Raw genomic sequence first — 64624 nt, forward strand, 5'->3', positions numbered from 1 at the left:
AAATTGGACATAATTGGACTGAGTGAACACACGTACAATAATTAACAATGACGGATAAGGTAGACAGTTTCTTTGATTGGGCTTTATGTGTTTGTGTGGGTTTGTGTGGGTGTGTATGTAGTGGTGCTGGGGTGAAAATAATCAACAGGCTATGAGTAAGATAATATAAGTGATCGCAATTATATGTAATGCAATTAATAATAACCAGAGAACATGATCAGCACCTTACTAGAGTGAAAAATAAGCACACAAAAAAAACACCAGGATCAATAAATAACATGATTGTTCATAAGAAACTTTGATGGATCATATCGTCGTTTGGTTGGACTACTGTCATGACATATTATATTTGATAGGCTTGACAGTCAGCTGACAGATCAGCTCCCTCTATCCAATAAGAGAGAAGACAAGAAGAGAGAGACAGTCTTTGGGATTGAAAGGCCTCTTGGCATTCATTTTTATAGGTTGTGGTCGATGTAGGTTGGGGAGCTTCACTCCAGAGGGAGATGTAGAAGGAGATGGGGAAATGGAAATAGTCAGGAAGGTTTGTGGGAGAAACTACATAAAACTTGCCGTTTGTGTGCAGCCTCTGCTAGCGTTGGTTTAGGCCACGTAAGAAGTTCAGCGTTCGTTCACACTGCACTCAGCAGAGTATTAGTGTTTTAAAAAATGAATTTCTCAGCTTTAATGCAGGACAAAAAAAGAAAAAAACAAAGGGAGAAAAAAGAAAGAAAAAAAAAAAACAATACAAATGGCATCAGCCATGGCAATAGTGGTGCCACTCCAGGCTCTTTAGCACAGTTCCAAAAAAATTAAAAAGACCAAGAAATGGTAGAATAAAATAAACCCATATAATCTTGTCCCACCCTCCCTCCCCTCTGAATGCACCCCACTTGAATTTTGCAGAACAAACCTTTGAACCAGTTTAGTTGCCCAGGGCAACTCAGACCCAACCACTGGTCAGCTTATAGAACATCTCTTCATCTAAAGACTCGTTCTGGTCCTTGGCGCGCGTGGAGAGGAAGATGTAACCGCCGATGAACTCATGTACGACCTTGCAGTCCACCTCAGCACAGACGAAGGACAAACTGGGCTCGTCTGCAAACTCTACAGTCACCTGAGCACAAGAAACAGATAAGAAAACAGTTTGATTTGATATTCTTTGTCCCATTTACTGTCTCCCTTTGAGAAAATGATCTGACAATGGCAGTATTATTATTAGGGTACGGAAATGGTGCTTATTTGAGAAATCTGAACCAGTATCAGTATCAAAACATATACATTCAGCTTTGGAATAAGCCTCTTCAACCACATTGAGTGGTGTGAAAATCATCTACCATTGTGCTCGAAATTATTCAACCCCCTCTGAAAATGCGATTTATTAGTGTATAAGTTCCTTTGACTTAGAACTTGTGAACTATGCTCAAAACGTTTTGGAACATTCAGTGTCTTTGCAATTGTTTTATATCCTTTTCCTTTTTTGTACAAAGCAATAATCTCTTCTCTGAACCTTTCTGACCATTCCTTAGGCTTCAGGTGCCTCCACACCGAAAATACTACAGGAGACTCTTTCTGACTATTCAGACTGCAAAGAACTGCAAGAATCTGGCAACCGGAGTCAACCGGAGGCGGAGATTTTTACTCTATGCAGTGTTTTCTGCTCTCACCAAAACAACAAAGCTTTGCTTTGGAGTTGATTGGTATAGGAATTGAGAGTCGAGATTGTGAATATGGTATTTAGTAAAAATAGGGAAAATGTGTCTGGCTTGATTAGGCTTGCATGGTAGCAAACTGTCCACTCTACAACCGAATCAATTCTACTGACGGCCAGTGGCGACGCAACAAAACTGGATACTGGTTGATAGCGATCCAGACCCGCTGCCTAAAACCTACTGAGCTTTAAGCCCTTGATTAGTCGATTGCAGTTGATTACAGATGTTTTCTGGTGTAATTAAGAGTTGAATAAGTGAAAGTGGCATTGAAAGTGGCATTTGGCATTGAATTTGGAAAAAACAACAAATATTACTTTTGTTAAGCTATTTACATTGTTCTTGTATGATTGATTTATTTATTTTATTCAGTTGACATTTTGTGAATTTTAAATATGCTACAGGGGGAAAAAATAAGATTAACACTTCTGCCGCCTCTTACTTTGAAGGGATGAACTTTCCTTGGTGCCGCGCCGCTTCCTCCATAGGCCACCGCTATTATTTTGAAGGGCCGGGCGGGGTTGTTTTTGCGCCGATGGATTATCACTTTACTTCAACGTTTACTTAATCTAGTCACATGACAGTGTGTCTCCATGAAAGTGTCATGGCCACGCCCAGCCGAGTGTAGTTTGTACTGTAAATATGCCAGCCTTGGGATTTTTTTTGAATAAATGAAGTTTCTTTATGGGTCTCTCAATGGATTTGCTATGGAGGAGCTTCACTTCGTGTGCACGCCCATTGCCCAACGTGCGTTGTAAACAAATGGCGGACATTACCGATGCGGACTGGACCGGAGCGATGTACAGTAAGTAATAATACTTTTAATGTATATACAGTAACAGTGACGAGGTGACCCGTCAATGGCGTCATGGTATTAACCCTTTCATTGACGAGCTCATATGTCAACGGCAGCAGATGTGTTAACAGCATGTATTCCATGTGTGTTGAAGCATTCAATACCTGCTTGATCTCCCAGTTAACGTTCCACTGTTTCATGTTGCTGAAGCGCCAAGTTTTAATGGCGTCTCCTGTGCTGGCGTCCATCCGGATCAGACGGTTGTAGGTGATGCCAATCAGTTCCTCTTTCTTCTCCTTATAGAACCTGTGAATCATTCAAATTGGTTAGTAAATGTGTGTTAAAATGTGTTAATGTCAACACAACACACTCAAGCACACGCACCATGTGCCTGTATGCAAAAGAAATGAATCTCATAGTGAGTAGATAGGAATTGGCTTACTTGGCAAGGAAGTGGGTCATACCGAACTCTGGTAGAGACTGCCATGCCTGAATGAACCGCATTTTGGCTTCGATGAGGCTCATCTGCGCCACGTTCTGGTGGGCTTCCAGAATGCGGGCTGAAATCTGATAAACACACACGTATGAATACAACTACTCTATCAAATTGTGGAACCCAAAACTAACATGAACTAATAAAGGGCAAACCCCTCCATCACCACCCGGAAACCATCCATTGAACGTTGACCCGAGGACACCACCTTAAAAAAGGTGGGCACCCAGGGTCAGCCCATAACCAAAGTGCTACCCTATTAAATGTCTACTTCAAACAACAACAGAAGACAAACATACATGAAAGGATAGTCCACAGTATCCAAACTAAAGTTAAGGAGCTTTCCCCACCATTCTGTGTGTTCCTTTACTTGACCGATTGAGCCATGACCTCTGACTCAATGGGTTCAGCCTAACAAAGACATGTAAAGTGACCTCGTTCTCCAAGATCAAGATACACTATAACAATGTCAGTGTTAGGGACAGCTACATTTCAGTTCTTTATCAAAGCAAAGGCTCTAATGTTCCATTAGGGAGGAAATGTGTTAGAAGTAAAAGAAGATTAAAATAAGAAACAAGAAAAGAAAAACTACTAACGCGGCATTTCTGAAAACTAGTAAACACGATCTAGAGATAAAAGTATTACCAAGTAATTATTAGGGATTATTCATGGTTTAGTAAGACAGCCAAACTTCTGTGTTTACAGACACATGCATATATCTGCAGCTCATAACTGCACATGCATATCTTAAACTTACCAAGTCCCTGATATAGCCTGGCTGAAGTAGGGGGGTGGGAAGGATAACACAGGAGGTAAAGAGATGCACAGGGGTAGAAAAAAGAAAGAAGGAAAAATAAAACAAATAAATTAAGAACAATATTGCAGGGGGAAAAAAATAAGTAAAAAAATGAAAAAACAACAACACAGTAGCAGGTCATAACTGTAAATATGCCAAATGAGAAAGAATAAGAGTCAGCAAAGGCCTGAAGGTTCATGCAGTGTTCAGAGAAAGCAGAGCAGCAGTGTCTTTGAGTCATCTGTAAGAGCAAGTAGACAGTGTTAGGTGGCAAAACAATGGGTTCCATTATACAGTGATTAATTGAACATGGGACCTCATTCATGCAGCAGGTTAAATTAATGACTCTTTGGAAAACCCCCAACTCTCCTGATCAAGAAATGAACATAATGTTGGCTCAAGTCAATAAAGAGCTCATTCTTTAAACCGTTTAAGGAATATTTATTTTCCCAATTTTTGTTTCAATTCTATTAATAACATGGACTAGCAACGATGTATAGCAGTTTATCAGTTTGTGCAAATATGAAGAAAACAAAAGAGAAACCTGAATCAACAAAAAGGGAAATCAAAATGGGAAAACCTCAATAATGATTCCATCAGTGTGTGAATGTGTGTATGTAATGCACATCGCTTTGGATAAAGGGGCTGTATAAATGCAACATTTTATTACCATTACCACAACTGCTTTTGAAAAGAAATACAAAAGTATTTGCTGCAAAATGTTATATTTGGATAAGTGGGGTACTCGGATTCAGACAGCCTGGGAATGGGCATGGGGTACTGAAGCCAATACATTTGAGACCCACAGGCTTATGAGAACCTGCCAGTGACCCTCCCCAGAAGCAACCAAGACAAGTAATTCACTTTTGACCCACAAGATGGCAATAGCTACCAGAGAGTCATACAGGAACTGCAGCGCCTCCAATCCCAGTGAGATTATTACTGTGCCTGTGCCTAGTTTGTATCCTTGTACAAAAAACTATATGTTTGGCAAGAGACCAAACTACTGGTTGAAAGATTCCTGTGTGTATCCCCTGGGAACTGAAGCACGGAAGTTGCCTCGGGAGAGTCCGATGAGAGGAAGTGCAGTTGAAGGAGGGGAAAAAAGGGAAAGAGAGAAGGGGAGAAGGCCAGCGCCCTGCGTGGCTCCCACAGCTGATTGAGAGCAAGGAGCTTTTCTCAGCCTCTTTTCCCGCCCAGCATTCCCAGGCACGGCTCATTTCCTGATGCCCCCACACCCACTACTTGGGTGTACATGTGCATGTGTGCATGAGTGAACACACAACTGAACATGCGCATATACTCACACACACGCGCGCGCACACACACACACACACACACACACACTACTGAAAGCTGGGTCTTTCATGTTGTGCCTGGGGATACCCACTATCGGACTGGGTTTGTGACCAAGACTGGAGCCAAGCCAGACAGACTGACAGACACCTCCCCACAGGCTGGGGGAGACGAGAGACCGCTGCTTCTGACTGTGGTCCAATACGAGTCCAAATTTGAGCGCTTCAAGTCTCGCTCGTACACATTCAACCACAAATGCTGACACACTTGTTTCTCAAAGTTTTCCTGCTGCTGGGCTCCAATGATGAGTCAACATGGCAACGATTTCTGTTCCGAAAACACTAATGGTTCCATCATGCCAACATAAAAATAAAAACGGTCCAATAGTGGCAGACACCCCCCTGGCTGTTTGTGATGAATCCCTTCCAAAACATACGTTTATCGTGTTTAATGACACTCCCCGTCTTTTCAGAGACACTGTCCCTTCATTCATTCTCCATCTTCCGCTTCTTACACAGTAAAATATTCTGTGAGTCTGCTGTTCAGATATCCAGAACATGTTAGGCTATACTTACAGCCCAGTTCCAGAAAATTACTGAGTCATCACTTACCAACATCCTCCTGAACCCCCCCCCCCCCCCCCACACACACACACTTCCCAAAGCCCTCCTAGCAGCTCTATGTTTCCTATACAGCCTAATCAAAACCAGACTGAGTGAGTAAGCTAAGGGGAGGCAAACCCATCTCACCATCACCACCCTCCTTCCCTTTAACCATCACATCTATGGCAGGCGTGTACACAGCTGTTCCAGTGTACACACAGTACACACACACCCCTACTACTTACATGGGTATCTGCTGGGCATAGGGTACACTTTTCCCATCAGTTATGAGAAAGTAAATTCACCCTGCCAGAGCTTAGAGGTTCAAATATTGCTCCTGGTTATTAAGAGTGTCTGTTGTTGGTTTGCCACAGATGGCTCAACAGTGACAACTCCATAATGTTCTGTCTGGATTTCTGCAGTCTGTCGCTTAATATACTGTACCTTAGAGTATAAATTGTATAATTTGCAATTATCTGAAGTGCTTTACAATATGAATTACCTTCACTTATTCACACACAGACGGCGGGAAAACCATGCAAGGAACCAACCTGCTCATCTGGAGCAGTTCTTCTATTGCTTAACTCACTTACTGCCGCCCGTCGTCTTATCGTCATTTTAACTATGGAGCTAGGTCCCTGCCGATAGTCTTTTGAATCGTCTTTTTTATTAAAAGCATTTTTTTAACCCTAACCCTAACCCTAGATTTTTTTTTGCGAAGAAAGCGATCTGACCTAAACCAGAAATGCAGGATTGCTTCCGGGTCAGCATTGCCTCTGTAGCCATAGCAACCAACGAAAACATAAAATCCATTTCTCCGCTTCTGTAGGTCGTATTTTCATTCTGAAAAAAATGTATATGGCGTGTGCTTCGAGCCCAGCCCAGTCGCTGGGATGCGTGGAGCGCGTGAGGGCCGACGCTATTTTTGCAGATTTCCCCATACAAAGTGAATGGGAGTTTGAGCCGTTTCGGTTCTCATATCAGAAAGCCTGAGGGCTCTTCAGAGTAAGGATAGACTTATAGATGGCGCTCTCTAGTGGTGTCTTAAAATCTGTGCTGTCAAATATCTGTAGATATAATATAGAAATATCACAATATTCCTGGCCGTATAAGCGTACAGCCATTTTTGGGGTGGCTGGGAAAATTGTTAAGGACACCCAGGAGGATTGAACTTGGAACCTTCTGAGTCCCAAGCGTCTACTCTACATCCTGAGCAACTGCTGTCCAACCAGTGAGAGCACTGATCTTGGAAGACGAAACAATGGGTATAAGCAGCCCACTGGGCAGAATCACTGTCTATCTAGTGCTTTGCTTTATCAGAGTTAACAAAAGGAGATGAGAAACATGATATGGCCTCCATTTAAGCGCATGATCGGTGTCTGACATAAGAAACACCACTGTGTAAGCAAGTTGGGAGGATTGTCTGCTGTCCTGGTTTCCCCTCGGAGAGAGGGAGGGAATGAGGAATGGAGAAAAGGGGAGGTGTGGGGGGGTACATTCCAATGCAAGACTACCCAGATGCCAGGAGGCACCCATGTGGGAAGCACCAGACACTTCTTCATGTCAGCCCCATTATACTCCCATCAAACATGTAAACAACCTCCCGCAAAACACACAAATGCTACATAGTCTACTTTTTCTCTCTTTATAGAAATCAGTGCATTTAATATGCAGTACTCCACTCCATGTTGTTTTACCTATGGCTTACATTAACAAACACCACCACACCCAAATGAGGCTGGTACGTTGACATGTTTTATATCTCAGACTATTTATTGTCCACAATCACAGCAGTTATTTTGGTCTTATGTCACACTCAGGGGTGGGAAACTCCACCCTGTTGGCACCCCGTTGTGTATGATATAAGAGCAAAATGGCTGGCATGTGATGGTCTGTTAGCTGTGGCTCTTATCCAGGGTGTCAACAAACGTATAGGCTTTCATAAACATTTTATTTTTTGTTGTTGTGAGAATCAAACCTGTGACCTTTTTACAGGACAGTCCGGCTAACCAGTAGAGCACTTTCCAACATTACGATATTGCTATTCCAGTTTGTTATTATGCGTCACTTAATCATGGCTCTCAGGACTCACCTGTTTGTTCTTGTACTTCTTAAGGTAACGTGGGGACACCAGGCACTCTGGATTTATGTCGGTGGTGATTGGCTCTGCGATATACTGGGGGTCCGGGTTCATGTGCTGCATCTTGAGGAAGGACAGAATGTTCTGCACCTCCAGGTTATAAGAGCTATCCGCCATGGTCTTCCCTTTGGAGGCCAGGCGACACGCAGCCATCCAGTGGGCATACTGCTTCTCCTGTTGTGGAGAGCGAAGTGTTATGTTATGTCACGTCATCAAAACATTATTACGTTCTTATATTATAGATACTAGTCCATAGTACCTGGGGGTTGTGCGCAGCCAATATGCATAGTTTACGTTTTGGACAGCGATTTAATCGGATTGGTGTCAATGGTGTGAGACAACCCGGTCATTTACAGCCTGATGTGGAATCGTTGCCACCCACAACCATGACAAGTTTATGCTGTTTCAGCCAAGCTATGTGTGCTAATAACACAATTTGGATTTGAAGAGTGCACATGTCAATGCGTGTGCTAGTGCTATGCCCTCCCGCTCATCGTGTGGACAAAATCCTTTATAAGTTTGCAGTGTCTGTATGTTGCCGTCTGTTTGTGTGTGAACCAAGTTAGTGTAGCCAGCCAGATATACCATAGCCTGCTGGGCTGCAACCATGACGAGTGACGACAGATCCCATAGCCTGAACTCTGAATCTCTCGTGCTTAAGACAAAAACGAAAAAAAAAAAAAAAAAAAGCGCTTTGTCACTGTCTACAACTCTGCATGTGCTAATGGTCAATGCCTGTGTGCACAAGCACATGTACTGTATTCAGATCAATTGCTCAACCCACTGAGGAGAACCATGCGGAACAGAGTGACTGACAGACAGAGGCTTCCTTATTTACAGTATATGTAGGATTACAGCCAACTAGGTGGCACCCTCCAGTCAACTCCAGGGTGTGAGAAACTCACCGTATCACACCGAAGCCAGATCTCGTTCATGCCGTCGGCCACTGGGATTAGCAACTTTATGTTGAATTTCTGACCGGAGATGTTGACATCTGGTGTTACCTCACAGCCTATGCAGGGAAAGCCACAGTTCAATGAGGAGGAAGGGGTCAAAGGTCACACTCATTCTTCACACACACCACCTTGGATCACATCCTCATGTCAGAGAGGGAAAAAAGTGGTGCATTCTTGTAACCTGTGTTCATTCTTGTAACCCATGTTCATTGTGTGTGTGTGTGTGTGTGTGTGTGTGTGTGTGTGTGTGTGTGTGTGTGTGTGTGTGTGTGTGTGTGGTGTGTTGAATGTTTTTTGTACCTCTAAGATTCATTTGGTGAGCAGGTGTCCCGTGTGCCTCCTCTTTGCTCTTGTAACAGGAAATTGTGATATCCTTGAACGTGCACCAGTACTGCTTGTAGCCTTTCAGAGTCAGTTTCTTAGGCCTGGAAAACATACGACAACAAGGAGAGACGTCAAACCTCGAATGTAAAAAACCCATCAACCTACATCACTGGCCAAGAGAGGCTGGGGAAGGGGAGACAGTAAGTAAGCACAGTCGAGAGGAAGGGAAAGAACGTTTTATAGGCTCTAGTGCCAAGTCAGCATGATGAATGGGAGAAGAGCCAGCGTTGGGCGTGAACATTAACAGAGACCATTATAGAGGACATAATACCACCTGCAGTTTATATACATTAGGGAGACTTTCAAAAAGGGCTACCTTGCCTGTCAGCAAGGGCTTTGATCCAAAAAACGAAATATGCTTTAAAAAGAGCCATTGTTGGGATGAGTTTCCCAAGCCAAACTTTGAAATGTAATCTCCGCTTGCAAATGTTTGTTGGCAAATAATCCACCCTCATTATACTGATGCAAAACAGGCAACAATTCTCCCATTTAGCCAGAAAATATTTCCTGATTTGCCTGATAAGTACAACATACTTTGGACAAAAGCAGTCTTTGCACGCACTACCTGACTTGAGTGGGTCACAGAATTAGTGGTTTTCTGTAGATCTGAACTTACTTGAACACTTTGACATAGTCAGCTAGTTCAGGAATAGATGTGATGTCACCCTAGGAGAAAGACAAGAACAAAAGCCACAGGGACAGTTCAATAAATGTTGCTATGAGCAAATACATGGCCAAACATAACTAAAACAATGACCTCAGTTCTGACTCTCTAGTTTTCCTAAGTCATTGTTAAGGAAATACTCAAGACAACACTGCTTATGCAACTTCCTGTGAAATGCTGTATAAACGTATCTTTTCCAGGCGGGGCAGAGAGAACAATGTTATATTAAGCTGCCCGTGCAAATTTAGGCTTCATGTGTTTTATTTAGCTTACCTCCTCCCAGTATGATGTTCACTGTAGCCATATAATAGCTCCCTGCGCTTGGGTCAGTGTATGTGCTGGATTATACTGTATCAGTATCTGCCATCTTAACTGTATTAAAAGACGACGTCTCCAATTCTGGTTCATAAATCTGTAGTTTAAAAATCACTGTGTGATTGTGGTTTCACTACACGTCATAGTTAACTTGGAGGTGTGGGACTCATGTTTATGTGGGAGAGGAAAAAGTACATGTATACAAGCTTGTTTCATCTAAACGAGGGCCTTAAAGACTTCACTGTAGTGAATGGGAAGGTCTAGCATTGATGGATACTGGTCATACCAGTGTGTTGGAGGTCTTCCCTCCTTCCAAGGTTATCTCCAAGTCTGAAAGGGCTGCATCCACCTCATCCACCTCTTTCTCACTGTTGTTCATGTGGTTGTCTGAAGACATGATTGACAACTTGTTGATGTGATACTGAGGGAGAGAAAGACAAAAAAAGGTCAAATCTGTTGTATTTGTAAACAGAATTTTAGAAGCACTTCACTATTACATACCAAAAATATAGATTATCAACCCGGCCTCAGTTGGTTAACTCTCGAGCAACACAGAAAGCCGCCAGAAACCTTGGCGGCCATGTTTGACATGGAGAGCTCCTTCCACACAGTGAGGTCGGTCATAGTGACAGTTTTGGCATGGTGGCATGGCTACAACCATATCAGACTATATAATCACCCTGTTGATCCTTTAGCTACCTCCCTTATCCAGAGAAAATAAAGGCTGGATATGTGATAATACACGGCGTGCGCAGGACGCGCACGGCGTCCAGGATCGCTCCCGTTCGTCCGGACCGGCCCCTAATGGCGGCGCCCATAGGCGGCCATTATGGTCCCGGCTCCTCCAGCCCATGGTCCAGTCTGGAAGACCTAATCGTTGGGCACTCTCTAGTGGTATAGTACGTGTACTACAGTCTGCAATTATACTTATGCCTGCTGGGTTTCTGTACTCATAACTTGGAAATTAATAATATTCCTGGCAGTATAGGCGCACAAGCATATTGTAAATGGCTGTGTATGTTTTAAGAATATAGCACTGAGCCATGCAGGCACATAACCAGCGAGTAAAGAGTACAATGACGGTGTGTTCCGAGAGACGTTAATGTATGCAGAGTGCTTTTTTTATAGGACAACTTGGGTTGGATAAGTTACATATTGCTATCATGCATCCTATGTTGTGGAGGTCTCTCTTAACCAGCCTTATATGAATGCTATTAGTAATAAAATCACTTGTCCTGGGCATTAAACAAGTGTTTGAGATGCATTCTGCCAGCTCGTCAAATGCCTTATTCGACAGTTTTGCTGATTTCTATAGGGCTTCCTGCTATGCATGTCTCTGGTGGGCAACAACCACTAACCCTTTTTATATAAAGTGAATTGCTCTGTGATAATCACCTCATAAATACTTGAAGGCTCATTTAGGGGTTATGCTTGCAAATGGTGCCAGTATGCACCATGTAAAACCAGACAAGACCAGAGGTTTTGTGATCTGTGAGAAAGTGGCTTTTCTATGAAGGTTGAGGGAGGGGATTTAGGCAATGATTTAGAAGGGGAAATGAGTAGGAGGTTCAGGACACTGCATTCTCAGCGCATCTTTCAATTGTAACCAACTATAAATGTCTTTACTGGGAACACATGTGAGACTGTGGCGATACTGTGGGTTTAAGGAATTGTACTTTTTTCTCTCTCTAACAATGGAAATAGCAAGGCAACAGGTCATGATCCTCCCACTACAGGAGATCTCACCATGGTTTCCTCCTAGCGTGAGTCACCGACACTAAATACAACTTGTTGACAAATGGTATTTATAATGTCAACCCCACACCATCCCCCTCCAATATATGAATGAACAGCTGTCGAGAGAGAGAGAGAGAGAGAGAGTGAGAGAGAGAGACAGACAGCGAGAGACATAAGCTATAGTAAGGTAAGGTTACAGAATGTGGAACAAAGGGTTCTCCATGACAATAAGTCTCTGCCTCTTACATCAACTGTACGTATTATACATGCTCCATTAGGGTGTGTGTGTGTGTGTGTGTGTGTGTGTGTGTGTGTGTGTGTGTGTGTGTGTGTGTGTGTGGGGATGAACAAAGTATTCTCAAAGCCTCTATATCAAGGGTTCCCAAACCTTTGTCTCAGGGCACCCCATGAATAATTTTTTAATCCGAGGTACCCCTACATTATAATTTTCACTCCCAGCACCTTATATTTATAGCATATCGTCGTTGTCGGTGGAAACCTTGTATGTCCAAAACCATTCGTTTTGTATTTATCACCTAAAAAATTTACAAAACTAGTGAAAACAGCAGATCTACAAGCACACAACGCCTCGCATCGTGGCGGTCTTGTATGATGAAGCAGGGCTTTCCTTTACCAAAAGACGTACACATGAAACTTGGAGATACGAGGTTTCTGCCCGACAGTGACGATATTTTAGTGATTATGTTGCGAGGAAAACGTTGAGTTAATAACCATTTTGGTTAGAACTGACCAACTTAACATTGTACTTCAAGTACAGTAAAATGATACTAAATATTTTTTCAAGTGATTAACGCACGTGAATTAATTGCTAAGCCACACATGACACAGGCGATACCTTGCTAACATCAGTCACCCAGCTACAACACACGGGCAATCACTAGCCAGCACTCTCAGTGAGGCTCAGCCAGGCACACACCCCTTCTGACCCATGCCGGTGAAACCTTAGCTGTCGCAAACATCGGCCTCATACTACCCAACTGAAATATAATAAGAGAGCTAGCACCGAGCTAACAGACAGGTAGCGACAGACTAGCTGCTAATCTAAACACAGCACGCGGATTAGCATTTTTAGCTAGCGCCTCATGAGGGCGAAACAGGAAACCAGCTACTGTACTGTAGGTGTAATTATAACCATCCTCTGATGAAAAACACCTAACACCTCTGAGTGTACGTGGGCTGCTTGTTGAGGAATTCGAGCAGGTCTCTGGCTCAGGCTAGTAGGGGTGGGTGGTCTGAGCGGAGGGTCTCGATCCAGTGGCTCAAGATGCTCTATAATTACCACAGGGGTGAGGACAGGGTGGCGTCCTCAGGTCTTGGCACCCAAGCTTTACGATGGTCGGAAATAGCACCCCCAGACTGAGGGTGCAACTTGAGGGGGCAAAAAGGGTCTCATTCACTTCTAACTCACTTCCCCCTTTTCCCTCGACTCTGTTCTCACCATGCATCTTCTATCATTAGATTACACTGTTCAATAAAAACAGCCATGAGCTTTATGTCTACAACATGACTAAAGTTACTGGAGAGAGAGCACTCATGTTAGTGGGCCAGATGTCTGTCATTTTAGAAGGTGACAGCTTTATGTTTTGTAGTTTGCTGTACACACAATTAAGTTAGAAGCTCCTTAATTGCCTTGAGACTGGATCTCATTTTAGTGAAGTGTTGGAAACTCTACAACCAAAACATTTACTGTATATCATATATTACAGTACGATTGGAAAAACAGTGCGATATGGAACAAGCGGCGACAGACGCACCCCGGCCGGACGGGGCTTAACGCACGGCCTGGGAAACGAACAATATTTCATTTTTTTATTTCATTTTTCTCTTCTTCACATCACTTATATGGCCATTCAGTGGATCAGTCAGTTAAGGAATATATGTTCAGATAAATGCAATTATACTATACTCCATTTAATTCAGTGGGGCTAAGTGAATTACTGTTCTGCAAATTAACTATAATGAATAATTCATTAGGGACATTTTGTTCAAAAGCCTTGTGATACTGTAGCAGCCCACAGGGAGGATGGGCGATAATACCCTGATTAGCTCTCCCTCTCTGCAACAATGTAACAATAGCCAACTTTTAGTATGCATACCACAGCAGAACAGACTCGGCTCTGGGCTGAACGCCCATCCAATTCATTAGCTTGTGGTTGAAAAGGCAATTTGCCTGATGAGAAGAGAACTGCAGGTCCTCAGACACTGACAATGCAATGCTGAATTCATTCACACAGACACACACACACACACACACACACACACACACACACACACACACACACACACACACACACACACACACACACACACACACACACACACACACACACACACACACACACACACACACACACACACACACACACACAGAGTCCATTTACCTGCAAGGCAGCGAACATCATCATTTCCTCCTCGGTGCATTCTATTTCCTCCAGCAGAATGGCCCATTTGGACTGTTCATACAACTGGTTCACCCTGATGGCATCATACTGCAGGGATGAGTGGAGAAACACAAACACACACACCCCCAGTCAATTGTATGTACAGGAGGACACAATACCCATGTATAGGTGAAATACTTTGCACATAATTCTTTGTGTTCGTTTTATCCATCTTGGGAGCATCTGATATGTGCGGTTTACAGCATCACAACAAGTCTTTAGTTCCAAGTACCTGAACCGAAACGTCTTTTATGTTGACTTTCAAATATCTTTGATGATAAGATAAACTTTCTGGCATAACAAACCCTAACAAACTGACACCCAGGTTATTACTAGCCTGGCATGGCCAGACGAATACTATTTTTTGCAATGGCAGATTCGTCTGGTTTCCAGGCTAGGTACTTACACACCGGGAGTGTGACGAATTATCCAAAAATGATATATATAATATTTCACATCAAACTATTAATTTGGTGACACTAAAAAGGTTGATGTTATTATTTTCAGTGAAAAATTTACTCACAAATAATACTCACACAAACAGCACTTTAAAGCCCTTTGCACACAGGACAGTTGCGTTTTTTTCGTTTGCGGCATGAATAAAACGCATTGGATTTGGTTGGTGTGCAAGGCTGTGCGGAATCGGCGCTGCAGATCCAATAAGGAGTCATAAAAGGAGTGATGAGTTTTTTACCGCATGCGACAAGACGCACGAATCGAACTGGGTTCGATCGAGAAAAAAACGCACGGCGGCAGCCACTCGTCGCACGGCTAATTCGGAGCCGGTGTGCATGAGGTCATAGAGAATCATTGTTTTCTTTTCAAAAAATTATATTGTCCGTTTTATCCGTGCGGTTAAACGCGCCTGTGTGCAAAGGGCTTAAAGTAAAGAAAGTGAATAAAATAAACCTTTGTGTAAGACCTTTAGTTAGGTAACGCAAATCAGAGACAGGCATTCCATCCTAAAACTGTGAATTTGTCAGCTTCTGTAGCTGTACTGCTAAGGTTTGCCAGGATCTTCAGTGAGCTTGCCATTATGCAGTTATTTCCTTTCGTCAGGTAAAATGAAACAATAGAGAATCATGTGGTCTGCTGTGTCATCAGTGTGTATCCTCTAAAAGGATTTTAAGCTTATTTTATGCATTGTTAGATAGTGTACAGGGGAGAAGGAAGAGAGGGTGGGGTGGATGTACTGTAGCTATGTGGGAGCAACACAACACAAATCATGAGTCCATGATCACATTGTTGAACCCATGATGTTGTGTGTATGTGGTACGTTCTTTAGCACTGTGAAGCACCAGGACTACCATACCAGTAAGACTCCCTAATCGGGAGATAAGCGACCGTTGGTCGCTTATCTCCATAAATAGGCCAAAAAGTAGTTTGTGCAAAATCGTCCTGATGGTGGCGCTAGATGGGACAGATGCGTTGTGATTACATGACTGTAGAGATACTGTGTACTGGTGTGCATGATTTTAGGGCAAAATCTGTAGGAGCAGGGTGACTGTAGAGATACTGTGTAGTGGTTTGTGTGATGTCTTCAAATCTTGTGTGTTGTCTTCATTGAGTTTGGGAGAAATGCCAATACTAGCATGCAAGATGCAAGCTCTCCTGCTAAAAGTAGACACACCCACAGGCAGATCTTGATAGTGGACCCAGGTCTGTTTATTTAAGCATGGAGGCTCATCCTTCCTGGACTCCCTGGTGTGAAGGGGTGTGTGTGTGTGTGTGTGTGTGTGTGTGTGTGTGTGTGTGTGTGTGTGTGTGTGTGTGTGTGTGTGTGTGTGTGTGTGTGTGTGTGTGTGTGTGTGTGTGTGTGTGTGTGTGAGAGAGAGAGAGAGGACAGTGGCAACATTCCTTGCCACTTGGCAGGTCACACATTATGTTTGAGAGAGAGAGAGAGAGTGTGTGTGTGTGTGTGTGTGTGTGTGTGTGTGTGTGTGTGTGTGTGTGTGTGTGTGTGTGTGTGTGTGTGTGTGTGTGTGTGTGTGTGTGTGTGTGTGTGTGTGACACAGAGAGAGCAGCCCCGTTGGGGTGGTCATTTGGTCATTTTTGCACATTTGGTAATTTTTTACACCTGGGGGTCCCCCAGGGACCTGGGGGTCCCCGAAACTCCGGGGGTCCTTGGAGGTTGTAGTTTGGCAGGCAAGGAGTGTGTGTGCAAAATCTGGCATGGATCGGGGCAACGGTTGCAGAGATATGAGCAGGGCAAAAGTGTGACGTGTGACGTGTGACAGAGGGAGTGACGGAGGGAGTGACGGAGGGAGTGACGGAGGGACAGCCGGTGGAGGTTTGGATAGTGTGCAAGTAACTGCGACCTACGGTCGCAATAACTATCCAGCTATTGAGTAAGGATCTGTGGGTCGTACCTTGGGGTTGAGGTCAAAGAAGCTGTGATATTTAAACCGCAGCAGAAGCACCTCGTTCTCCTTCACATCCTGCTCCATCAGGGACCTGGACGAGTCCAACCATCTGCAAAGACACAATGCACACTCACCGCGTTAAAACCCAGTATGAAGGTTCAGTTGCGTTACAATCCACAAATAAGATGTTTTCATGAATTCCACTGAAGCTTGGCTCACCCCTGGTTGATTTTGGCCTTGTCCAGGAGGGACTGATGCTTGTAAAGTTTGGCCAGGATGTCGGGCGAGGAGATTGGCTGGCTGACGGCGAGAATGCTGGGGTTGCCCTCTGAGAGGGGGCTGTCCCCAAACCAGGCGGTGGTGGGTGACAGGGGGCTTCCATCTCTGGAGTCGTAGGTTGGTGTCATGGTCTTACTGTACAGACCTGGGCTCGAGTAGATGCTCCCTGGAAGACACACAGTCATTGGTTAGTCACAAAATGTGGTGGACTGAAGTGGTCATTTTTGCCACTCATCACACAGCAGTCAATTCATGTAATGAAATATCCAAGCTTTTTTGCAAAGGAATGCACAACAGCATCGCATTTCTTTAAAACGCTTGTAGAACAGCTATATTAGCGAATTACATAATTTGCCTTGATTCGTTAATCTATTAAAAAATAAAAAGAATAATAATCCCCAAGAAGATGATGGATAGTTGCTTAGTGCCTGCAAAGACTACAATGGCTGAACATTTTCACAACAGCACACACAGTTGCAACCCCATCAGACCATCAACTAGGTCACTTCTGCTGATAGCGAGATTGATGCACGTCAGGCATGCAGATGATGCACAATATGATCACACTCGCCCACTTGCTCACAATGAAAAACCTGCAATATTGCACTGCACACAGCAAATTACATCACAACCAGCCACAGGGAGGAGGGAGGGAAGGAGATGAGGCGAGGACACAAGGAATTTAATGTTGAAAAAAAGGGCACAGAACAAAAATATTAACTTGTACATTATAAATATAACATTTGACCACAAGAATCCTAGCATGTCATAATAGGTAAACATTGCCCAAAAATAGTCAGATATTCGATGAATGTGTTGTGAGCTTGTAGAATTAATGAAAAAAGTAATAGAAAAAACATGGCCCCTCACATATTAGGAGGGCCGTATAAGTCACCAGAACCAAGAATGGGTTTTCGATGAATCTATCATGGTTCAAATGGAGTTTGAAGTTACAATGGGCTTGTATAGGAAGGGGGTGTGTCTGATAAAATGAATATCAAATATCTGAATACTGATTCAAATAACTTAAAGACTGTCTGGGGTGTTCACAAAAGCCTGAAGACGTTTCAAACATGTTTGAAAGTGAAATATCACTTTAAGTAGTTATGTCTAACAATGACTGTTGCGTCATGCTGTCGGAAATATAAATTAACCCTGGATTTGGACTTCTCATAGATGAATAAATGCAAGATCAAACAGAAGCTGTCACACTTCCTCTTGGCTGGCTCTGTGAAGTGCTTCTGGTCCAGATGAATGGCCACACACTGACCAATACCCCCACTCCCTGTGTATGTCTGTGTATTGGGTCAAGCAGCAACAGTGGCCAAACCACATTTTTACTAAAAACAGGAAGTGAGCTCTGTGTGTGTGTGTGTTTGTTGAGGTCATGAGAACAGGGTCCAGGCTATGGCAATTCATCCCTAGAGGGAAGGTTTTTGGGGAGGCCGTTTAAGGGTTCTTTCGAGGCTTCTCTCTAATGCAGAGTTCATCAGGTCATGGAGAGTACTCCCATGTCCCCTACGGTCTCTGGAGGAATCCCAAGTATCCAGAGAGAAAAAGTATAGATGAGGCAACGAGGCAATCCCACGTTTACTCTCACCCGTTTGACCGAGTCCAACACAGGGTGAAAGGCATGGAGAATGTTAACATGCCTCCACTCCCTAATTCTCTCACACCGGGGGAGTGGTAGAGGGTTTACATGGAAAAAGCTGGACCACCCGGAGCTGTGAGGCCTCGATGTAAACTGGGGGGGGGGGGGGGGGGGGATCAACAAATGAAAGTGTCTCTCTGTGTGCAAGCGTGTGAACGTGTGTGTTTCTTTTATTTGAGGAGATATAATTTATGACCATTATACCCACTATGTTGAGTTCTAAAAAAAAGGACAATATTGTGAATTTTTAAAGTTAATCTTATTGTTCTGTTGAGGAGGATGTAAATATGTTTTACACTTCCCAATGAGTTTTTTTTTTTACAGGTGATTTTTATCAGTTAGCTCAGTCTAAACACACAGAAAGGAAATGTCCGATTTTCATACACTACTATGGTATATGTCCTCCTCACAATAGAACAATATGACTCATTATCTGTGAAATTGTCTTCAACATTGTTACTAGAACATTATAATATAATAGTTCCTGCGTGCTTCAAAGTGACCAGGTGTCCACAGCAAAACAACAAACATCAGCAGTGAGCCTTCTTGTTCTGGTTATAATGGAACAAGAATTTACTTAAGTTATAATGGGCGTTTATGAGCTTTGAGTTGAATTCTGACGGGAGGCAAAGCTTTTGTCATGTGACCACCAACATCAGCTGACTTCCTCTGTTGGAGCAGTCAGGTGACGTGGCAGCTGGTTCCTATGGTTATGGCTTGTCAGGTGACCCTGAGCACTCCAGCTGTAGGGGTGAGGGTTGGAGGAGGAGGAGAGGGGAGGCAAAGGAAGGAGGAAGAGGAAGCAGTGCAGAAAACATTAAGGGACAGAAGAGGACAGCTTACCTTTGACAGGTCCGATGTATATTATCTCAGAGGCTAAGATGGAAGGGGAGAGAAAGACAGACAGGGAAGAAGTAAAGAAAAGCAATGGAAGAAGGCAAGACAAGAGAGGAGAAAAGAGAAGAAAATGCAAAATACAGGAAAATAGAAGAACGAGGAGATCGGTGCCATGTTTCCATGGCCAGCACCAACTGCCAGCCTCGGATGACTAAGTTTGCCCAATCGTGGCTCCATCATTTCCATGCACCCATTCATAGCCATTCAAACCCAACGTGGCAGATTAGAAACCCAGGCAGGGCAGGGTGTTGGTCAATGTAATATATATACAGGTATATACGCCGCAGCACAGCTGTGCACTGCTGGAAATCTAAGGGATGTCATTCTCCATACTGATATACGTCGAGAAGTGACAGGCCAAATGAGAACATAGTCTTTTTGACTCATATTGAGGATTAGTAACATGGCATTTAAACTTGAAATGAACGATACTGTTAAGATTTAGGTATTGTTGCATACAGGACTGGTGTTTCTAAAATGACCAACCCAAAGATGGAGGTTGTGGTTTTGGAACTAAAAGATGCCACGGCCCGTCTAAGAAAAGTGATTATGCGCACATGGTCGTACTTTTGCTAAATAATTAACTGTTTCCATCAAAGACCATGTTCAGGCTTTTGTCTGAAAGAACATCTTTGATTAGATTACTTTGCCTACGCACCTGTCACTAAGACTTTTATTCAGGTTTGCAAAAGACATCTGTTTCCATATGACATAAAATATATAAGTAGTTGAAAAGGGGAGATTTAGCAGTGGACAAACATGACGAGGAGGACTGCAATATGGTCTGCCTCTGGGTCTCTGCATGCCTCTGTGGGGTGGAGTGGAGAGGTACAAACAGCAGCAGTTGGCTGCAGGGGTGAGATTAGTGGTTCTGGTTGATCAGGCAGAGGGCTGATTGCGTCGCAGCCTCTCTGTACAGCATGGCCCTTGTGATTCCTATCAGGAGACCCGGGGTAAGAGGCCAGGCCCTTCCCCACAGGGGGATGGAATAACTCCATGCAACTTGGCCATGAAATACACAGTCTACTATGGTAGCATGTGATTCACAGGGAGGGGGTGGTAGCATGTGTGCGCCTGCATGTATGTACTGTAAGTATGCGTGTGTGTGTGTGTGTGTGTGTGTGTGTGTGTGTGTGTGTGTGTGTGTGTGTGTGTGTGTGTGTGGTGAGTCAGAGAAAAGGAGATAGGGAGAGGACGAGAGAGATAGGGAGAGTACAACATCGGCACAGGAAAACAGATTCTGCACATTCCTCTTAATGCTCTGTTCTTTTTCACCACCGTAACGTGACCACAATCACCCACTGAGAAGAAGAAGTGTATTTTTTCAAGCGGTGCACTGGGGGTGGCAGGAGTTCACATCTAGACCGAAGGGAAGTGCATGCAGAGAGACAGTAATGAAACCCACCCTTGAGATGGAGAAGAGACAAAACACAGGGTGTGAATGTCGCGTGCTAGCTCCTGAAATAAACATGGACTTTAACTCCTTCTGCTCTGTGTGCTCTTGGCTCAGTGCAATATTGTTTTTAGCGATACATTAGCGCTGTCCTATATAGAGTGTTGGCTCTCTAGTTTGCTGTTCATTTCAGCGCACAAAAACACATCTCCATGTACAAATGTTGTGATAAAAGTAAATTAATGTATCTTTTATTTTTAATCTTGTATTGACTGGAAGAGTCCACAGTAAAATCCTAAGTGTTCATTTATACATTTGTAACTCTGAGAGGGTCCAACATGGACCATGTGGTTCCATTTGTTTACTCTCACTGTGCAGAGCTTCAAACAGAGGTCTGATAAACTCATACCCTGTCGGTGGGGAAAGGGTAGAGAACTTGAGCAAAGGACGTAGAAGGGCAGCTCGGGCAGGGCAGGGGAGGGGTGGAAAGACGCTCTCTACCAAACCAGACAATGAGCCCCATTCACATTGCCTTATAGAGTTAGCAAGTTATTGAGTGAGTGTCCCTGTCCCCTAATGCTAACTCTAATGAGACAGCAACATGGCCTGTCCTGTTCTGCTGCTCTCAACTCACATGGCTGTAACCGTCTCATCACTGGTGCAGGGACAGAGGCAGGCAGTGTGAGTATAGCTGTAGTTGTGTGTAGCCTGGTTTGGGTTTAAAATGGCAGCGTGACCAACTATGTGTGGAATCTCAGCCATTCTTCGTCCACCCTGCCAAGGAGTGCAGAGAGCCAGGTCTGCAGCTCCCACGGCGGCGGCCTCAAACTCACACATTCTTATTTGGTCACTAGCCGAAAACAGGGTGCAGCAATCTGCAGCTTTAGTGGTTACGAACCACAGGGGCAATTAGAAAAAAAAGAGGAAAGATGCTCTGTAAAGAACCAGAGGAACCTGCTAGGCAACCTGTTGCAGACATTAAAAAGGACATTATTACACCTTTCAAATCAAGTGGAGAAAATACAACTACTCCATACAGTGCAAAGCACAACATGAAATGTTATAGCACGAAGTCTAAGTAACATTATTTGGTTTAAGAAAAGGTGTTAAATGGCTCATTATAGTAATTATTGCTATAGGGTTCAGTAACAGGAATCTCCCCATCTCTTCATTTTCTCTTAGTAAACAAAAAATGTTCCTGTCAAAAGACACATTTCATCCAATCAGGAGAGAGAACTCCCTAACCCTATAAAAGGATACAGGATACACAAGTGCAATTAGAAGTGATGAAAGAAAAATATGAACAAAACTGGACTACTATAAAATTTAAGCTGAAGTTGTTGTTTTTTTTTTACACCACCTTTAATTTAACTATTGATTTAACCATAACACATTCAGAGGCATTTCACAGAGCCAAACTTAACCATATTGTGCTGCTACTGTATGGAGTTTTTGCTTTGGACAAAAGGAAGGAGGGGAAGCTATGATGAGTGGTGAGGAGCTCTGGGCCTCTGACATTACCTGATCCAGGGGTTAGCAGAGGACCCTCCATCTCCAGAGCCTGTTCCTCAGCCTCCTCCAGCTTTTTCTTCTTCTTCTTGGGATCACGAGGCTTACGCAGTAGTGACAGCTCCTCTGGGTGGCGAATATCTGAAGGGTGGGGCGGTCAGATGGAGAGAGGGGGAGAGACAGAGTCCGTCAAAGTTTTGATTTGTCACATAAACAGCACTTTGCGTAGCAACAGTGTTAAGCCACCCAGACCTCAAGAGGAGCAGATGTGTCACTATGGGTCACCAAAGTCATCATTTAGGATTCTTTCAACTACTAGCTTCAAATAAACCACAGCATCAAGGACAAAATGAGAAACACACACACACACACACACACACACACACACACACACACACACACACACACACACACACACACACACACACACACACACACACACACACACACACACACACACACACACACACACACACACACACACACACACACACACACACACACACACACGAATCTCCAACTGCAGTGAATAAGGAGGTCAATAAGGGAGAGAAAGGCAAAGAGTGAAGGGCTAGGAGAGAGGGAGCGAGAGAGAAAGAGAGAGGAGGGTAACAATCACGAACAGCTGTGCACATGAGGGGTGGAAAATGTCAAATCCCTTTTCTCAGGACCCCAACAAATCTAATACTAGCTGTAAATCCCAAATGGTGAATGGTCTTCATTTCTATGGCACCGTTATCAAAAATGCTTCATAATGTGCAATACATTCACACAGACACATTCACACACACAGAGAATGGAGATAACGATGCAAGACCAACCTGCTCATCAGGAGCAGAGAGGGTACACACAACAACATGATTTCTCTCTCTCTCTCCCCCCCCGCCCCGCACATTGTTTGATACTACACAGTCTTTGATAACTATCATTACATAATGCTCAAGTGGCACTAACACAAACACTGCCCATGTCAAAACACCTCCAAATCCATTGTATGACAGACTAGGTGAGATGCGACAACTAAAGTAAACAGTAATACTGTATCTGCTACACACTGTGTGTGTGTGTGTGTGTGTGTGTGTGTGTGTGTGTGTGTGTGTGTGTGTGTGTGTGTGTGTGTGTGTGTGTGTGTGTGTGTGTGTGTGTGTGTGTGCGCGCGTGTGCGTGTGCAAATGGAATTAAGCTTTGCTATGAGCTGTGTAATATCAGTCCGTTACACACACCAGGTTTCATATAATGACTAAAGCAGAAAAGACTCACTGTCTGGACTTTATTTTCTCTTCACTTTTCATCCATCACTCCTCCCTCTGAGGCTAGGAAGCCAAGGAGGAGATAAGGAAGGAAGGAAGCCGAGGAGTCAAGGAGCCAGTAATGATGCGTTAGGGAATAGGATAGGGATTGAAGGAGCTATCCCTCAGCTGCAGTAATGACGCTTTAGGACGGGGTTTAGGGCGGTTTGTAGAGGCAGTGGGTGAGGCTGCCAGAATGTGTCTGAACACTGAACAGACAGATGAGCATAGTCGAAAAGCACAGCTGGGCCTTCAGCTGGATTCACTCTCATTTGGAAATTCCATTCTACCAATCAGGGAGGTGGCTGATATTTGAGAAAGTTTATTTCACTGCACTCACTTTTGTTATCTACAGAAAAGAGATTCTCATTCAAATCTGATCACATGAGGTCAACCGATATGGAAAGGTGTTTAAGACTCAGAGATAGTGATATTGACAGAGATTTGACAGAGATGGCAAGAAAGAGAGAGAGACATTTAGCAAGACAGAGAGAACGAAAAAAAGCAGAGGAGTCTGAATCCTAAGGAGAAGAGACAGGACTTCTTGGCTTGGCGAGAATTGCTTGTTTAGTTTGTGTAACTAAAGCAAAAGCATTCCAGAGGTTTTAAGGACTACCAGATGGGCGCTCACGCTCTCCCTCCTCCCTCCTCCCCACTCCGTCTACACTCTAGCACAAGTGCTGTGCCCTTATACAGCCATGCGAGTGCAGGCGTTCAGCCTAGCTTTAGCCCCACGTTGGGCTGCGTGAGGATGGGGCACAGCCAAGTGTGTTGGGCTGAGTGCGTGTGCACATGTTTGTTTTCCGCCAAGGCATTGCAGAGGCATGTGGCATTTTACTACAATGTCAAACAACCATGTCACATTCATTTATCATTCCTGTGATCTCATGTCAACACCATCTACAAAGTGAAATCAATATAAAACCTCTTAAAATGTAATATTTTTGGAATCTATAGGGCATACACCAATGGGCATGGCTTGGATGATTACAGGATTTTTGCGTAGGGATGAAATAATGTAGCATTTTTGGGTGTGATACCAATGCCCATAATTGGTACTGTTAAGTAAATCAACACCCTCTGATAGATCTGACAATAATGACTCATGATATTGCTTTCCAGTATTATTCATTATCAAATAACCATCTCTCAAATAAATAATTTGAATACCATCAGTGCATTATTAGTAGAATAGGTGGACCAAATCGGTGATGAGCCGATATTGGTGAATAATGTCATGGGGCCCCTGCATAGTAAAATCCTCAGGTAATTCCAAAAACGAATTATTACCTGATGCAGGCCAGATAAACCCTGTTCTGCAAGCATTTATAAACAAATACAAAATAAAAGTTAAAATAATATTTTCAACACTAGTCAAGAGTGCGTTGGTATGTCTGGTCCGGTACGTTGTATGTAAAATATGGCAATAACCCGGCTCACACACACTCACACACCTACACAATTAGCCCATTCCCTACTTGCAGAACATCTTCTATATTCCATCTTCCAGAGTTGTGGCAGTGGCCAGGCTTCCAGCCAAGGGAGAGGGGATTGACTCAGTGCCAGCAATGGTTGCTTGGTCTAACTCCGTGGAACAGATGATTCACTGGAGTGAGTATGACCCGACCACAGAGGAATCACAAACACCGTCATATTCTAATTTTATAACACCGTGGTTTACCATGTACAAAGACAGAGACCCTACATGGTGAGAAAAGTTAAGAAGAGATGGTTTTATCGCCTCTCTCCATCAGATCACTTCATCAGCAGAGTTGGATTTTAACCTGCTTGTGCGGCTGTGAGTGTAATTGATCGGCCAATATCCTGGAGCGCTAAATCAAGAGCTTGTTCTGAGGTGGATTGATTAACAGGAAAAGGACCATGACAATAATGTAAATATGTATCCGATACATACACCATTATTAGTACTGAAGGAAAGCCAGACGTCAGTAACCAACACGATGACTCTGCAAAAAATGTTATGTGGTACATTCTACTACTTCAGGCTAACGAGTGTAAGAGCATCTCTTCCCCATTCCAACGTTGTGATGAAATCCTATTAAAAAGAAAAATAATGTTCTTCAATTTAAAAGTTGGAAGCTGAGGCCAAAACCACACTTCTGTGATATGAAAACAGTGGCCAGGACACTTGGGCCAGTCAAGCAGGCCGCATGGCGATGGTCCATAAATCAAGTGGACCACTGTGACGCAATGCCTATTACTGAAGCTTACAGCGATTTTTCTTTTTCTTTTACTGCAGTCCCCTGTCGCTGCCAATCCCCACTGTTGGTCTGGGGAGGGTGTAGACCACCTCTTGCCTCCTCTAATATACGTGGAGTTGTTCTTTTCACCTGACAGCCAAGAGTTTCACTGGGAGAGCCTAACACGTGGAGGTTCATGCCATTTACTCACAAAAATATTATCAGCTATTATAGGTGATTTGGTGTAGAGTTAAAAATGGGGGGAGGGGGGTTACAGCCCCCTGGAGGATGTGTGTCAATGAAGTACTGTATATAGGATTAAGGGGATAAGCCTGAGAGTAAAAATGTACCCTTTGGCCTTCATCTTGGTTTACTTTTGCAACATTTACTCCATTTTACTATGAAGCCTCCTCAGCTGTCTTCCTTTCCCTTAACAACTTATGCCCTGTTTTATACTATTCAAAACTAGCTGATCTACAAGCTCATAACATGTCGTAGACCTGCAATTTTCATGTCCAAAATAGGGATGCCAGGGTGAAAGCGGTTAAACAGTCTTCTGTGCTTTTCTTCATCCTTCCTCATTACCCCTGCCCTTTTTGTCTTAAACTATTAGTCTCCGTCTCTCCTCTGTAGCCTCCAGGTAACGGTGTTCTGCAAACTAATGGCACCACTGCTATGGTTCCTGTCCCCCTACAGTATCTTGGAAACCAGGGCAGGTCAGGACACAGGCAGAACATGGTGCATAACAGACAGGACACTGTGGTTAAGTGGAAGCAGTGTGACTGCCATTATCCATAAATGATGTTCATTTTTACTGCATTTTGCAGTGGAACGTGGTTAAGCAGCACTTTGTACCACCTCACGCTCCCCGGTCCACAGTGTCATGCGTTTGTGTTTGGTGAAGACTGTATTTCCTGCATGTTGTCAGGTGTACTGTATGTTCACGTGTGGATGTGTATCTGTGAGGTTACACACACATTAAAGTGTTTGGTGAATGAAGCATCCAATTTGTCAAAACAGGTCAAGGTTGTCATGGCCGAATGTGACTCATTGACAGACAAATATAAAATGGCTGTTTCAATGTGATCGTTTAATGTGGCCATTCTATTTCAATCAAGATAACAGAAAGATTCTTTGGACTTTAAATAAGCACAGTTCTTAGATCTTTAAAAGAAAGAATATAAAAAAAAGATAATAAAAAATAAAAACATTACTGAGGAAAAGAAAAAGCTTAACCTAATACATGCGAGATCAATAAAGTCTTCACTCCTCTATCTGTGCAAGTGACAAGAAAAATAGGCAATACGATGCATGATCTGAAGGCTGCCCAAGAAAATCATCACAGTTCAAAGTCAGAGTGTAACTGAGTGACTTTAGCCAGTACCATTACAGTATCTCTTCTGTGGCCATTCCCAGCCGGCCCAGATGGACCGTGTCTGTGTGCCAGGGGGGAGACTAAACACAGCTGCAGTGGACATGGGAGAAGTACAGCAGCGATAATTGGTTTGATCCATCTAACTTACTGTAGAGCAGCAGGTACAGTAGGGACTGTACAGTAAGCTCTACTCGTGTGTAGGAGATTCACTATCAGGGCTTCGGGGAAATGCATGAGAGAGTGAGAGAATGGGATGAGAAATAATTTGTGAATAATAATATATTAATACTGAATATGTGTTTGAGTGTGTATTTATACTGTATATTATATAGACACACACACAGAGCTAATTAAGTGTTATATTGTGTATTTACGGGAGAGAGAGAGAGAGAGCAGAGGACCTTCGAGGAAGAGGATGATATAAGGTTGCCAACTCCCACACTGAAGGAGTGAACCTGGAATTTGTTTTGCACCAGGAGACAGCTTCTGCAAGACCAACTGCAGCGTCCAGAGTGAAAAGCCCCTTGAAATCAATCATTGAGGAAAGAGGAGAGAAGTTACTATCACAGCTGAAAGGAAACTCCTGTCTCCCATCCTCTCTCTCTCTCCATCAGCCTCTTTTCCCAGTAGCATATCTCAAGTCCTTCCTCTCTCTCCCTGTCTGGAGTCAAGGCCAGTTGGACAGGTCGTCACCTCTTCCGGTCTGTTCTGGCTCTCCATGCTCAGCAGCTCTCATGGTCGAGTTATATTTGGCTGTGTGCAGGTGTCGCACATCGGAAAGAGCCGACATACAAGCCAACGACCCGCTGCAGTGCAACACGTTCTGAGCTTGTTGATCTTCTATTTTCGGTGTACAACAACCGTGTGCAACTAAGTATAAACTAGGCAACTGGCCTGGGAAACACACAAAAACTGTTTTTGATGTCCCCGGATAAGGGTAAGATTTAAACGTCCTGCATAGACCAGTTGGACAAAAATGTAAAATCACTTTAGCTTCACTGTGCTAATCTGAGAATAAAAGTTATTCTTCCGGTAGGAGACTGTGGGGGGGAGTAAAGGTGAGATAAGTGCATTAGTGATGCAAGTTAGTAGTGATGCATTACACTACCATGGGCCTTCATTGCTACCCTAAGTCACGTTGCGACATCCCGGCATGCGCCAAGTCAGCCAAAAGCAATTTGTCCTGAATTTCTGTGGAGCTAAAATAGATTTATTACAGAAGAGGTAGACACATTCCTAACTAGAACAGACCAAGAGCTGCACAACTCGCTTTTACCCTGCAGTACCTCCCCCTTTTGAAAAACAATCTTTTCGTGTATTTATGTTCCACTGAATCTGCTATTTGTTATATTCATTTCATGGAACTTCAAATTTGGCCCTTTCTGCCTTAAAAGAAAAAGGCACAGTTCTGTACCTGAGGCCAATAAAAGCATGAGCCCTTTTAACGGAGCTGCAATATTCTGCCTTGTGAAAATGGGGGGGGGATAGGGTTCCTCACACCTGGATGTTCCCTGAGACAGTGAATGGGGAGCAGGGTCTGGAGACGGCTAGGAAAGTTGGGTGTGTGTTACAGGGTCAGGGGGGCCTGGAGCTCCACTGAGTGACCTTTGACATCTCTCTGACAGGGCAGCAGGGAACCAGTTGATGAGAAATATTTATAATGGACCTGTTGGACCTCTGGGTGGTACTCGGCCCATAGGGGGGGGGCACTTAATATGGGCTGGAGGGTTGAACGACACCCAGCGATGGTCAGAGAGAGAAGGAAAGATTGGCACATGCTACAGGTTCATTTTTACACTCAGGATTTGACAGTACACACAATGCACAGTTGTATGTGTCTTATGCATCTCGCGCAGTACACATGCACAGGTGTGCGTGTCTAGTGAAGTGTACATGCACAGTTGTGTGCATTTAGTGCAGCGTACATGTACAGTTGTGTGCATTTAGTGCAGCGTACATGCACAGTTGCGTTTACATAGTTGTGTGTCTTGTGCAGTGTACATGGATAGTTGTGCTTCTAGTGCAAAGTACATTAACAATTGTGTACCACTAGTGCAGTGTACACGCATGTTTGTCATGTGAATAGTTGTGTCCTGCGCACGCGTGTGGCTGAGTCAGACTGATAATCTCTGTTTATTAAACAGCAGTAAGACAGATTGGGCTTTGGCTCCAATGGCACGTCAGGGCTATCACTGAGGAGGTGACTCCTCCTCAGTGGAGGTGACTCCATCCACCAACAGGGTTTGTTTGATATAAGGATGACAAATGAATGACGGTTTTGAGCACAAAATCCATTCTCCATTTCTATGGTCTTATTGTGACCATTTACTATCAAACCGGGCAGATCCTGACGGCCAGTTAGTCAGTAGGTAGGTAACGCCTCAAGGTCTATAGCTGACCTGTTGTGACATCACATTGTTGACCCATAATTTGGCAATGCCCATATATGGATGCTCCATATATGGCCAAGACAGAATTAATTTACAAATGCCTCCATGTCCATAGCTGACCTGCCCATATATGGAGATCCCTGATGTCATCAATATTAAGACCATACCATGAATGTAGTCTCATGTGGTCATGTGACATCTATGATGTCAGACATCAGTCATATCCATATTTGGGAAAATACTTTGTCCAGATTTTGTCCAACTTGTCCGCCCTTAGGGCGTCTTACTGGTACAGTATTTCCCTCAAACATCCTATATTATTCTTTAAGTCCCGCATGTTACTGTACTCACTGAAGGTTTTGCAGATGTCAGAGACGGCCTTGAAGACTCGGTCAGAGAAGTTCACCTTGACCTTCATGTGCTTCATGTTGGGCAGCTGCAGGCGCAGGAGCTTGTGCTGAGGTGTGAACAGGAGTCTGGCGTCGGCTTGGATGCCATACTTGTCCAAGGTCCAGTGGGTTTTCAGCAGCCATGTTTTCTTCTTTTCCCACCACAGAGCATGGTCTGACCAGTCCTTCTTCACATCTAGGAGGTAGAGACAGAATGCAGTGGTTATCAATCATTGCATAATCCATCAGTTGTAGGAAAATTGGTTATACAATACACCATGTTTGACGGCGATGTTCAAGTTTGGCAAATACAAGTCCTGAGTTGATGAGGGGCCTACAGTGATGCCAGATGTGTTTTTTGAGCGGTGGTAAACCACTCCATAGAGTGGCTGTGCGTGTGTCTGTAGCCTTTTTCCTCAGCGTTTTGCAAGCACGACCACCGCTCACTTCATATTGGGTGTGATTTTTTATTGTTTAATCAACTTTAGGAGACCAATAATATATCTAATATATAAAATTGCCAAAGGTGACAGAGAAGGGGACGGCTGTCCCAGACTGAGTGTCTGTGTTTATACCATGGGCCCATAGCCAATCAGAGAGTCAGAAAGGGGCAAAGGGTGACGTAATAACAAATAGTCATATATAAGGGCCACGAGAGGGGCCGTCTATGCCCATAGCATATGCCAGATGGGCATACATGGGCATAAACGGGCATATGACAATAAGCTTGAGGATTGGTGAGCTTCACATGACATTTTGGCCAACCTGACAATACTGTAAATGGGCCAATTTCCATGATTGGTCAAGTTTCACGTGACATAATATCTTACAAAACGAGAAAAGCGGGCGCAAACCTCTAGCCAAAATTAATTTGGCTAAACATCTGTAAAAAGGATGTCAAGATGTAATGTAATGTGGAATTACCTACCAAAGGACATTCTCGCCTCCCTACCCTTTTTGTGTTATCTTTATATGTTTAATAGTAAAGATTCAATCAATTAATCAAATCAATCAATCCAGTGTCATGGAGCCCAGAACGCTTACCTCAATAAATCCAGATTGATTATAAATCAATGTAGATTGCTATTCATATGATGTTTATACCAAGCTACTAGCCAAAGGGCTTTAGCAAGCTGGAATGTAGAGACAATGAGCGTGTAAGTAGAGCCCTCTAGAAGTGTCATGCTACGCTATAGTGAGTGACCTGACATCACCAATATGTCCCTCCCGGGCAGGGGGTCACGTTCGGTAGGTGATTCCATAGAGTTACTGGTATATTTGAGAGGGTGTGCGAAGCAGCGGGAGGAACAAGGGGTAAAGTCAAAGTGAGGAGGAGGGGAAGGACTGAGAGAGTGTGAAAGAGGTTACTGTTTGCGTGACACGGCAGGGATATCAGGTTCATACCTCCCTCTTTGTTCCACAGTCAAGCCATGATCCCTCTAAAGCAGAGACATGCCACCCAAAACCCAACTCCGCTCCCAGTCCTCCGCTTGGTAGGGGCTCAACACAATGGGGATGGACCTGGGGTCTCAGTGTGTGTGTGTCTGTGTCCAACTTCAGAAGGAAGGTGAAAACCGCAGGGATTTGAGGAACTCAAAGCAGCTGTTTTGTAGATCACCTTGCACTGGCTTCTATAAATGCAGTATTGTGATGAGCTGTCTACTTAGGTTCAGCTGCTTTTTATCTATGAATTCCCTCAAAGCCTACAGGAAGAGCAGAAAATGATGAAATCCCCTGCCTTACGAGAGACAGAGGGTTCCGTTAGACCCATTATCAGGCAACAGGTGTCTTTGATGATGCATGCCATATCTATTGATCCCACTAATGGCAAACATTCAGCTCAATATCTTAAGATTTGTGTCAAAACAATAAGACAGTGAAAACAAATAGCAGGTCAAGGGACTCAAAAGTTATTCACTTACTAGCCCTTACCCGTTCAAAGATATGAACTCCGAAATGATGTGCAGTGTGTGGATTATGGGATGTGCACTGTGCACACAATATATGAGGGATGGAAAGTAACTTTAACTGGTGCTTGCATGCTAATATGTAGGAGCATCAATGTAAATACCCGTTCCATTTAACGGCTACAGAGATACTGTGTACCGATCTGCATGATTTTGGACAACATCTGTAACAGGGCCAGAACCCCCCCCCCCCCCCCGCCCGCCCGCCTGCACACACACACACGGGGGGTGTGTGTGTGTGTGTGGGTTTGTGTGTGGGTTTGTGTGTGATTGTGCATGGCCTGAACAACAGCGCCCCTCCCTTAACATGTGTGGTCACAAAAGGTACTGTAAATAGATATAGATACACCATAAAAATGCTATTATACAGCATACGATTTGTGAAAGTGACAAACGGGCTTCACAGTTATGTCAGGTGTGTTCATATGCTGATGGTGATGCGATTTCAGATGAATTACTCCAGCCACCGAGGAGAAACGCTGAGACAGACAGACACTCACTCAGACAGACACTCAGACATTCGCAAAATTATAGTATAGATAGACCCGAGACATGTTTGAATATTACTTAGCAAAGATTATATGTTTGTGTGTATATGAGTGGTATGCAATAAGTTAGTATGCAAGCAGAGAAAGTACCATACTCCACTCCACCATTACACTACATAACACTAGTCATATACAAGCTCAATAAATATCAGTAAATATCCGTTACTGAACAGAATAACTGAAAATGTGAGTCAGATTGCATATTATACTGTGTAGTACTACTACTGGATGCTCTCAGTCCTGAATGATGATGTCATCACTCAGGCATTCATCCAGGAAGGCACTTCCTTAAGCCGTGTCCAGTTTCCTCCACCCACACACCCCCTTCATCGCCTCTACCCCCCCCTCTACGCAGTCTCAATCTAGCTTCCCTGTCTGTCTGTCTGTCTGTCTGTCTGTCTGTCTCTCCTTGCAAGCACTGAGTCACGGTGTCTGGACACTGACGCTGGTTTGGTTTTGCTTGGTCATTCTTCCATGGGAGAAGTCCCCTCGTTTCGAATTCAGTATTATTCCGTCAGTGTGTGTTTACTGGAACAGAATATTCCGGATACTAGCTCATGTCCCTGGTCTTGCTCAGGATGAGGCGTGTTATATCCCTTCATAGCCGCATCACAAACATCACCGTATAATTTAAACAGAACAATACCACATATTACCACAGGAAAGTATCACACAATTCAACAAGAAACAGGATATGGTGTAACATGGCTTAGTACCCTGGCTTTAACAGCATAAAGTATTCAAATGTATAATAATAAATTGTAACCTTAGTTATCATAGCAACTATAACCAATAGAATGTATGGCATACATACAGTATACAAGTGCTGACTCTCAGAGTAACTTACTTTTGGAATATTGGAATAATATGAAAGTCAACCTCATTGAGGAAAATAAACCAACGTCTTGTTTCAATATTGTAAATCGTTCACCACCACTGGTCTGACTGGAACACACAATACCTCAGCCCAAGTTAAAGGTTGGCATAAGATGTGTGACACCCTAATTTAACGAATTTGCTTAAAGACAGGATGCCGTGATTTGTGGGCGTCACTCCCACAGCACAGCGATTCCAGTTCCAACAAAGCGCACAGTCAGTCTCACACACACACGCGCACATGCACGCGCACAGTCGCACACGCACACAGATAAATAGAGAGATGGATGAGGAAGACAACGCGGCTGCAGAATCAGCTGGTTCTTCAGATGTGGTCTTGAAAAATAAGTCAACTTCCATTGTTTGGATATACGTATGTCGGCTTTAGGAAAGGAGGATGTAAAACAGCAATGTGTTGTGTAGGTCGTGCTTTCGCATTGTCGCGGCGATGCAAGGCAACACAAGGCAACACAAGGAACGACTACAGTTCAATGAGAAGTCATTTTAATTTCCCCATCAAAATAAATAAACTCCACAATTAAGCTTACGAGTCAACGCAATCCGCAATGCTTTGTGAGCTTGTAGATTGGCCGTTTTCAATGTGCGACACTGGACCACTCCAGTTTAGAACAAGCTTTTTTTTTCAAGCCACTGTCCCCTTTAGCCGAGATGAAGCAGGGCACAGATTCACTAGGAGATAATTATCTGGAGAATCTCCCAGAGAACATTCATAAGGATTGACAAGGATTTGTACCCTGCGGTGCGAGAAAATCGAGCTTGTCAGATATTATCGTAGGCACCGGCGAGGTCATCAAGGCCATTAACATACTCGGATTGTGTCGGGGTCGCGTTCAACCAAGCCCTAGTTAAAGTCAGAACTCGCAACATTTTCGGGGAGGTCATAAAATACAGAATGTAATCGGAGCTGGGATGGCCTTGTGTGAAGGGGCCCTTACTGGATTCAAGGATGCTACAAAAACTAACTAGCTACAGTATCAGGCCAAATTGTATCTCATAATGCTTCCCCGCAAGGACAATGGTTTAGTTTCTAAATGTGTCAATCTGATTGACATAGATTAATGAAAGATTAGTGAAGCACAATATATAATATGACACTTTTAATGAAAGGAGTGGAAAACCTGTCAAACCATATTAAAGACAGCATGCTGATCTTGAATGTCACCTCATGTTGACCTCTTGCTAGCTGTCAATCAACTGCAGGGTGCCATGGTAACTCTGATAGCCTTCTGTTTCCATGTCCTACTATTGTTTTCCCTGACCTCAACATAAATAGGGGCATCCATAAGCGTTGTTGACGCTCTCCTGCTGATCCCTTCTGATGCCGAAATGAATGGGGTGATGAATGACTGAACGTCTCCCTAGGAGAAGTAAACAGGCAAAACAAAGCAAAGCTCTGCAGGGGAAGATAGAGACCAGGTGATTAGCCTACACTTTTGATTAGGACAGAGGAAAGTTTCAAAGAGAGAGCATCATCTAAATTCAGATGCCATTGTGAAGAGCTAGGATAAAAAGAATGAAGGGGGTGGGAGAGTTGTTTGTCAAGCTGTTAGCTAAGAGTGTTGGGGCAAACACTTGGCATCTGACTGAAAACATTCCTGGCTTTCTTCTGTGTGTGTGTGTGGGTGTGTGTGTGTGTGTGTGTGTGTGTGTGTGTGTGTGTGTGTGTGTGTGTGTGTGTGTGTGTGTGTGTGTGTGTGTGTGTGTGTGTGTGTGTGTGTGTGTGTGTGTGTGTGTGTCTAGCAGCATGGGGTCTAGCTGTCAACAGTTCACTCTGATGTCTCAGCTGTGCAGAGTACAACTTCATTGCTTCCATCACAGAAACTGCTCCCCAAAGTGTAAGCCATTATCGAAGGCCGAAATAATGAGAGGGGAGCAAGGGGAGGAAAATTGAAAATAGACCTGAGCATATTTTCATAGCTCTCTCCTCACAGTTTTTCCCCTGCAACCCAGTCATTTATGGTGTCTGAGAGTCTTGCGGCGCAGCTACTCAAGATTTAACTTTTGGCAACTTGTGTACTGACCACAGTCCACATTATAGTCCTATACTAGCTTCTGTATATGCGCATGATGTGTGACCAACACAAACAGGGCCACGCATGCACACACACCCCATGTCTCACCACTCTGCCAACAACCTTTTCCCTTCTGTGGTTCTACCACCCGCCCATCGCCAAACCTCATTGGCTGTGGCCCTCCAAATGTGCTTTGTTGTGACATCAGGCAATTGCCTGACAATGTGATTGGATGGCCGCTGCTCTGCTGGACATCCGTTGGTTTTGTTCAATAACAGGCTGGTAATTCAATCTGCAGAGTGGGAGGGACAGAGGGCCTATGGCATCTCCCAGCTAAAAATACAGCCTGCCAGGCCTGACGTAATGCACCATCCAGATGAGGCCAAGGCCTAAGTAATTGGGTGCATTAAATGCGGACCCACAGTCCTTCAGTAGAGTGGTGTGAGTGTGTGTGCGTGCATGTATGTTAGGGGCTAGGGATGGAAAGAAGAGGGGAGGGGAGAAGGAAATCATATTTTATGACCCCTGTGGGCATGTGAAAGAGGAGATGAAGATTGTGGGTGTGTGTGTGTGGGGGGGTTGTTACAAATGCATATCTGTGAAATGGGAAGGAGGGTATGTTTATGCATTCATTAGCTACAGTACCTCAGCCATGTTTGTGTGTGTTGTGTTCTAATGAGTATTATTAATCCATAAGTGCTGTCAAATGGAGTGCATTTCATTCACCATTATCCCCCGCAGCCGTTAGCACAGCCTTGGATAACAGCTCCCATCCCCAGTCCCCCTAGTCTGTACACCGTTTATCGCCACAGTAGAAACACCAACAACTGTAATTGCCCTAACATCCTCAAAGTAACTACTACCGATTAACTAAAACAAAAAGCACAGGTTTGTGGGAATGGTGAGGATGTACTGTATTATAGTGTGCATGTTGCTCTACCTCAGGTGTAAAAAAAAGAAACTGCATATCTTAACCCTCCCCCTCCCTCCGTCACCCTTCTTTCCTCCTGCCATCCTTCCCATCCAAGCTAGAGTAGCTGTGGTGTTTACATTAGCAGACAGCCATGTTTATGGAGGCCAGGGGAGAAGGGGGGGGGGGGGGGGGCAAGCAAGGATGAGATAGAGGGGAATGAGGAAAAGTCACGTTCAAGGAAGAATACTGGAAGATGAGCAGAGGATGGAACTTTGACAGCTCACAACGACAAAGAGAGAAATATGGTGAAGAGACACCACATATTATGAACCTGAAAGAAAACATAAATCTAATTAGGAATGAATTTCTGACTTTTAAAACCAGACCAACCTTGGTTAATGTGACTGTGCACTTTTGTGCAGAAATGATAATGGCAACAACAGAAGAATGCTGAAACATCCCATCCAATTCCAAGTCTACTGGCCCTGGGTGACCTTTGTTTTTGAACCACAGGGCTGTAAGAACATTAACAACAGCTGTGATAGTTGACAGATGTCTGGAAGCAAAAACAACCCAAGCCTAATACATGAAGTATAACAGCTCTTCAATGTCTCCCTTATAAGTTAGTATTGTATTGTATTGTATTGTATTGTATTGTAGTATTGTATTGTATTCGTACATGTATGAATCAGGGGCAGCAGTATAGCTGCAGTAAAGGGTTATAATGTAAGGTTTTCAGCCATCAGCTGATTAAATCAATCCTGCCCGCCCAGTGATTTGGATCATGCCGTTTCCGTGGCGACTTCGTTCGTTGACGCTGTGAGGGCAGCAGTACGAGGCGACAAGTTAACCATGTTTTTACACACAACAAAGACGACGCCAGCTCCCTTTTGCTTCTGCATTCCACGTCATACATACTTAGTAGATACATTTACATAACATGAAAGGGCAGCTCTTCCTAAATATACTTCAAGACTGCGCAGGGCGAAGGTCGGTATCGACAAGTGAAGATGCATTAGACAACTGTTGTTCATTGTCCTTAAATTAGATCTACTGTGAATGGCCTGCACAACATCACTCACACAGTCTGGTGCAACAGAAGGTAGATGGTATCAAAACCAAGCCTTGTATGTTTTTAGACAGACGATGACAGTATCTGCAAGCATGGCAGGTAAAGGGTCATGCCAGGGTCTGAACAGATTGAAAGCTGATACAGTGCTTTCAATGGCACCCGGCCGTGCTTGTACTGAAGACAATGACTGAAGCAACAAGTAGTCATGAATCATGATAATAAAGATGACAAAATGATTGTCAGAAATAGTGTGTCAAGACTGTCACCAACACGTGACTTGCATTAGCATTAATTCAAGTATCCAAAAACACCAGGCACAGGGGCGCCCACTGGCCTAGCGGTCCATGGGCATACCACATATAGTAGGCTCTAATGCCCGACGACCTTTGCTGCAGAAGGAGCGAGTGCATTCTCTGCCGCTGCCGCAAAATGCACTTGCTCTTCCTCCTTTGCTGGGTCTCTCCCCATCACTCCCCCCTTCCTGTTTACCCCCTGTACTATCAATACAAGCAGAAAAGCCCCAAAAATATGTAAAAGATAAACACCAGGCATAGCTCATCTAATTCTGGTAAAACTATCCCTTTACATTATTCTTTCTAACCAGGAGTAACTGACTGCCCTGACCTGGCTACGTTTGTTATTTTATTCTGTTCCTGTCACGTCGCCTCCCTTGCACAGTTAAGTGCCTTCCATTGACAGGACCACAGCTGAACAAGGTTAGCAAAGCCAAAGCTTATTTCAGTTCCTATTATACGGCTGTTCAGCTTCCTTCCAATAGGCGATCGAAGACCAACAAACCATTTATCATCCACAAAGACATTAAATATGCAAGATATACAGCCTTTGGACTCAAAACCTCCTGGGAGAGGAAGAATCTGAAACCTTTCAAGCTGTCTAATTTTAGCTTACTCCGCATGTATGAAAAGGGACACTCACCCAGGTCACTGTGGCCTTTTAGGCTATGGGAAATGAGAAACGGGAGTTCACCCTGACTGTGACCTGTGTCACTGACACGCGCACGCACACACACACGGTCAATGCTGCTAGGTTAATGCTGTCAAAAGAGGAGTCAAGGGACAGACTGACTTATTGATCCTGTCACTCTTGCGGGGCATACTGTCTCTCATACACGCACAAAATATACTAAGAACAGTTAACACAAACAAAACAGCAGGAAACTGGCTGGAAGTCACTTATATTGATGGGGATTATTGATGCGTATGCCTGAAGTGGTTCATAAAGTTGATCAAAATACACTTCATAAGAGTCGGAACTCTGCAGGAATTAATTTGACAACTGAAAGAAGTTAAATAAATAGCTGTGCATAAAGACAATACATGTGGTCATAAGAGTCTTATGACCGAGCTGGACTGAAGGCTTCTTTGATAAGTTTAGTTTAGCTCTAGTATGCCTGTCACAATTATTACATAATCGCAAATATGTTTGCATAATTGTCATAAGCATTTCCATGATTGTTATTAAATGCATAAAGTAATTAAATAGGTCAGTTATTTATTTGTGTATTTAGGTTATGTCATATATACCGTGTGCTACTTCAACGCCAAACAGAAGTGTAATTTGTAACGTAAATACACAATTAAATGTTCATCATAATTATTTTTGTGACAATTCATCGTCACTTAAATGTTATAATTGTGACAGCCTTAAGCCCTAGTGTTATTTTGCAGCATAGATATTGTACAACCACAGTAACGCAATGCTCGATCCATCAGCAGCCTGGGGATTAGAGGTGGAGCCAGGGCTGTCTTCCAGGATCAGCCTCGCCAAGATTTCCTTGAAATACCCAGGCTTCCCCCTTTGAGGCAGGGTAGCATTGGAGCTTTGGTGTGGGAGAATCAATGATCAAGTCCCAGCTCACCTGAGAGCTCCAGGGGATAAGATTTACAGCCAGGGATAAAGCGGCTGTCAGCCTCCTTGGCTGACTATAGAGGAGGGGGAGAGCTGTGTTCTGGCATGGGGGTTCTCTTGAGTTTTGCACTATTGTGGTCGTTGGATGGTCATTTGTAGGTGTCATTCCGGGGGGGACTGCCCATAAGTCCGAAGGTTCATTAGTCCGAATTTAGTTAGGGTTACTGAGGTTAGGGTTAGTATTCTTAACAAATTCGGACAAATGAACCTTCAGACAAATGAATCTTCGGACCAATGCCATAATAAAAATAATAGATTCAGTCATGAATCGCTTTTTTTTGTCCATTTTTATACAGCGGTGTAACATATTAAGAATGAAATCAATATTGCATATTGAGGATTTGTATTGTGTTGAATGCAGGTAAAACAATGGTAACACAACACCATCATAAACCAAGCACATCTTCCACCTAAATCCCATTGTTCTGATCTGAGATTCAAGGAATGGATCTACTGGGAACCGTAGCCTCCTGACTCAAGCCACTGCCGCTCCAGTTCACAACAGTATGGACGTTAGTATGGTTGTATGCTGGGATTAAAGCAAAAGACCATATCACGACTTCTCACATTTATTTTTCTTAAAATTATGATGTTTAGGAATTATCATTCTAAACCCATGTTCCTGCTATTCTGCATACTTTAACATTTGCTTTCATGAAGTACAGTAGGATAGGGTTTTATGGAAGATGCTTTGGAACATGTATGCTCGTTTAACCATTTCAAATACTAAAGAGGGCTAAACCAAGATCAACAAATATCAATGTGTGTTGTAACAGTGAAAAGCATCATTACTTAGAAATGTATTAGACAATCTGTTCAGAAGGAGGAGCACAGCAATAACTCTGCTGCTTTGAGGCATTGGGTGGAGAGGCTAGCAGGCTATTAGCTAGGGCCTCCTCAGAGAAAGATAGTTTGTATCCATTTGTGTCATAATCCAAACACAGCAAAACAATAGGAGGGAGGGCTCGCTCTGACCCAGCTTTATACAATTAGGTGTTCACCGATCCTTGCAGTAATTAGATTACTCTGCAACTCCTGGCCTTAGATCGATGGAGCAGAAAGAGGTTATTTATCCTCCCGTAGGCTTGCATCTATCCATCCGTCCTGCAGTCATGTACAGTATGTGTGTATCCCTGAGGACAGGGAGACAGGATAGGTAGCCTGTCAGTCTCCTACTGTGACAACAAGTCATCTCTCAACTGTAATCATAGCCAGCACTTTTTACTCTCAATCCCATACTAATCTCCTCAGAGGATCTTCTATAAGTTAGAGGGAGGCTTCTAGTATGCAAGCTAGACCTCTCGGTAGGCCTAAACTAAAGCCAGGGTAAATATTGGCACAGACCACAGTCTATACATTGGAGAAATTGACGTTAGCTATGCCTTAGACTATTAGAACCAGAAGAACATAGCCGCGAAAGTGCAGGGCATAATATGCATATGGAACACTTATGTGGGAAATGAGGGAACCAGTATAGGTTTGACGTCTGCCATCACCCACAGAATGAAATTGAGTGACACATTGGAAATGCATCTGCTTTCCATCAGTCTTTGCCAACTACCAAGTCCAAATTACTGCCATTACAAGAGGCCTGTTGCAAGCTATACCTTGGTTGTGAAAAATGAACACCTAGTATTTAGTTGCTATAGAAGGGTGAAAGGAAAGAGTATAGAGACAGGCTGAGGGGAGGGGGGAGACTTAAAATGAATGAAAACCAGCCTGAAAACATAAACAAACAAGAATTGACACAGTCAATATAAAATCTGGTGGAATGGTGTGGTGAACTACAATTATTTAAAACTGAATTTAGTAGTAGACCTGTGGTAATATATTGTGCTATAGTGCTTGCAGCCATGTCAGAAATAGTGGCCAGTGGTCTTTTCTACCTCCTCCCCTCCTTATATGCTCATCCTGTCATTTTCTCCTTTTTGTAGTTTTTATTTTTCACTAAAATAGTGTATTACAAAAGAAAAAGTTTTTACAGTGTAAAAAAAAGTCTATTACAAAAGAAAGTGTTTACAGTGTACTCTTTAATGTCGGCTACGAAGCTTGCGGAGCATCTGCTGTACACAGCTAATAGTCCAGTCATTATATGAAAAAACCTAAAACAAATTGCAATAGTACTTACTATACACTACACTGTAGTGTTTAGATGAATTCTAGCTTGATCTAACCAAGATCACTACATAATCACATACATGCACAGATATGCACTTTCAATCTATACTATAATTTTCCGAATGTCTGAGTGAGTGTCTGTCACAGCGTTTCTCCTCAATGGCTGGAGCAATTGATCTGAAATCGCATCACCATTAGCATATGAACACACCTGACATAACTGTGAAGCCCATTTGTCACTTTCACAAATCATATGCTGTATATTAGCATTTTTATGGTGTATCTATCTATTCTGCATCTAGCATGAGGCATATCTATTCTGCATCTAGCTTGAGGCAACATGTTTAACCAGCTCTCTCTGTGTGTGTGTGTGTTTGTGTGTGTGTGTGTGTGTGTGTGTGTGTGTGTGTGTGTGTGTGTGTGTGTGTGTGTGTGTGTGTGTGTGTGTGTGTGTGTGTGTGTGTGTGTGTGTGTGTGTGTGTGTGTGTGTGGGCGGGGGGGGGGGGGGGTTTACAGATGTTGTCCAAAAATCATGCAGGTCGGTACACAGTATCTCTGTAGCCATTAAACGGGTATTTCTTACATTGATGCTCCTACATATTATCATGCCAGCACCAGTTAAAGTTACTTTCCATCCCTCATGTGCACACATCCCATAACCCACACACTGCACATCATTTCGGAGCTCATATCTTTGAACGGGTAAGGGCTAGTACAGTATAATCCACAACAGTCCTATGGATAAATGAGCAAATAAAACATGCAGACCACCATCATCACCAGCAAGTGAATGAGACAACATAGTCTACTCTGACTTGAGCCAAAACAGTAACAATCAAACACTACCTTAAAAATAGCAGCTTAAATATGTGGAGATGTTGTGCAGAATATACAATCACTAATCAATAGCAGCAGTGCTCAAGCAAATGTGCAATAAGAGTCAAGCATGTGTACATAGAAATGGAATAGGAAATAGAAAGGAAAAAAGAAGCAGTAGGGCTATTATGAATGGGTGAAGAATGAACATGATTACATACAAAAATGAGTGCATGCAATCAGAACTTTGTTTAGTTAGCTAAAGTATTGAAAACAATTAAGCGTTCTGTCTGATAATACATCTACTGTACAAACAGGCTAGATCTATAGGCTATATGAGATTGGCATTACAGGAAATTCTTGTTTCAACAGCAATTCAGAGTTTTTAACTACATCTATGATCCTGTGAACATTTTGAGAACTAGGACTGAATTTCTGAAACAATAATATTGTGATGCCTACATATTGTTATACATGTCCTTTAAGCCCCAATGAGCACCAGGCAAGATGCATAACACTTAACCACTTTAACTCTGGTGTCCTGGTTTGGGGGATTTGAGGGGAGCATCATTGCTATAATGGAAGTAAATCTAGACTTTTTGACTTGCTAGCTTTTAGATTATTTTTGCATGACATAATCATATGACTAATTTCCATACTTTAGATAACTAGACACATTGTTGCAACACACCAAACCATTCTTCATATTGAGCCCACACATGACATTCATAAAGTGCTATCATGTGTCACTAGTTTGTGCTTGAAAAGTTACCTATGCTTTAATAATGATGTTGGATAAGAAAGAAGAAAGCCAGGAAGAAGATGTTCTGTTGCTTGCTCACCCACATGGTGCACCTGATCCCCAAGTTATCATACATCACTTTCTTCCTTGAGGGTAACGTTACTATCTCAAATGTAGCGCTGTGTATGTTTTGTTGTTTTTCTCTCTCTCCCTGTCTTGTGTGTCTGTGCCGAAAAAGCTGATCTACAAGCCCATATCGGATCACTGATTTGACACGTTATGAGCTTGTAGATCAGCTGCAAAACCTGTAATATGATTGGGTGGAACCCCTCGAGCCAATCAGATTTCAGCTAAATTTTGGACTATTCCAAGGTAACGGGGGTATCACCAGTCTCCCCCCGTGTCAAACACTCAAGCTCATTAAGTGGACTGACCCATCATCCCAGTTCATTCTCAGGTCAGACAGCCAGGCACCGGGCAGCGCGCATCCTTTGATATTGGCTGCGTGACACCCGACAAGTAGAAGCATACACACTTGCACAGGCAGTGCGCACTCGCAGCTGAGAGCTGTAGCAGCTAATTAGATCGTGTGTCTCACTCGGCCGTCCTAATTCATACCTAGGCTTTTTGAAAATAGCCGATCTACAAGCTCACAACGTGTCGCATCTGTACTTTTGCTACTTTAAGTACATTTTGATGACAATACTTTCATACTTTTACTCAAGTACATTTAGAATTCTGGACTTTTACTTATAACTGAGTACATCTACAGTGCAGTATTGATACTCTTACGATACTTTTACTTAAGTAAAACATTTGAGTACTTTTTCCAACACTGCTAATTTCCCCCATAGCCTGGAGTCCTGCCCCCATTGTCTGGGAGGGCGCTCCTGGGGTACTGTCCTGCGATTGGCCCTTAGCTCTACCATGTGACATGAGTAGCCTATCCAGAAGAGGTAATCAATGGTCGTCAAAGAAAGTGAGGTGATTACTGATCTGGTTTCCACCAGATAAAAACTCCAGATCACTTTACTCCATTGACCCACAGGTGTGTGGCGTTGTAACAACAACAATGCAGTGCTGTGACATTTCCCTTGTAGGATTGACAACAACTCCTGCTGCTACAGGGAGAGGAGAGGGACAAAAAGACAACTGCCCAAGATTCCCAGAGGAGCAGTGAAATTTGGTTTCACTGCACGTTTGAGATGCCAAACAACTAATTAAATCTGCCTGCCTGTTTTTAGAGCACAAGGAATCTTTCAAGAAAATGAACAGCAGGTGTGGAATGGCAAGTTTTGAGTCATCTCGGCCATCATAGGAATTTCGGGTCAATTTTCAAATTGACAACAATTTGTAGAGAGCTTGGTTTTGGAATTACAAATTGTTTTGATACAGGGTGGTTGAGTCTTCTTCAGAGTGTGCAATTATATTTGGGGGGGGGGGGGCTTGTGTGTGTAAGACGTGTTTAGCTGTTAAATCACAGCAGGATATTGCTAGTGTAACAGGAAAGCTCTGGCATGGGCAGGGCTACTACTTAGGCTAACTACTTCCTGTGAGATAGATTAGATAGATTAGAAAGCAGTGCTATCATACTGACCAGGCCATCTCTCACTTCTGTCTGTCTGTAGTGTGAACCCTTGAGGATAGCTCTACGCTCATAATCAATGACTCTTGTAAGACAAGGTAATGCAATACATCTGAACCTCTCGTCATGACTAGATCATATGAAAGACGAGAAATTGCATTCAGCCTCCTAACAAAGAAATTCACCACTCTCCTGAAGGAATACATGAGAGCTATTCACTGCTCACTGCTTCAGAGGAAAGAGAGGCTTATCTCATCTGTTCATCTAACTCTTTGCAGGAACAGAAGACCCTCCTTTTCCTCAGCCCAACAGAATCATGGGGAGGCATCATCATTTTCAATAAAGGCCCCTAAACATTGCAAGAGGGAGAAGGCGGGAGGGAGGGAAGGCAGGAGGGACAAGGCATACAAAAAAAGCCCACAGGAAGTCAAGCATCCTGTGTTAAATCACGTCTGTTTCCTAACGAAGCCCGCGCTCCATTGTCAAACAGAGGCCATCTTCCTCCAGCCGCCACCACCACCTCCAGCCGAGCAGACATGGCTACCGTAAGACATGGCACCACAAACATTTTAACTAGACTCTATCGTGGAATATAATGAAGTATCACAGGAACTAATCCTGATTTATGTAAGAATAGTATTTTTTGCTCGCCGATGTTTGGTTCTCCAAACCAAATTAAACATTTCCGTTCTATGAGAAGTGCTTGTGACGAACGGCCCAACACACATCAAATAAATGTCAGAGGGTAACTGCAAACACATTTCCCATGTGGCTTGTTAACACAGCCCACCAGAAAAATGATTATGGGTTGACATTCATAACCGATACAACTACCAATGCAAAAATGTAGGTCATCATCTCAAATGTGAAATACACATTTTCTCCGACATCTAGGGAAAGATCTGTGTGGTTGGCCAGTAACAGACAGCAGCAGCCAACAAACTGTTGGCCCCTCAATGTAAAATGACCACAAGTGCTTTCAAAATCTCACATGACCAATTTGTTTGGTGTAGTTCCATGTATGGAACTCTCACAAGCCAGCATACATAGACCTGAACCAGGGGAACACTGGAAACTGGCAGCTGATCAAGAAAAAGATGAAGTTTATTTTAGCTAATTATGTATAAAGGGAAAGGGTGGCCACAAGGCTTTGTGAGTTGAAGGTATCAATTATTTATCCATTTATGTGTTTTTAATGAGAAAATAATGGAGGAATATGTATATATATATATATATATATATATATATATATATATATATATATACAGTATTGGTAGGAGAAACTGTGTTAAAGGTGAGAAAGCTTTAAAGACAGAGAGTGAGAGAGACAAATGAGAGATGAAGCAGGCAGCAGGGAATCCAGGGATGACGGCAGCGACCAGAGAACATGCCAAACCCTGGAAGTCATTTCCTGCTTCACCAAAGACTTTTATGGAATTCTAGCACTGCGGGTACGTCACAATGAGAGAGAGACTGGTTCTACACCCTCCTCTCTCCAGATCTTCCCTTTCCTCCCCCTCTCAGAGCCTCCACTCTTTCCCTCTCTGCCCAGCACAGTGCCACTTCCCCCTCCTCAGCTGTCTGGTTGAGGCTGAACAGAAACAGTACATCCAGGACCTTATCTCACAAAACATTTTCTTTACTTGGTGCATTTATATTTAAAGGGACAACTTTTTTTTACAGCAAGGGTTACACGCCAGCGATTTCTTCATAACTACAGTAATACTACTAGCCCCCAGAAGTTACATCTGCCCATAGAAGATGGTGGTACATCTTGGGAATGGGCTTATTGTGTCTAAAAATACATATTTAGCCACTTGTACGAATGCCCCCACCTACTGAAATCAAAATCATTAAAATCGCAAAAAATAAAATAAAAAATAGAAGTAAGCAGAAAATGAGAACATTTTAACACTGATATTTTCTTTTCTCTATTTACAATCTAAAATATCTATGAAACCTTGTTGGAAAAAAACTAAGTTGTCCTTTAAAGTCCCACAGAAATGGCTTTTTCGGTCATTTTATTTTGAAGTATCAGTCTGAAATGGAAGCCTGTGTGTTTCTGAACCAATGAGAAGGTCCCAGCCCTTCAGGCGATGGCACTGTAGTCACGTGGTGCCTAATGTTATTGTTTGTAGCCTGCACTGCTCTGCAGGCGCAGCCAGAGAGAGACGGCCAGTCGGCCACTTGTGCAAAATGTTTGTTACCAAGTTGCTTATTATTCTAACCTATAATGTTTTCAGATACATCTTTTAGTATGCTGATTAAGTTTACAATGAGTAATACACAGTCTGGACGTCATCTTGTTTGGATGGAGGAACGTGCAGCAATGGGAATCAAACAGGTGAATGTAATCAAGGTTCATGTATATTAAGTAGTCAATCCATGACATCACACAGCACATTTTTGTACACGGGAAGTAATTAAAGTTATCCCTGACTAATACGACAAATATGCCTTAATACATTATAATTGTCCTCTATAACTACAATGTAAAATTAAAAACATCTCAAATATTTTATTTCTTCTAGAAATAGCTAATCTTTCAGTCAATAGGGGAAATGCTGTCATAATTGTTGTGTGGTCTAATTTATGGCATGCATGTGCAAAATAAACCACAAACACATTTGAAATATTGATTTGATGCTCATATTAACCATAGGAAGTATTACGTTTGTTTTTATTTGCACATGCATTCCATGCATTCCATAAATTCCATAGGGATAGATCACAAATTACATTTACTAGACCTTACCCGTTCGAAGATATGTGCTCCAAAATATGTCAAACGCACCCGGTGAAAGTGTGTGTGTGAGAGAGAGAGAGAGAGAGAGAGAGAGAGAGAGAGAGAGAGAGAGAGAGAGAAACATTCCTAACTGTGAGAGAAAGGGGTGTGTGTGTGGGGCTACAGATCCCATGGCCTGGAGGAACGGACCGTAACCCTGGCAACAGACAGCAGAGTTCAACAGAAGTGGTTAAGAAAACGCTAATTTAAACTGCTTTAATTTGGGAGAAATGAAATTCGGGCTCCGTCAGTGTTGGTATAATGCTAATGGCCAATACCATGTGAACTTTGGGATCAGTTGCTGAAGCGAGTGAATAGATAAACGTAGATAAGCGTGAGCGTTAGAGCGTTAGAGCGTGAGTGTTAGAGCGTTAGAGCGTGAGTTTGCTCCTTTATTAGTAGGATGACATCATCAACTTGCGACAGGCATTTCCCCTATTGAATGAAAGATTAGCTATTTCTAGAAGAAATAAAATATTTAAGGTGTTTTTAATTTTACATTGTAATTATAGAGGACAATTATAATGTATTAAGGCATATTTGTCGTATTAGTCAGGGATCACTTTAAAGGAATGATGGATTTTTATCATAGTCCTTCCAGTTTTTACTTCTCCTGGACTCCTCAGATCTCTCTCCCACAGCCAAAACGGCGGTCAATTGTGGTTCTCCCAAAGCGCTAATTTTCACCGCTGCAAAGTTACTTTTTTCTTCATAAATCTGCTATTTATAGTTCATTGAGAGCCAGTAATCCACTGTTTTATCGCGGGTTGAGGGAAATGGCCGTTGTTGACATGATCCCAATAGTACTCACAGAAGAAGAATGAAGTCTCGCGTCTCGCGTGATTACCGCGTTTCCTTTAGCTTTTTCTTTAGCGCAAAAGAAAGCTTTCTCCTGGAGTTATTACAGCCAGTATGTACACAACAAGGCATCGTGGTATATATATAAAAAATAAGAAAGCAGAAGAATATAATCTAGTTAGTCTATTGATCGCTAGAATCTAGTAATATGACTGAGAAGGATTCATAACAAAGCATTTTAACGGACTTCCTGTAGTCATAAGGTAATTCTATTACCTTTATTTATTTTATTTTTTCCTCAATACATTTCTTCGATTTTATTTATTATTTATTTATGGAATTACTTATAAAATAACTTTGACGTGTATTATTATTTGTAAACAATGTAGGCTACAATATAATCACAAAATAATCGTATTTTCCTCAAGACATTCTGCAATGCCTCACCAAATAAACTTTAGGTAAAAATTACTTCATGACCACAGAAACGTGTCTTTCATGAGGTACTTTTTACCTAACGTTTATTTGGTGAGGCATTGCAGAATGTCTTGAGGAAAATACGATTATTTTGTGATTATATTGTAGCCTACATTGTTTACAAATAATAATACACGTCAAAGTTATTTTATAAGTAATTCCATAAATAAATAATAAATAAAATCGAAGAAATGTATTGAGGAAAAAATAAAATAAATAAAGGTAATAGAATTACCTTATGACTACAGGAAGTCCGTTAAAATGCTTTGTTATGAATCCTTCTCAGTCATATTACTAGATTCTAGCGATCAATAGACTAACTAGATTATATTCTTCTGCTTTCTTATTTTTTATATATATACCACGATGCCTTGTTGTGTACATACTGGCTGTAATAAATCCAGGAGAAAGCTTTCTTTTGCGCTAAAGAAAAAGCTAAAGGAAACGCGGTAATCACGCGAGACGCGAGACTTCATTCTTCTTCTGTGAGTACTATTGGGATCATGTCAACAACGGCCATTTCCCTCAACCCGCGATAAAACAGTGGATTACTGGCTCTCAATGAACTATAAATAGCAGATTTATGAAGAAAAAAGTAACTTTGCAGCGGTGAAAATTAGCGCTTTGGGAGAACCACAATTGACCGCCGTTTTGGCTGTGGGAGAGAGATCTGAGGAGTCCAGGAGAAGTAAAAACTGGAAGGACTATGATAAAAATCCATCATACCAGGTATGTACAGACGTGATAAAAGGCTGATTAAGGATTAATATGTTTTATTCTGGAATTTTCCTTTAAGATTAAAATATAAAAATGCAAAGAAATTGTTTATTTTCTTTTATGGCATATAATGTTAGGTATGCCCTTATGATGACTGCGGATATGCTCTAAAAGTGTGAAAAACATTGTTTTTTATTTGACTACGTCTTTAAGGCCTTTCTGATCTTAAACTTTGAACAGATGAAACAGCAGTATAAGCTACAAGTCCTTGATCATCAGAATCAAAAATCACAGTAATATATTATTAGGTGTGTGTGGGGGGAGGTGAGGTACTGTATAAAAGAGCTACAGTAAACAGCGTCATTATAACATCAGCAAATTATCAAATAGTTATTCATTATTTGTAATAATTGCAGAATTGTCAATGCTGGTAAAATATTATTTGGTTTCTTCAGGGACTATTTTCGCCTCAAGACCTTTCAAATCATCAAACTACACGTTAAAACAATAAATAACTTTAGAAATGCAAAAAACTAACTATGCTTTGGGAAAACAGTTGGTAGTAATGAAAGCTGTAGTCAGTGGGCAAAACATGGCAGACCACTCTATGGGTCTTTTACAGATGACTGGAAAAAGCAAAGGCGGGTGAAATGATTTAGGAGTGTGGAGGGAATCACAAGGTACTTCTAATACGTTTACCCAATTAGGAGAAAGGTTTTTGATGTATAGTCTTTTGTACATAGACCGCTGTAGGCATAACGGAAAAAGATCTTTCCATCTCAAGCATCTGTAATGTACTCTCTTATAGCATTAGCAGTGTACAGATGTGCACCAAAACCTAAAACCTACTAAAAGACCTGATGATAAAAGCACCAGAACATTGAGGACTGCTTTTCCTGATCAAATAAAACCCCCAACAGCTAATGGCATTTGAACAATGTTTGTATTATTCTCCCACATCTTAATGGCATAGAGGCTTTTAGATAGAAGCAATTTGGCACAAGAACAAAGTTTGCAGACACTACCAAGGGAGGTGAGAGGGAGAGAGAGAGAGAGAGAGAGAGAGAGAGAGAGAGAGAGAGAGAGAGAGAGAGAGAGAGAGAGAGAGAGAGTAGTGGGTGATGGGGTATTTCAATCAGTTGAGCTTAAATACTGCTCTCCTTTGAAGCATTGCAGGGGAAATGGAAAGAGATCAATAATCATGTACGACAAAGTGCTTTGCTGGCATTTGTCTATTTAACCACTTAGCCCTATTTTATACTATGTTGCATTATGTTGAGCAAGAATTGCAAAAATACGGTAGTCAATCTATAAGCCTGTAACACATCACTTTGTGATGCATTATGAGCTTGTAGATCTGCAATATTTTAAGGATTTTCACCTATGACAATATGTCTAAAAGGACGCCAGGTTAATTCATTACAGAAGGCCAACCGAGGCCTGCAATGTGGAGCAGAACAGACATAAAAAGGTAGACGCCTCCTTCGGCTCTGGGGTGTCCGTCTTGGAGGATTGGCAATTTTTAAGGCAAGCTTCGTGAATTCTTAAGCACGCTTCCGCTTGTGTCACAGAAGGGGACGTTCAGTTGAATTGAAGTCCCGGAAAAAAATGCACTGCGATTGGCCATTAGTCACTTTGAGTGGCAGTGTGCTTTTGGCACTAGCGCACTTCTGCCTATCTGGTTTGACGGGTCGCTCCAATGAACTGCAGCGGCGGAAGAGGTATCTAGCTTTTTATATCTGTGGAGCAGAAGACCTGTAGCTCACAGGAAGAGCTGGAAGCTGGACAGATCATGATGTGGGAACACACCCACACACAACCCAACCCAACCCTTCGTCACGTGTGGAATACTCGTGCACAAATACTACTATGTATTCCTCCGGATAGCACAATCCATCATCAACCCAATCAAGGACTTGTGCTGACTGAGGCATGTTCCACACAGGCATGCGTGTGCAAAACACCCGCGTACTGAGCATACATGCCATGAACACAATGTCACACAGCCACAGAGAGAAGCAGAGAACATTACAGCACTGTCACCTTTGTGGAGAGTAGTTGTTGAGTCACAAGTGGTCCTTGTCTTATGACAAGGACCTGTGTCCTTAGTGTGTGTGTGTGTGTGTGTGTGTGTGTGTGTGTGTGTGTGTGTGTGTGTGTGTGTGTGTGTGTGTGTGTGTGTGTGTGTGTGTGTGTGTGTGTGTGTGTGTGTGTGTGTGTCTGAGAGACGCTGTCAGACAGACAGAAGGTCACAGATGGTTATTATTGCACCAGGACGTCCTTTCTGTCTGGGAAGAAGGAGTCGCCTGCCAAAACTCTGTGGTATGATATCTACGTGTCCCTTTTTCACATTGCCACGGAAACGTGCATGTGTGCATGTACACATACCTGTGTGTAACCTCTCCAACTAAACAATCAGTGATGTCTCCCAGTTCCCATGTGACTGTTCTGAACTGTACATCGTTGTCACTAGCGTGAGCATGGAAGCTTGAAACGAGAAGACTAATAATTCAGAGACCTTGAAGCTGCAATCCATATAATAACATTCATGTCCTGCTCAGGATTCAAACCCAGGATTCATGTGCAGGAGGCAAACTTTGTAGCACTGAGTGAGACAGAATGCCTGCTTGGGCACAAGTGGAGATATTGCACATTGATCTACAGTACATGCACTGCTTTCCTACCTGACCACACGGTCTACATCTCTCAATAGAAGAGCAGAAAGACCACCTCCAACCACAACAGTTGTACTAGTTATATTGTAATGTACCATACAGATGAGCTGAACTAAGATTTTATTCAGTTTTCACTAAAGAAAGTTCCAAGATTGCAGCTTTAATGCCTTTCCCCACACTAACAGAAGAAGGTGTCACAGGAGAATTGGTTGCCCATCCATTGGTTGCTCTCCTCTGTTATTTTCCTCATCTCTCAAGTTCAAAGATCACACCGGTCCATCTCTCTCTGGTGAGTAACAGTATGAAGCATTATGTTTAGAGTAAAACTGGTATCTTTCAATAATGGTATATTTTATCATGATAAGTGATACACATGGTGCTCAACTGCTCATAAAGTCTGACAGTCCAAACACATAGCGATGTGCTACTAGGAGCAGAGCTGGATTTCTCTGACCATAATAAGCCACACATTTTCATTGCTTGTCAAAGCACATAGGTTGAAATGTGTGTCACAACAAAGACATGATACAAAGAGCTCAAGTTAAATTAACACAGAGGTTCTTCTACAGAGTGTGGCCATGGGTGAAATCTATGTTAAGTCAGGGTGGGTTAATGATTACAATGGAAAACAACCTGTTGACTCAGGACAGGTGGGAGATAGTAGTCAAATCTGAAATGTCCACAAAGATTTAGCAGAAATACACAAACAGCATCTTTCACAGTGGAAAGCTGTAAGTCATGCAAAGGTGACATTGTTTATTCTGAGATAAGACTGTTGTTCTAAGATAAGACAATGGCACAAACAAAGGTCCACAGACTCCACACACATTTAATATTTTGATGTGGTCAACAACATATGCTTTGACAAATCCAAATATGTGTCAACATGCAGACTCCAAGCTACAGGAGGAATCCACTCACTACCTTGAAGCAGTGAAAGATAAAAGATGTCAACACAAACACCTGGCAATGAAATGATGCCCTTTTCCATGTTCTCAATCTCTTCATACCTTGCCATTTTACAAACCAAAGGATATCATAAAGCAGTGGTTTACATTTTTGGTGTCAAGGACCACCAAATATGCAGCCATGTTTGATAAGTAGTTTCAGGGATCCCTAACTGATAAGATATAAAATATTCCACATTTTGGTGGCCACAAGAAAATATTTTCTTGGTGGTTCCGGGACACCAGGTAGGGAACCACTGCCATAAGGACACAAAATTAAACAAAGAAAAGTTAGAAGAGTCACCATTAAAAAATAATGATTAATTGTTTCAAGACATCTACAACTGAGCTCATTGACATAAATGTAACATTGACATCTTTGCAGCAGCTCATGCAGAATAATTGCCATTTCAAACACACCCTAATAACAAAAAAAAACAAAAAAAAGAATCACGCCTGTGTGAAGTGAGCTGTGGTCACTTAACACTAGAAAATACTGTTCCTGAGGAATTCCGTCTTACCCATTTATATTATACAGTATATTGTGATGTCACGTGAAGCTTGACCAATCCTCAAATCCATTATATTGTCCAATCAGAAAAGGGACATACGGATAGGGATGTACATACACGCAAAGATACGTATTTGAGCGGCTAGCACCGCTGAAAAACCAAAACATAATACAAGGTCATTACAGCCATGATAGAACTAAGCACAACCAATAATAAATAATACATTAAGAAATATCATACCCTTCAGAACAAAGTACAGCATTAACAGAAACCATGCGCATAACAAAAACAATACTGTACAACCAAACTGTAGTGGGTAGTCCAATGAATTCATGGCAGCCCACATGCGATGACAACGTTGCATATGAGCCTAGTTTAGGCTAGCTGCTGCTCAGCATAGAGGACCACAGAGAACAAAGACCTCAATTATGTGGAGCTCCTAACAGGAGAGCTAAAAACAGGTCCACAGGCAGGGAATAAAACCTTGGAGCACTGCAGGAATGTTGAGCATTTGTGGTGCCATCCACCCATAGCACACTGTCACTCCCTGAAGCACACGGTCACCACCATTGACCTTTCCACATCCGCTGTCCACAAAGTCACTGTTCAGCTGGCTAGAAACAGAGCTCGCTTACACCACAAACTTGTGCAAGTGCATAATAGATTTTGACAGAAATGTGAATGCAAGAATATAGGTCGAGGGGCGCCCGCTGGCCTACTGGTCCAGGCGCATACCATTTAGGCATTGCCACATAGGCATACTGTAGATGCCTGGCGGCACCGCCGGTTCGATTCCCGATCCGGACGACCTTTGCTGCGTGTCACTCCCCATCTCTCCTCCCATTTCCTGTCATTCTACTGTCCTCTCAATAAAAGGCATAAAAGCCCAAAAACAAATCTTGAAAGCATCATCTCCATGAAAAGGTTTGAGAAGCTGAGAACCTCCACTCCCCCTGTTTCAGAGACAATTCAGTTGTGCATTCAACACAGCTATGTTTACGTTGGCTGTCAGAGAAGTAAGTAACCATGTTGCAAGAGGAATTTACAGCCTCAGAAATATGAACTGATAACACAGCCGGTCATTGACACACTAACCTGTAGCAGCAGGGGGGAGGACGTTAGAATATGAGCAGAGGTCAATGTCAAGCATATCACAAGAAAACCATCTTGGATCAAGATTCTCACACTCAAATGGTAATTATGAATTGAAATGACCCCAATGTAAACAAGCCAATCCTATATTAGTAGAACTTGCATCTGAACTGTACTGTCTTTTTCCTATGCAAACTGCTAATAAAATGTTCAACCAATACAAAAATCGATCAAAAGCAATTGAGCAAAAGGCAGGGATTATTAGGCCACCTTATTTCTACACTGTAAAATCCTGAGTGTTCCTTTATCCATTCATAACTCAGAGTGTGTACAAATGGTCATTTGTAAACTATCAAGAGTTAGAAATTAACACCAGAACGTTACAGTGCAAGAAAGTTAACTCTGCAGACAAACGATGAAACTATATGGAATCTATGAATAGATTGTAGGGGTCCCTGCTGTCAAACGATGAAACTATATGGAATCTATGAAAAGATTGTAGGGGTCCCTGCTTCATCTCTCTCTCTCTCTCTCTCTCAACTAAGGGGTCCTTGGCCTGAAAACGTATGCAGCTGGTTTGACATCTTACCAAGTTTCTCCACAAGTTTGAGCATGACCCCGCCTATGTGGATCTCCCCGGTGATCCTCAGAGACACGTCCCTTTGCAGGTCGGTAACATGCATCTTCAGCTCCCACGTCCCGTCGGCATAGCAGCCATCCGCCATCCGAATCCCGTCCAACGCCATCCTGTCAAAACAGTCATTAAGTTAGGAAAAGGGGCGACTCGGGCGAGGAAGAAAAATAAATCACACCGGGTCACTGTGTAAACCCGTTGACCTTCTTCAAAGACAGACTCATGACTTGTTGGGTGCCGATTTGGTTCATAATCGTCAGTGGTGGAAAAGGTACTGACATTGTTTTACTTAAGTAAAAGTATCAATACTGCAATGTAGACTAATGTTACAAGTAAAAGCCCAGAAGTACAAAAGTATTGACATCAAAATAAAGTACCAAAAGTACCATAAAGTACCAAAAGTTTCCAGAATGTCCTATTTCACAACTTTACACGTGTATAAAATATTTTAAATGTTCTGCTATTTTCAAATGGCAAAGAAATGTAGATTAAGTGGGTATAATATGGTTTGTAATGATAATCAAACCCTACAAAATTTCTAATAAATGTAGGCCTAGAGGAGTAAAAGTATATTAAAAAACTGTTAATATTTGCCTCCGAGATGTAGTGGAGCAGATGTAAAAGTATTGGAAATACTCAAGTAAAGTACAAATACCTCAAAACTGTACTTAAGTATATGTACTTAGTTACTTCACACCACTGATAATCTTATTTTAGAAGACATTACCGTGTCGCCTATCATTACGTTGGAATGTGATTTGACGTGCCCTTGTACTTGTACACGTACTGCCAGAGAGTTGCAAGGTTTCTTCGCTGTGTTGAGTCGTGCTTTGATTCAACAAGAATGACCTAGTCCTAGTGCAGTGGTTCTTTTTCATGTCAAGGACCCCCAAATTGACACATATTACCCCCATTTGAAAAGGTATGCGTATGCCAGGGTCCAGGGACCCCCAAGTGTTTTACGGCTCTAGCCTCTAGCAGTGATTCCCAACCATTTTATAATTTCAATGAGTTTGACATGCATTAGGCTACGGACCCCCATTTAATGGCATTTCTATCTCTGGCACCCCGATTTGAAATGAAATAGTGAAATAAATGTTAATTTAACTCCGAGTGTTGGTTACACATGTAACCAAATGGCCCCCAATCATTGTCCATTTGGTTCCATTTGTATATACTCAGTTACATACCCAATAAGGGTCCATTTGGTTCCTAACTATCATTTAGCTGGAGACCCCCCTGGAACTCCCTCAAGGACCCCTAGGGGTTCCCCCGGACCCCACTTTGAGAACCAATGACCTATAGTGATCAAAACACACGCAAATCAATAAAAAAACTGAACAAAGGCCAGGCCTGGCGGTGCCAAAGTTCAATGAGGACGTAATTCCTCTTGTCCTATCAGCGAGAAAATGTGCTCGTTCACCTGTTCAAAAGTAACGGTAAACGTACTCTTAGGCAAAGAAGTTAATTACGTAAGCAGAGCCAGCCATACGAGAACTACTGAGTAGACTGTAGACTACTCGGTCATTCAAAGATTAAGTTCGTTTGAGGGAGAGTGTGTGTGTTAAATTGGACAACAGCACGCACACGTTTGCAAACTAGCTGTTAACAGACGCGCACATTTGATTTTAGTTGCTAAAGTGCGGGAAAACCACACAAAAACTCAATGTTTTCATAATTCATACGGCGTATACGCGCAACGCTTTGAGGGCGAATTTTTAAATCTGTCCCACTCACCTTCACAAATGCAACAACAATCCAGACGCAAAAACCCACTCGAACTGTCGACGTTGCGATAACCAACAGGTCCCCCCCTTTTAATTCATGTATAGGGGTTTTTAGGAAGAAAAAAAGATCCCAAAGAAGTCGGTGAAGTGAAGTAAATCCCAAACTGTTTCCCCAGGCAGGCAGGCAGGCTGAGGCTAATGGAGTCCAGCCGTCCCTCTTTCTCCCTCCCTCTTTCCAGCAGTCAGATAACGTCACTGCTCCAATCCCACTTTTCCTTTCATACTGCGAGCCTAGTGGCTCCCCTGTCCCCCTGCACTTTATTCTTAAGACCTCCATGTCAGTGATTCTCAAACCTTTTCATGTCAAGGACCCCTAAATTAATATGTATTTGGCCGTGGACCACCATCTGAAAAGGTTCTGTGCCAAGATGTCAAAAAATATTCACATTTTTTCAAAGAATGTTGAGATTTTTTGAAAATAGCTGATGGATAGACATAGGCCTATAGGGCCCTGAGCCTGGGGGTCCCTGGATCCCACTTTTAGAACCCCTGAATTAGACTACGGACCACCATAACTCAGAGTGTACAAATGGAACCTTGGAACCAAATGGACCAGGTCCATTTTCCATTTGTATAGCTACAATCTCAGAGTTAAAGCAACATTGATTGCAGAAGATTGAAGACTTTATTAGAGGTTTGAATAGGAAAAGATACAGTTTCATCACTGATGCAAGGTCAACTAAAAGGATACCTCAAAAAAGCTTTTGGGCTTGTTTCATTTGGGGACCTTTTTTAAACTCATATAACATATAATGACAGACAAATAAAGCACAGTATACTAACTATGCAGATTATATATATATATATATATATATATATATATATATATAGTCATAATGTCATACAGTCATAATACGTTTTTTACACAAGGGTCCATTTAGTCCCTAACTATCAATATTTTATCTCAGGACCCCTGGAACCCCCTCAAGGATCCTGGCCCTGGGGGTCCGGGTCCCTGGACTCCACTTTGAGACCACCGCTCTATGTGACGACATACAAAAATTGCGCACAAGTCGAGAACAGTGGGCTATTTCTTTGGTTGGTTTGCCTGGCCGTGTCCCCCCTCTGTCAATGGTCTTCTATATGGGGGCCTGTACTCTCAGAGTAATGATACTCTACTACTCAGCCATATGTTTGACAGAGTTGGCCCACAAATAGACTCTGTTTTCTTCCCTGTTTTCGCCAAAACTCCCTAAGGAGAACAATCAACAATTTGGGTCTGGAGAAAAGGAAAAAGAACATAAAATATCGCTAGCTGCCTTTTATGGAAATATGCAGCTGCTACCGAGACTGCAACTGCCACTGCATGCAGCTAGCCCAAGCCTATAGGCCCTATACTTATATTTGGGGATGGTTACTGGGTCTTTTCGGATAATTTGTATTTACCCCCACCTTGTTATAAATCACCAGTGGTTAATCACTGGATAATGTTTTGACAAATTATCTAAACTGTTTTATTGTCAACGCATCAGCTACATTTTAGAATGTGATTGTGTGTGTGTGTGTGTGTGTGTGTGTGTGTGTGTGTGTGTGTGTGAGAAAGCCAGAATATTAAAACTCTACATAAGTATTTTCTTACATTTTAAACCAATAAACAAATTATCCACCCACTCCCCCCATACCAACAAACTATAAATGGTGGAGAAGAACTCCAGGCATAGAACAACAAGTTATCCAAATCACCCAGATTGCATAGTATTCCAAACGTTTTAACTCTTTGATATGCTCAAAATATGTTATACCAATATAATTTGCACCGTCTTCCATTTAATCGAATCGATAAACAAAATATAGCAAAACAACCTTTCAAGGGGTCAACAAGTTTGGTTGAAATGGTTTGAGAAGACATGGAAGGCATGGAACGAAAAGCCCAGTAAATCAACCATATCTGTGAAGACAGCGAGGACTGGTAATCTGTGTTAACAATGGAATGACATATCATCAGTGTGTGGAATTTCACAGCTTTCTACTTTAAACAGAACAAGAAACACCAGAGGTCACATCATTCCTTCACTGTTGCAGATGGAGAATGAAATATTTATGATCCCATACAGTCAAAAAAGAACATACAAATAGCCAGATTGGCAAGAAAAGAGAAAGGCTGCCGTCTCCTTTCTTTCCATTACATCTATTACTCCTCACAGCAGCGGCAGAACACACTCCAAGTGGACGGTCGGCGGTGAAGAATCATGAATCATCAGGGTTTCTGGCTTGGACCCCTGGTGCACTCACTAGCTCCAAGTCTCAAGCCTCCAGCTCAAGAGCTCCAGGCTTCCAAGCTCAGGAATTTGGGCCTTCAGACTATGGTCTGCATCAAAGCGATTTATAACCTCTCTCCCTGCAGTTCTGACCCCCCTCGTCAGTGTCTGGCAGCAGACCCATTGCCTTTTATAGGCTGTGTTTTAATTGCAGGGTAAACATTAGAGTCAGATGCAGAGCAGGGGAGTCAGATTGAGGGAAGGAAACAAGAAATGTGGTATAGAGTAGAGGCCGCTCAGTGAGTGAGTGAGTGAGTGTGTGTGTGTGTGTGTGTGTGTGTGTGTGTGTGTGTGTGTGTGTGTGTGTGTGTGTGTGTGTGTGTGTGTGTGTGTGTTTGTGTGTGACCTTTTGATCTCCGAGAACCTAATAGGTTCGTGCTAAGTTAAATAGTAGACATTCAATTAGCCTACTGCATCTAGTTTGGATGATAATGGGATCAACAGCAACACACTGTCAAAATGCATGTATCCCCCATTTGCTACTTGACTTGACAAAAACAATAGACCACAGCTGAGCATATTGCTAACTGTCACAATGAAGCACTCGTCTATGGATGTGGACTATTACTAAGGCAGCAACCAGCAGATGGTCAAATGGGGCCTTTGTTCCAGTATTCCATCATCGAGTTTCCCTATTGGTGACTGACCTCTACTGGCCAAACACAGAAGAGCAAAATTGAATACATAATTGTCTCCACCAGCCGAAGGCTGAGGGAGAGTATGTTTCCCCTCCGTCCGTGTGTCCGTCCGTCCGTGCGTCCGTCCGTCCGTGCGTGCGTGCGTGCGTGCGTCCGTGCGTCCTCACAGTTTGTGAGCACCTAATCTCAGTCGCCGTTGGCCCGGACGCTGCCAAAGTGAGCACACACACTCCCTTGATGCCAATCTAGAACCTCTGCCCTAAATTTTTCAAATGGGCCTTTTCTAGCGCCACCTAGTGGCCGATGTTCGCAAAACACATTTTGGTGCACTACTCTTACAGATTTTGGCCAAAAATCCTACAAATCGGTAGGCAGTATCTCCACAGTCATGTGATCGACACGGATCTGTCCGATTTTGCATATTCCATCCTGATTGGCTAAGATTGGCTTCCAAAGTTTGTAGGATTGAGCCGTTTGGAACAAAATGCCTCAAATCCCAAACGCAAAGTGCAATCATCATGAAATCGCGCACACACGTTCCCACTAGGTCGAAGAAGAAATGCCACTTAACATTTTTGAAATCAGCCTCATGGTGGCGCTATAACAGGCCGATTTGTGGTTTTACCTATAACTCCACCGATCAGTTTCAAACTTTGCAAGCGCACTCCCTAGAAGCTAACGATAAACCTTTGCCCTGCATTTTTCACATAAGCCTTTTATAGCGCCACCTTTGGGCCGACTTATGTAAAACACATTTTTGGATATTACTCCTTGAGATTTTATCCAAAAATCACGCAAATCGGTACACAGTATCTCTATAGTCATGTGATCAAGTCCGATCCGTCTGATATTTCATATGCCATCCTGATTGGCTAATATTAGCTTCCAAAGTTTGCAGGATTGCACCACCAGGACGCACGGCCTGGTGGAGACCTGTGCTCAGAAGAGCACTGCTTCTAGTTATTAACATGAATCACTTTTGTTATACAACTGGTCCCATCCTTGAGCCTGACATCTGCAGATGTTACATGACTGCATTAGTAACTCATATTGGAATCATGCTGGACTACTGGAGACTGGAGTGTTACAATAGGCTTATTCATACACTATCAATTAGCTTTGTCATTCATGTATGCCTTTGGGTGCCTCGGGAAGAATTTGATCCAAGGTTCAGATGAACAAACCGCTCTATTGTTCTCCAAAGAAATAATCATGAAACAAATAATAGTTCCCTTTGAATATTATAAAGCTAGCTTCCACATAATGTCTAACATCTTGCTACTCTGTTCCTTAAGACATGACAGGATAACTAGGAGAAACGAACGAAACAATATTCAGAAAAGAAAAAGTAGTCATTGTACCGAAAAGAAATGTTTTAATAAAAAGGAAATAAATACATTGCTTCAGATGGCAGTTTGAATCATTACAGGCATGGGTTATTGCACAGCAGCTCTAGGGACAAACAAAACACGTTCCAGCACATCCTTTCAATGTTAAAGTAACAGTCCTATCAAGAAAATAAAAGATTTCAAAGATTAATTATTAATATTTATTTAAATGAACTGCAGACAAACCTGTATCAGCCCCTGTGGCTTCACTGTGGTCTAACCCACAATATTGAACATACTTGCAACAGCAAACATTTACTGAAGTTTTTGTGATGCCCTTAAGCAGTGCACAAAATACCTTTAGTCACCTCATGAACTGACATAGCTGCACCGTAGATACTAATATGCTTGCAAAATCAAAACAAATCCTCTACAATGTTTAGATGATGTTGCCCTCTTATTGCATCCAGTTATAAGGAGACTCTAAAGTTCTGAGAGCAAGTTGAAACTTAAGTAGGACTATAATTAGGATTCTGTGCTTGATTAAAAGTTGAGGCTTAACACCTTGTGAGGATTTGTATTGATTTAAAAATAGCATATTTCAGACACTTTAAGCCTTAACAAAACAACCATATTCCAACAATGGAACAGTGCCATTTTAAAATAAATGTAGCAGAGGTGCTCGGATTCTAGGACAAAAATCTCAGGTCCCCAAGGTCAGTTCCATGCCTGGCCTTCTGTGTAACAAGTTACTGTATGTTGAAACAAGAGCTACAATCATTGACCTCCTACCTGCCAAAGCTTTGTTACTTACAGCCTGAACAAATAAATGCAACACAAGAGCCTTTTCTAAAGCACTTCTGTCCAATTCATAGCTGACGAGTATGTGCAAGGATGACATTTACAGAAACACTTCCACCTACATATACCTTTCTCTCCTTTCAAATAGCTTTCTTGACTTCCCAGCCACTCTAAAAAGTCTGTCTGATCTGGGTTCTCTTCAGACAATTAGGTCCCCTCTCATATCACATACCACACACATGCATGTATCTGTACTGGTCCTAAGTGCATGAAATACCAATAAATGGGATCCATTCATTGGTCAACTCCACAGCCCTTGACTGAGTATGGCATAGTAAAGCAGTGCTTGCACCATATCAAATCAGGCTAGGCTTTGATGATGATAAAAATACATCAAAATAACAGTAAAGACAGAACATTTGACACTGACAATAATGTAGTTCGACAATTACAACTCCACAAAGACTGTCTGTCGTGCAGACTGTGTGTGAGTATATTAGAGCCTTAAGGTGAGGTTAGCCCCATCCACTGAAAAAAAAAAGAAAAGAAAAAAAGAGAAAGTCCACAAAAGACTAATTGGTTTAGAATCCATTAAGCGAACAACATCAAGTGTGTTCTTAGATGTGTGTTGGCACCCTTTACAATATCCTCCTGTTTAAGGTATATTTACCATTAACACGATACCATATCACCATGCAAAGTGAGCAACTTCTACGACTTTTCAACGTTCGTCTCCAAGACTCCAAGATTTCAAAACAACCAGATAATGCGGAAAACAATCCTCATCAAACCAATGGCAAGAAGCCCGTTTACTGTGAAATGCCCTCTTAATTCTAAGGCAAGTTTCATACTTCCGAGCCGTTTTTAGCTATTCAGATTAATTCAGATTCTCACTTATTAGTTCATTCATTGGGAAATGGCATCACAAACAAAATCCAACTACAAAAAGCTCACATACTGTAAATGAAAATGGTAAGTGTCTTATGTAGCCAGTTGTCAGCAAGAATCAATGTGTGGACAAAAACTCAAAACAAACTGCATAAAAACAAATTTGTTGCCGTTGAAAAAACAAATATGTCTTGTGTTAGAAGAATGACATTTTGGGGGAAACTTTTTAAGTTTCCATTATTGAAGCCTAGCAGCAAAGGAAACTAAATACATGTATCTGGCCACTAGGTGGAACCCTACTGTCCTAGATTACATACAAATTCATATCAGCTATACTGTAGCCAACTGGCTACAACATGATACTGGGGGAGGAAAGCTTTTTTTATTTTGTTATGTTATATGTTTTTCTGTTTGTTTGCTATTTTAGTAGAGAATAGTTTTATGGTGGTTTTATAATTAATTTTAGTTGGATATCAATGTAAACATGTGCTGAAAGGTCTCTCCAATAATATCTCCTTCAGCACAGAGGAAAATGTAGGTTTCGAGTGTGGATTCCTGTTAAGAAAAGACTATGACTGAATATTCGGATAAGAGCTTTTCAGACCACAACATGGAAAGATGAAAATTTGTCTCATTGTTCTTATAAATTCTTCTGTAAGAAAATAAGAACATATGTACACGCTTTTATATTTTATGGCTGCTTTAAAATTACTCCTGCAAGGCTTTAAAACTGTCTTCAATGACATCATACATTAAGGTTTCATAGATGGTGAAGTGGTGAAGGCTCAAGCTGAGAAAAGAACATGACACCGTCTGTCTCACAGTATGAACCCAATGTTGTTGTTTTGGGTGTCAAGCTTTATTGTTCTCTCAGAGCCAGACACTTCCAGTATGAAAGTGTAAAATAAAAATTGGCGCACCGCATCACTTTGAAAAACTAATCACATAAATAAGTGCAGTTTTAGTGAACTTTTAACAGTGTTTTATTATATTGTAAAAAAGGAAATGGCTTTTGAATTGCTGGTTACACTATTTCAGAATGACAGCGACGTGAAAAAGTCACTCGATGGTAAAAAAAAAAAAAAAAAAGAAACAAAACATAATCTAACTCAACACTTAAATAATAACACGTTCTTCAGAAAAAAAATCGACAAACAGGCTATTTATTCTGCCTTTACTATACAATCCCCTCCAAAATAATTAAAGGGAAAGAATAAAACTATGCCATATAAAACTTTTTAGGGAAATATATTAAAGGAGCACTCTGCTGTTTTCCAACTTGATCTCTCAGTAGCTGTTAGAACGAATGCATGTCATGAAATATATGGCCGTGAGTTCGCTCCCATGATTCCAACTCTGGCCTTTTAAGCCAGATTCTTCCTCTCTGGCAGTCTCTCCCTCAGCCATGGCAACAGTAGCTGCCTGTACCTACGCCTCTTTTAAAGTCTACTTGCTAGAATGAAGCATTCTATATATTGTATTCTCTGATTGATCAAGAGAAAGTTCCTGCAGCGATACAGAGATCATGGATAAGTATAGCTGGTGTTTTGTGTGCACTTCATACAATTAGCTTGAAAAGTTATGGAGTGTTCCTGTAATATT

At 42.4% G+C, this 64624-nt stretch overlaps 1 protein-coding gene across 1 annotated transcript; it reads right to left on the reverse strand.

The window, feature by feature from the left end:
* Positions 1-943: 943 nt before the first annotated feature.
* Positions 944-57197, reverse strand: fermt2 (FERM domain containing kindlin 2; the record flags this gene model as incomplete). Its single annotated transcript, XM_080750117.1, has 15 exons — positions 57060-57197; positions 55278-55435; positions 30049-30282; positions 22455-22583; positions 16933-17158; positions 16720-16822; positions 14291-14398; positions 10438-10572; positions 9789-9838; positions 9089-9213; positions 8738-8844; positions 7785-8006; positions 2948-3072; positions 2670-2811; positions 944-1117 (listed from the first exon to the last, which is right to left on the reverse strand). Exons 2-15 carry the CDS (start codon positions 55432-55434, stop codon positions 944-946), a joined length of 2037 nt encoding a protein of 678 aa, XP_080606243.1. The 5' UTR covers position 55435; positions 57060-57197.
* Between the last annotated feature and the right edge of the window lie 7427 nt (positions 57198-64624).

The sequence above is a fragment of the Nannobrachium achirus genome (assembly GCF_963921795.1).
Source record: "Nannobrachium achirus genome assembly, chromosome: 20".
NCBI classification, from domain to species: Eukaryota; Metazoa; Chordata; class Actinopteri; order Myctophiformes; family Myctophidae; genus Nannobrachium; species Nannobrachium achirus.